Here is a 72,089-nt window from a genome sequence, read left to right as displayed (position 1 = left end):
GAATGCTTTCCAGGAGAACTTCTTATCTCCAGCAGTCAGGGAGAAGCTGCGAGACCAGTTTTGTCAGCTTAAGCAGGCGAGTTCTTCAGTGGCCGAATTTGAGGCTGCATTCACTAGTTTGTCCAGGTTTGCACCTGAGTTGGTGGCGTCTGAGGAACGCCGTTGTATTGAGTTTGAGAAGAAGTTGAGGCGTGGTCTCAAGCTGAGAGTTGGGGGAACTATGATTCGGGATTATGGGCGTATGGTTGATGCTGCAGCCCACATGGAAATCATGATGCAGGAGGAGGAGGAAGGGCAGAAGGGCTCCAAGAGGAGTCAGGATGGTCAGAATGATGGTAGGAGACAGAAGGGTTTTAATCCCCAGCAGTCTCAGGGTAGCTTTTCTAGATCGACTTTTCCTGTACCGAGTGCTAGTTCGGGGAAAGGCAGTCAGGGAGACATTACCTGTTTCAAGTGTGGCCAGCTGGGCCACAAGTCTCCAGTTTGTCCTCAGAGGGGAGGAGTTCAGAGAGCAGCATCTTCTTCGGCTCGATCTCAGAGCCAGAGTCAGGGTAGAGGTCAGCCACTCTCGTGTTATTAGTGTGGTCAGCCAGGGCATATGAAGAGGTATTGCCCGCAGTTAGGTGGCACATCTGGTGCATTTGGTTTGAGGCCGATTCAGGGTCAGCAGCCAGCTCAGTCGGGTCAGGCCTCGAGGGCCAATCAGGGGGGGGCTTCATCGTCTCAGTCGGTGCAGCAATCTTATGCTCCTAGGGTTGAGCAAGTTGATCAGAGGTCGTCTGGGCGCGTGTATGCTGTTACCACGCAGGATCTTGTGCCAGCACCATCAGTTGTGAGAGGTACCTTCTTGTTTTGCAACTCGGTTGCTAATGTTTTGATTGATACGGGTGCATCTCATTCCTTTGTGTCTGCTGCATTTGCATCTGTTTTGGAGTTGGAGTTAGCACAGCTAGCATCTCCTATTTGTGTAGTGTCACCTCTTGGGGGTGAATTGATTTTGAAACAAGGCGTTAGGGGTTGTGATATAGAGGTTGATTATCATAGAATCCCATTTTCCTTTGTAGTTATGCCTATGAGAGGTTTCGATGTTATTTTGGGTATGGACTGGTTATCGTCATACCGGGCAGTTATTGATTGCTACCGCCAGAGGGTCACTTGTTGTACCGTGAGCGGAGAGTTTTTTCATTTTCTGGGGGACCGGGTTGGTGATGTGTTGCCACCGGGGTATGTTCCGTGAGGACGGAGTGAGCTTAGTGGTCTACTTGCTAACCTTTCAATTAGTGAGGATGTTGAGACTCAGATTGAGTTGCCAAGGGTGGTTTGTGAGTACTCGGACGTCTTTCCCGAGGATCTTGTTGGTTTGCCACCGCATCGAGAGATTGAGTTCTCTATTGACCTGGTGCCCGGCACGGCGCCGATTTCTATGGCACCTTATCGTTTTGCCCCAGCCGAGTTAGTTGAGTTGAAGATTCAGCTCCAGGAGTTGCTAGACAAGGGTTTTATACGTCCTAGTGTTTCGCCGTGGGGAGCACCAGCCCTCTTTGTTAAAAAGAAAGGTGGTGCTTTGAGACTGTGTATAGATTACCGAAAATTGAATCGGGCTACGGTTAAGAATAAGTACCCTATGCCTCGTATAGATGATCTGTTTGACCAGTTGAAGGGTTCCCGTTGTTTCTCTAAGATAGACTTGAGATCAGGTTACCACCAGTTGAGGGTCAGAGAGGAGGATATTCCGAAGACGGCATTCCGTACGCGGTATGGCCATTATGAGTTTCTGGTGATGCCATTTGGACTCACCAATGCACCGGCAGTCTTTACGGACTTGATGAACTGGATCTTCCGGGAATTCTTGGATCGGTTTGTAGTCGTTTTTGTGGACGACATCCTTATCTATTCGCCTTCTGAGGAGGAGCATGAGTCACACTTGAGGGTGGTGCTTGAGTTACTTAGAGCCCATAGGCTGTATGCCAAGTTTGGAAAGTGTGAGTTCTGGCTGAGGGAAGTCAAATTCTTAGGCCACGTGGTATCCGGGGAAGGAGTGTCTGTTGATACATCTAAGGTGGAGGCAGTGCAGGATTGGGCACCGCCTAAGAGTGTATTTGAGATCTGCAGTTTTCTGGGATTAGCTGGGTATTACCATCGGTTTGTGAAAGATTTCTCCAGATTAGCTTCGCCTTTGACTAGATTGACTCGGAAGGGAGTCAAATTTGTATGGAGTGAGACTTGTGAAAAGTCGTTTCAGGAGTTGAAAGTTAGACTGACCACCGCTCCAGTATTGATTATTCCAGAGAGAGGGTTGGGTTATACAGTCTATTGTGACGCCTCACGAGAGGGTCTGGGTTGTGTGTTAATGCAAGAGGGGAAAGTAGTTGCCTATGGCTCACGTCAGTTGAAAATTCACGAGCAGAATTACCCTACGCATGATCTAGAGTTAGCAGCTGTGATATTTGCCTTGAAGATTTGGAGGCATTATCTTTATGGTGAGAAATTTGAGGTATTCTCGGATCATAAGAGTCTGAAATATTTGTTTACACAGAAAGACTTGAACTTGAGGCAGAGGAGGTGGATGGAGTTTATAGAGGATTATGACTTTGAATTGCATTATCATCTGGGAAAGGCCAATGTGGTGGCCGATGCCCTTAGCAGGAAACCTGTTGGTGACATAGCTAGTATAGCCATCCGAGAATGGGAGATGTTGGGTGCACTTGGGGAGTTCGATTTACTTCTGGGCGAATCCGTTGGGGCTGCGGCCTTGTTTTCTGTTGTTGTTCAGCCTACACTTGTGACTCGAGTGTTAGAGGCTCAGAGAGGTGACCTTGAGGTAGAATATCTCCGTGAGAAGATTTTCGGTGGAAAGGTTGAGAAAGGTTTGACGGTGTATCCCGACCTCAGTGTGAGATACCGAGACCGTCTGTTTGTGCCGGAGTCTTGCCGAGAGGAAGTACTCCGAGAGTTCCACCATTCACGCCTTGCGGTGCATCCGGGAGGCACTAAGATGTATCGGGATTTGGGTCGCCAGTTCTGGTGGCGGGGTATGAAGAGAGATGTGGCAGCTTTCGTATCTAAGTGCCTTACTTGTCAGCAAGTGAAGGCCGAACATCAGAGGCCAGCGGGTTTGTTGCAACCCTTGCCTATTGCCGAGTGGAAGTGGGAACATGTTACTATGGACTTCGTTGTGGGTCTTCCGAGGGCTCAGCGGGGTAGTGATGCTATTTGGGTAGTTGTGGACCGGTTGACTAAGTCGGCGCATTTTATTCCTATGCGTGTTAGAGATTCAGTCGATCATCTTGCCGATTTGTATATTCGGGACATAGTGAGGTTACACGGGGTTCCAGTGACGATCGTCTCAGATAGAGATCCTCGTTTTACTGCCAGGTTGTGGCAGAGTTTGCAGAGTGCCTTAGGCACTAAGTTGACCTTTAGCACGGCTTATCATCCTCAGACTGACGGACAGTCCGAGCGTACTATTCAGATACTTGAGGATATGCTTCGGGGTTGTGTTCTAGACTTTAGTGGATCGTGGGAGAGGCACTTGCCGTTGGTAGAGTTTGCCTACAACAACAGTTTCCAGTCTAGTATCGGTATGGCACCATTTGAGGCCTTGTATGGCCGACCGTGTAGATCTCCTGTTTGTTGGGCTGAGGTGGGTGATGCACCTCTGTTGGGTCCGGAGTTGGTGAGGGAAACGACGGAGAAAGTTGAGCTTATCCGTAAGAGGCTTATTACAGCACAGAGTCGTCAGAAATCTTATGCCGACCGTAGGAGGAGACCCTTGGTGTTTGCGGTGGGTGATCATGTCTTTCTGAAGATATCACCTAGACAGGGTTTGATGAGGTTTGGGAAGAGTGGGAAGTTGTCCCCTCGGTTCATTGGTCCGTTTGGGATCCTTGAGAGGATTGGCGAGGCTGCTTATCGTTTAGCTTTGCCGCCGCAGTTGTCCGGAGTACATGACGTGTTTCATGTGAGTATGCTTCGGAAGTATGAGCCGGATCCATCACATGTGTTGGATTGGACCGATTTAGTGGTTGATGAGGATGTTTCGTATGAGGAGAGACCGGTTCGGGTCTTGGATAGGCGGGATCAAGTTTTGCGAGGCAAAACCATCCCTTTAGTCAAAGTTTTGTGGAAACACCACGGAGTGGAAGAAGCCACTTGGGAACGTGAGTTAGAAGTCCGCGAGAAATATCCGGACATGTTTATTGATTTGTAATCTTATAATTAGATTCTGTTATATTGTTGAACTTAAGAGCTTTATATATGTCTTAAGTTGTAAAACATTGAGTTTGTTTTGGTAAAAGAGTGTATCTTGAAACTTGCTTCATTATAGAAGTTTAGTGTAACATTGCATTTGTTGAGTACATTGTGAATGGGTTGTATATATCATGCGATTGAATATGATATGAGAATTGTTAACATTGAAAGGAATAATGCATAATAGATGATACAGGTTGAAATATATGTTGTTTTATATGTATATTGTGAGATGCCTCTTGATAAAGAGATGAAATGACCAGTTTTGGGTCAAGATGTTTACTAATGAACTGTCTTATAAAAAAAAAAAACTGTTTTCAAAAATTTATGCTTAATTTCGGGGACGAAATTCTTTGAAGGGGGGGAGGTTATAGCGACCCCGGTCTTTTCCCATTTGACTATTGTGTCCGGACATAGGTTCCGTAGATTCTGTCATTGTATAATGGTTGTTGTTGTCCCTTATTTTCTCATTTGGAATTATAGGATGTGTTGGTCAGGTTTGTTTCAGGTTGGTTGGGTTTAGAAATCAAGTGTTGCTGTCCAGTATTTTAGATCTTCGCTCGAGCGAGGAGTTTGTCGCTCGAGCGAGCTGTTGTTTTGGTTCTTCGCTCGAGCCGGGGTTTGGTAGCTCGAGCGAGAGTTTGCGTCTGGTTTGGACCTGTAGCTTTGCATTCTTGGCTCGAGCGAGATTTTCTTCGCTCGAGCGAGTTAGTTCGTTCTTCGCTCGAGCAATAGTTCCTTCGCTCGAGCGTGTGTCTGGTTACAGACCTGAGGGTTTGAGTTCTTCGCTCGATCGAGCTTTCTTTCGCTCGAGCGAGCTTTTGGGTTGTTGGCTCGAGCAAGGCTTCCTTGGCTCGAGCGTAGTTTCTCTGTATCTGGTCGCTCGAGCGACCAAGTCTTCGCTCGAGCGAGCCTGTCCAGTTTATATACGCAACAACGGGTTTTGATCAGTCTTTTTCATATTCTTTTTGATTCCAAACCCTAGGTCCGACTTCTCTCTCTCCCTATTCACCTTCTCTCTTAGATTTGATCCACTTAGGGTGTGTTTCTACCCTAGATCCTTCATTAAAAAGATAGAGTGAGTCGAGGGCTTCCATTTAATCTGAACATTTGGCGATTTGGAGCACTTTGGTTTTTGGCACTCATCTCTGTCTTCACCATTTGGGTTGTTTTCTTTGAGGTAGGGATTTCCTACTCCACTTTATAAGTTTTGTTCTAAGTTTTGGTATTTTGATAAGTTGGGGTTAATTTGATAATTTTGGGAAAAACCCTAGTTGTGTTAATTAATTAATTTGTATAATTAATTTATGGTATTGGGGAATTTGGTTAAATTCATGAAATTGGGGAAATTATTGATTAAATGGCGTAGTTGGATAATTTAAACCACTCGCCTATTGAAATGTTGAAATATTTATTTCCACTCTAGAAATAACTGTTTTGGGCTATCGGTGGAGGATAGTCGTGATTGTTGTAGACATTGCATGTGGATTAGGAATAACTGAAACTAATCACATTGGTTAAGTCATTAAATTTGACTATTGCATTGATACAGAAAATACGTTTATTGATTGAGCATTGTATTTGCATATACATTGTTTTGTGTGTGGGAGGAGATAGGGGATGTACTCCACGGTTTAGGAGAAGATAGGGGATGGACCTCTAAACCGGATTTTGTTTGGGAGGAGATAGGGGATGGACTCCATTAGTATCACTTTTATGTGTGCTTATTTATATAGAAGTGTTTTATTGATACAGCACTAAAATGTGTATCAATCTGGAAGTATGAAGTGTTTGATTTGAGCTTGAGTCTCATTTGTTTGTTGATATTGGAAGGATGTGAATATGATATATGTGATTCACTGTTGTAAGTTTGGCCAGGTTCCGAGCCATGTTGATAAAATTGGAAAGTAAAACGTATCTTTGGCAATAGTGTCATGAGACAGTAAAATGAAGTAATTGATTATTTTGGTTGACCATCTGTTGAATGCTATTGCTTTATTCATTGCTTATATGTGGTTTAGTATATTTCTACTGGGCTGTGGCTCACCCTTTATGGGAACATCATTTTCAGGTTCAGGCGATAAACTACCTCCAAGGACTTAGCTTGGGAAGGTTTGGCTTCTGGATTGAAGAAGACTACCTTTAGTTAATAGTTGTTATTTATTAGTACATGTAAACATTCAAGCCTAGGGCTTTTCTTGTATTGAGATTAGAACTCATATTTTTGAATCCAAGTGTTGGCTTGGAAAGATGTAAGCCTGTAGGGCATTTTATTCAAAGTTACATGTAATGCTTTATTTAGTAATACTCTGATGAATGAATTAATAAATTGTCTTCTTTAAATAATGCATGTCAATGATATATAATGGGTTAATTTTGAGGGCGTTACAGCTTGCCTTGAAAGAGAGGTTCAATCACAACCCTCTTTCAAATTGATAAACTCACAAAACACAAGTTATGACTTTGAGTATGTCAACAATGCTCCACAACAAGACAGTGATTCGTAAGTTTCATACATCTATAAATAAGATAATCTGATTTGCATGTTTCTTAAAACTAACCATACCTATAATTTGTATGTAGTCTGGATTGTGGCATCTTTGTCTGCTATATAATGAAACAATATAGCAAGCATGAACCTATCAGCTCCAATTGTCTACACAAGATATAAGGTTGATGAGGGCGGAACTCATAGAGAGATTTGTGACTGAAGTTGGCCGGTCATGGACTGAACCAATTGAAATACCTCCAGAAGAAGAACCAAAAATGTAATAGTGAAACTAGTGAAAGGAAGACAATGTACATATCCACACAGAGAAAATTGTCTCACACATATGTATATATCCACACAGTATTGACCATTCAGTTTTTTGTTCATACATTGAAGGAATGATGATGCTTGACATATATGTATATATCCTTTTTTGACTAATATAAATTTTATTTTATTTTTTATTTTACCTAATGTAAATTTCATACCTATAAATGGTTAAATATATATATATATATATTTTATTGTGATTGTCAACACAATCCACACAGAGAAAATTGTGTGCAGAAATTTCTCTGGTATAATATTACTAGAAATTCACAGAGAAATTTAACTTGTATCATCCCAATGGGATGCCTATATGATCATGTAATCTGTAATACTTTGTGTTGGTACAAAACAATCATCAAACTCAACAAAACACAAAGCGCACAGTAATTTTGTCTGCTACTGGAAAATTTCACTGGATGCATTTGAAGTTTCAAAACACAATGCCCAGATAATTTTCTCTGATAGTGGAAAATTTCTCCGGATGAAATTGACGGATTCGAATGGTGACAGAAAATGGAATTTCTGAGTTATGAATTTCTCTGGGTTGAGTGATTTGGTGAGAGGGAATTTCTCTGGGTTGGTGAGGAAAATTTCTCTGGCTTTGACAAAAGTTTTTGAGTTGAAGTGATTCTAGATAAATTCTTCCCTGGTCCAGAGAAATTCTCAACTCAGAGAAATTTCAAAAGAGCTTAATTTTGTTTCTTGGTTGTACTCAGTGCAAAAATTTTGTGTATGCTCTGTCTGGTGTGCACATTTCTTGAAATGACTGATATGAAGTTACTAGAAATTCACAGAGAAATTTAACTCATATCATGCCAAAGAAGGTGCCTATATGATCATGCAATCTATAATGTATTGTGTTAGTACAAAACAATTATCAAATTCAAAAAACACAATCTACACAGTACTTTTTTCTGCCATTATCAAATTTATCTGGATGAATTTGAAGCTTCAAAACACAATACACAGAGAATTTTCTCTGCCATAGGAAAATTTCTCTGGATGAATTTGACAGGTATTACAAACCCACTGCCTATAGTATATATCAACAAACACAATTCACACTTTAACTGATATTGGAAAATTTCACTGGATGAATTTGATTGATATTATTATATACACTGTCTAAAAAATACATTTCACAAAACAAAATTCACAAAGTAATCATCAAATGTATTATTCAACCAATAAAATGTATTATCCTCAACTATTTAATAAAGATTCCTTGCATGTCCTCTTATTATGGTGACCAATACTCTCATAACGACTACACTTAATCACCCTTTTAAACTCTCCAGTAGAAGCAATTTTGTTCTTCTTCGGCCTCCCAACTGGTCTCTTGCTCAATGAAGGTAAAATCATAGCATCTTCAATGCTACACAGAGGTTTTTCAACAGTTGGAACTGGGCCAATCGAAAACGAGTATGCTTGACGATACATGTCAGCATGAAAAAATGGTTCAACAAATGAATTCAAATTCTTTCCACTCCTAAAAATTGCAGCAACAGCATGTTGACATGGATACCCATTTATTTTCCATTTTCGACATGAACAAGTTCTCAACCCAAGATCAACCATAACCGAAGGAAAACAATGCACTTCAAAGACATTATCAGATGATAAACTCACATTCCATGTCCTCCCATCCAAAAAGCACTTCTCCAATACACTATCCATACGAGAACACAGAACTTTATTCCATTTACTAGAGAGCAGCCTCCTATCAGACCTCATATTCATGATTTGCAACCGTATCATGTCCACCAAATTTGTTATTGGCAAGTGCCGAGTGTCTCGTATCCATGAATTGAATGACTCAGCAACATTTGAATACATCTCACCATAATGTTTCCCTGCAAAATATGCATCACTCCAATTTTCATATGGTAAACTTCTCAAGAAAACACTCACAATGTCTCCTCCCTCACTTTTTAATTCATTTAACTTGAAATGAAATGATGCCTTTGTTGGCGCATATGCACATTCTGAAAACTTGGATACAATCGTCTCCCTAACCAAATTTGTGTTTCCATATGACAACTTATCCCTCAAATTTCTCTTTAGATGTTCAAGACAAAATCCATGAAAGCAGTTAGGGAAAAACCTAGCAATTCTCTCAACAATACCACAATGTTGATCTGATATGAAACTTATCACCCGTTCTGATCCCAATACTCCACATAAATGTTCAAGAAACCAACACCAATTGTCTTTATTCTCAGCATCAACAACAACAAAAGCTATAGGAAAAAAACCTACAAAACAAATAAGAACAAGCATATTAGATATACACATGCAGAGAAAATTAGAACATAAACAACCAGAGAAATTTGACACTGCCAACATCCAGAGAAAATTCACTTAGTGCCCAACTCCAGGGAAAATTCACACATTGGCAACATCCAGAGAAAATTGACTCAGTGACCAACTACAGAGAAAATTCACACAATCAGAATATCCAGAGAAAATTCGCTTAGTGAACAACTACAGATACAATTCATACAATGACAACATCCAGAGAAAATTCACACACTGACCAAAATTCAGTGAAAATTCTCACAGTGGCCACAACCATAGAAAATCCACACAGTGGCCAAAACCAGAGAAAATTCAAAGTGTCAGAGAAAAATCACATTCACTCAATTCTTACATGTATAGAAAATTTACATACTTAGATAAAATTAGATATATTTACAATTACCTTCATTCCCATCTTTCCCCGTTGCAGCGAGCATAACTCCTTTGTATCGTCCTTTAAAAAATGTTCCATCAAGAAAAACAATGACCGACAATATTTGAAACCAACAATGCATGCATGAAAAGCCACAAACACTCTTTTGAAACGCTTGTTAACTTCAAAATCTAACTCAAAATGATTACCTGGATTGTTCTTCAATGCCTCATCAAAATACCACCATAATTGATCAAATGACAAACAAGAATCCCCATATGTACTACATTTTGCTTTTTCAACACCCAACCAACCACAGTTATAACTGATTGAGACCCCATACTTGTCTTTCATTTCTTTGACAACATCCACTGGACGAGTTAAACGTTTTGCACTTACCTCTTCAAGTATCAGCCCTGAAACTATGCTGGAAGTCATCCTAGCATGTTTACTCGTACGAACCGCCATGCCACACGTATGTTCGTTGTTCAAAGTCCTTATGTAGAAGAACCCATTTGTTTTTTCAACTGAATACATCCCCTTGATTCCTTATATGCACACTCTGCCGTAACCCTCAGCTTGTCATTTTTAACATACGTAAACTGAAAACCAACCTCAATAGCATACTTGCAGAAAAAAGTACGAAACTCAACCACACCACCCTCAAACTTTTGTCCAACACTCGTAATATTATTTCGCCAACCAGCTGACAATAACACCTTTTTTGGTGAGAACAAAACTTAGAGAGTGAATTCCTTTCAATATCCACCAGCCTATCACACTCACCATCCACAACATCTATCCAATTAGACCCCATTTCATCCTTTTCATCAGAAGTACTACATCTAGTAACTGAAACATCAACTATATCAACACCGTGTGCACAAACAACGCTCAACATATTCAGAAAATCAATATTATTTCGAACCATACAATTTCGATGGCCCACAATAGAATATGAAATACACAGTCTCAGGTTTCAAATTCTCCCATGTTTTACACAAAATGCCAACCAATTCCTCAAAATTCAATTCGCATGAAACATTAATGACAATAGTATCATTCTCATATTTGCACAGCAACAACACTGCACTATCCATTGAAACTGAAAGAAAAAATAAGAAAAATAATTTGTTTAACATACAAACACTTCACAAGAACAATATAAAAGTCCAGAGAAATTTCTAAAAATTATAATTTTCTCTGGACTCAAATAAAAGTCCAAAGACATCTACAAACTTATATTCACCTTCAAGATAACAAAAAACAAAATCACGTAAACTTAATGAATCCAAAGAGAATCACAGAGAAATTTACTGCTAACTATTAAACACAATCATAGAAAAAAATATACAAAATATTTGTTATGAAATTATAGGCTTCTCTGTGATTTTCACCTCACTACAAGCTAACAATTTTCTATGCGTCATTCTGCAATATTGCACTTATAGAAAAATCCAGAGAAATTTACAAACTTATATATACCTTCAAGATAACAAAAAACACTGCATTGTCTATCTAAACTGAAAGAAAAACACAAAAAATAACTTTTGCTTAGAGAAACAAAAACTTATTTTCATCTTCTACAAACATATAATTTTCTCTAAACTACAAATTGAAAATGAGTAACAAACTTATAATTTTCTCTGAACTACAAACTGAAAGTGAGTAACAAACTTATAATTTTCTCTGAACCACAAATAAAAGTCTAGAGAAATTTATGAACTTATATTCACTTTCTCAGATTCTATCTGCATTAGAAACTTCTAATAATATGTCCATATGCACTTATAATTTTCTCTGTGATTTTCGTTGCATTATAATAACAAACTTACAATTTTCTCTGGACTATACCAACAAAAGTGCAGAAAATGAAATTTCTCTGGTTTAAAAAAATTTCTCTGGTTTGAAAAAACATAGAACAAAACTTATCATTAATCAGCATGTTGATGAAAAACAGAGCACAAAAAATGAACTCTAAACATCAAAATCAACTACACTGTCAACACTCTTTGAAATTGATCAAAAAAGAGAGAAAGAAAAATTAATTCCAAAAATAAAAATCAATTCTATCAAGCTGGCCTCTCTCTAAACAAAAATTCAAAACAAAAATCAAAATCCATGTGGAATCTAAATCGAAAACAAACCTGATTCAACTCCACTGAAAAACTTACGCGTTCAACCCACTGTCAACACTCTTTGAAATTGATTAAAAAACAGAGAATCAAAAATGAATTCTAAAAATAAAAATCAACTCTATCAAGCTGGCCTCTCTCTAAACAAAAATTCAAAACAAAAATCAAAATGCATGTGGAATCTCCATCGAAAACAAACCTAATTCAACTCCACTGAAAATCTACGCGATCAACACACTGTAACACCTACACGATCGTAGCAAACTTTCTCATCAACTCCACTGAAATCTTTGACAAAATCTCCACCGCGAAGTCAGTTTCCAAAATCTCCACCATGAAGTCAACAATATAATATTCAAAAAAATTTCTCGTTAACTCCACTGCAATCTCCGACAAAATCTCCACTGCGAATTCGGTTTCCAAAATCTCACTGTGAAGTCAACAATATAATATTCAAACAAATTTATGTTATAAAAGAAGGGTAATTTAGATACTTTATAACCTAAAATAAACTTGAGGGACCTTAGCCATCAAAGCATATTATTTTGAACCTTTCCTCCTATCAAAAGTAGAGGAGGGACCTTAGGCTAATTTTCCCTTAAATTTTTTGTTAAGTTATTTTAATGTGTTATTTTATTCCATTACTATTTGTAGTGAAGTGTTATTATTAAATTATTTGATTCTACTTCTTTATCTAATACTCATATAATTTTATTGACAATACTAAAAAATTAGGCTATAATACCAATTTAAATACACAACGAACCAGAATACATTTTTAAAGAGAAAATATAAATTTAAGATTTTTCTGAAATAAAATCTTAACTAATTAGGGGTTTTTTTTTCTTTCTAATTTATAATACTTTTGAGCTTATATATATATATATATATATTTTGTAACATTTCAAAGACTACATAGGTTTGATTTAAATATTTTAGAAACTTAATAGATTCAATCGATAATTCAGAGATTAAATAAATTAATTTATATGCTTTAGAGACTTAGTAGGTTCAATAAATAGTTTATGAACTATGTAGACAATTTGACAACAGTTCAAAGATAAAAAGTGAAATTATCCCAATTAAAAATAACATACTTGTTTATAGTTTTTTTGATCGGAAGAAGAATCCATTAAGGAAGGCTGAACGACACTTATAAGAGTCCATCCAATCTAAAATTTACACCAAACAAAGGAAAGATATAGCAAGAAATACAAAGAAAAGAACCTATAAAAATATTCAAACTCATGTGCTCGTGCTCATACTACGAAGCAGAATCGATCATAAAAGTCGACAATAAAGCATATTTGGGATAAATTATAGACACCAACCACAGAGAGGGTAAGTTAAACATCACCACCAATGGACTCACACACACACACAAAACAGGAAGAACAAACCCACAAAACCATAGAAAACCAGAAGAATAAAACGAACCCACAAAACAAACCATAAAATAGCTATCACTAGTAAGGCAAACCCAAATAAAACCCAGAAAAAAAAAAAACAAAAGGCAGAACAACCCACAAACCAAAGCATCAGCAACAACGACAGCGAATCTGATGGGGAAGGAGGTGGCAGAACAGGGGAAGGGAGGTGGCGTCCAGCAGGCCTGGAGAAGGCAGCAGAGATGACGATAAAGAGCGGCAAAACTGGCAATGATAGACAATGCTAGAAGGAGGCAGGACAAAGGAGAGAGAGCAGATTCGACGAAAGCCACGGCCGAAGTTGAGGTGAAGGGAAACAAACACCTCACAAAGAAGGGAGAGGATGGAAAGCCAAAGCTTCCAAATTATAGGACAAAACCAAGGAAAGTGAGCAAAAAAGAGGGGTAAGAGGAGGAGAGAGAGGCCAGAGGCCACCGGAAGCCCCTTCCCCACCCCAACAGCAGTTGCACGCTTGAACCCTAAGAGTAAAAAAAGTTTAAAGAGAGAAGCTCTCAACTAGAGAGAAGAATACTAGTTTATAGTTAGTACCGTAAATTATGTTATGTGAAAGTGAACTATATACATATCAAGATTAGTGGGTTTAGAAAAAAACAATCTAAAATTTCTTAGCAAAGGCCAAGATTTATTCATACCATGGGCTTACAATAACTTCTTTAAATGTACACTATTGATTTGATATTGTAGACATTTACTTCTTTTTTTTTTCTTTCTTCTTCTTCTTCTTCTTCTTCTTCTTTTTTTTTTTTTTTTTTTTTTTTTTTTTTTTTTTTTTTTTCGCGCACGCGCGCGCTGGTTTGGAGACAAAAGACTTTCTATATAAAGATAAGGTTCAAAGTTGAGCATAATGGTATATCAGACCTCCATTCTTTATTCTCACTTTTCGATTTGTGTTTTTCTCTATATTTTTTAATTTTCATTTTCATTTGCCCTCTTAGTATTGTTATGTTTGTTTTATTTAGACTAGATTACATGAGAATATTAGTTCTATTCTATGACTTATAATGACATAAGGCTACTTACGCTGTATTTGGTTGGGAGATTTAGGAAGAGATTTGAAAAAGAAATGAAAAAATATATGTCAAATTATGTGAAATGTATATATATTTAATTCATATTTCACCTAATTTTTTTATTTTTCTAATCCTCCAACCAAACATAGTATCAAGGTAATAACAATAATTTGAAGATATTTTAGTTATACAAGATAATGTATTAGAATTAGAAACATGTATATAAGCTTTGGGCTGGTTCAGGAAAAAACTAGGGGGCCTGTTTGGTTTAATTTTATAATTATGATTTGAGTGTGGAGTTGTATTTTAAGTTTTGAGTTTTGAGTTTTGAAAATAGTTTTGGGATGATTTGTAATTTTTTTTTTGGATTGATTGATTGATGTATAGAATGTGAGAGGAGTGCGGAGAGATGAGAGAGAAAAGTGATTGATTGATTGATTAATAATAATAAAAAGAAAGAGAAAAGATGAACTTTGAAATCAATTTTGAGTTGTATTTTAAAAATTTATTTAGTTATGAGTTTTGATTTAAATCATGATTTAAAAACAGAATTGAGTTTTGAAAAGTAAACCAAACGCTACTTAGTACCCTTTGAAAAAGCTTATCAATGTTTAAGTAGAGATTTAGTAGAAAAAATGTATGTGAAATATGGTTATATTTTTTGACATTTTACTTTCATTTTTTTCCTTTCTCTTTCCATTTTCAAATTCCTATCTAAATCTATAAACCAAACACAACTAAAAAAAGATTTTTTCATCAATAAAATTTTGTTTTTGTCAATAAAAAGAAAAAGAAAAAAATGGTTCTCTTTTATCTCCTCACTATCTAACTAATGTGAGTTAGCATATCCTATAAAATTTCACTACATGATTGGTTTGAAACATGCCTACCCTTGAGTAGAGGCCACAAAGGCTCTACCTCGGGCCCTACATTTTGGACAAAAAATAGGCCCCCAAATTAGATTTGGGGTCAACAATGACTGTTATGTACCATGTGAGTCTCACTTTGGGTTTTATTTTAATAATTTGAATTATATAATTTTTAAAGAATATTGAGTAAAGCATATCTGTAAAAATTTAAGTTAATCAGATATCGATAAATCTTTTATCTGATTACATTTGTATTCAATTTTATATTTAAAATCACTCTCTCTATTTAATTTTTTTTATATACAAATGTGATCAACTTAATTTTGTATAAATATATTCTACTCCTAAAAAATAAATAATTTAAATTATCAATATATAACCCTAAGTGGGCCCCCAAAAATATACAACAGTCATTACCGTGCACATATCACAACAGTGACCCAAATACCACCAAATAAGATCTATTATAGTATTGGAAAGTTCAAATAGGTCCAATCTAACATGACATTTAGGCCCAATTGAAAAGTAAACAAGTTTAAAGGCCAAAGAAAGTTGGGTCCATTTACATATTGGAAAAAAGTTGGATCCAAATTGACTTCAAACCCACAGGGCAATGAGCTAGTGTTGTAACGCTTTGAAATAATAACAATAGTGCATCTCATAATATCCATTACAATTGATTAATAACATCGTATCTTATGTTCAATTTATAAACTTGATCATACAAAAGATGACATATGCGTGTATACATTTATAAATCCTAAATCCTGAATCTATAGCATATGATATGGATACATGAATTAAAAATAAAAGTAAAATTAAGTAATTAGATACCCTAATGGCTATATCTTTCCAAGTCAATACTTAGATCTATCAAAATAAGTTCAACTCAATACAATTAAAGCCCAGGGCGTATAAAATAATTACATCAAATAAACAAAAAAAGCTCTTGGCTCCAAATCCTCTCAAGCTGTGTCATTGGTGGAGTCATATTATCAACACCTAAAAGTTGTTTTCCACATAGAGTGAGCCAAAACTCAGTAAAGATACTTTCACACAATATATGAATCCTAACAAAGTCATAAGGTGAATGCACACACATGCACGCCATTTTTCAAAAATTTTGCATTTTCTATCTCTAAACTATGCAATGCCAGATTATATATCACTTCATGAAAATGATCCTTTTATAACAAAAAATAGGGCAGTGGATACAAAACACTAGGAATATCTAGGTACATGTCTACCAATAGCTATACAAGCACTACCAAAGCCATTTTACCGATACTAGCTGGAATGATCAGCACTTAATCGTGCAAGTTTTTGGACTTTCACCAAGGACACACAGGCTAACATAATAACCACAATCACACCCCTTAACCAGATTCACTAAGGTATTCACCACTTTTTCTCAAAACAATACATTTTTAGTGTTCCATATTTAATGTTCCATATTTAATGTGACCTCGTGGGTCTAACATCAGAGATCTCTGTGCATCAGTTAATCCAATGGGCCACGATATTGTTTCCCCCGAGTGATGGCCAATGGGCCATAGTATTGTTTATCCCAGGCAAGGACCAATGGGCCATAGTATTGTTTTCCCCAAGTAAGGGCCAATAGGCCATGGTGTTGTTTCCCCCAAGTAAGGGCCAATGGGCCATGGTATTGTTTCCCCCAAGCAATGGCCTCGCTAAAGGATGCCACAAATACATTTTCAAAAAAGGAACTTCATTCATTCATTCATAAGAAAATAACATTTCAATAAACCATTCTATCATTCATCATAACGTTTCAATAAACCATACAATTAATCATATATCAATTTCGAGAGCAATAACAGTTTCGAAAATAAATATAACTTGAATATATCTTAATAAAGTTACTACTCACAATGGGTTCTATCGACGCTAGGCCTCGGACGTCCACCTAAGCAAAGCACGTAACAAATACACAATTGAAGCACCAATCAATATCCATTTTACTTTAATTTAATTCTTCTTATGCGTTTCTAATTCATTCCATGGTTATATGAGTTCAATTGGTGCCTAAGAGTACTTAAAATGATATGAGGATGCAAATACGCACTTAAAAGAGTTAGTAAAAATTTGCTAAAAACAGGGTCTTCGCTTGAGCATAACTTTGGTCGCTCGAGCGGTTTGTAAAACTCTGCAAAAGTACTAGTTGCTTGATTTTTACACTCGACGATCACTCGACAGTCGGTCGAGCCAAGGACTGAGTAAAACTGGGTTCGCTCGAGTGCACACTTTGTCACTCGAGCCACCGTGCAATTGTCTACAAAACTACTGGGAGCTTGAATTTTACGCTCAAGCAACACTTTCTTCACTCAAGTGATTTGCTCGAATTCTGGAACTTTGAGAATTGTGTTTGAAGCTCAAACTAGCAATTCAAAGGTTCAAAGCTTACAAGCTTGGTACCAAAACATGGAAAAACATTTTGTACACCAATTACTCAAAATCCTGAGGCAAATTCTCAAAATCAACCTTAAATCATGAGGTTGAAACAATGCATAACATGAATTGCACTCTTTTCTTTTCAAAACTACCATGCATGAGATAAGAAGTGTTAGAACTGTGGAATACCTTCAAAGATGTCAAGTATAGCTTCAAGCATGTGAAAAATTTCATGAAATTCAAACTCAAAATAATGATTCATGCATGCATGTCTCAATTATGCTAAAATTTGACAAATCTGCAGAAATTCTTGCATTCATTACTCAGTTACATGTAATTAACTCTATGAATTCCATGAACCCAGCTCCTACTTAAATTATTTGCAAAGATTATGGTTGAAGATCATACATAAGGCTTGAATTCAAGCGTACTCTAGTTCAATTCTTCAAATCTCCTTCAATTCCTTTACAATTCTCTTCTCTCTAGAGTTGATTCTCCCTCTCATTTCTCTAAAATCTCAGCTAGGTATACATTTTTGGGCTCAATTAAGCTTATTTAAATACTTTAATATAATACTACTGAGGTCGGGGTTGTCACAGTCTCTCCCCCTTAGAAAGTTTGGTCCTCCAAACTTAAGTTACCTTCATACAGAAACACATACAGGTATCGTTGTCGCATCTCATCATCTTTTTCCCAAGTGGCTTCTTTCCCATAATGTTTTTTCCACTCTATTTTCACCACAGGAATAGTTTTGTTCCTCGATTGCTTCACTTGCCGGTCAATGATTTGTATGGGCCGCTCTTCATAAATCATATTCTTATCTAAAGCAATCTGATGGTGATCAATCACATGAAATAGGTCTCTAAGGTACCCACGAAGCATGGATACGTGAATTACATTGTGCATTTGTTCCATTCTTGGTGGTGAAGCAATACAGTAGGCAACAGGACCTAATTTCTCTAGAATTTGAAACAACTCGATGTTGCGAGGAGTTAATTTTCGCTTTCTGCCAAACCTTGTCTGCCCTTTCATTGGTGTTACTTTGATAGATACGTGATCCTCTGCTTCATATTCTAAGTCTCTTCTATGTTGATCCACATAGCTTTTATGCCGGCTCTGTGCAGTTTTGAGCTTTTGCTGAATATTTTTATCTTCTCGATTTTTTCTTGCACAACTTCTATTCCATAGATAGCCCTATCACCGACCTTTGTCTAACATATTGGCGATCTACACTTTTTGCCATACAATGCTTCATATGGTGCGATACCAATACTAGCGTGGAAACTATTGTTATAAGCAAACTCAGCTAATGGCAATATGTTTCCTAGCTGCCCTGAAAATCCAAAATACACATACGAAGCATGTCTTCTAAGGTCTGAACAGTCCTCTCGATTTGCCTGTCAGTTTGTGAATTGAATGTTGTGCTAAATCTCAACTATATTCCCATTGCACTCTGTAGACTATGCCAAAATGTGGAAACAAATTTAGGATCTCTATCTAATGCAATGGACACTAGAACCCCATCAATGTAGATAGTAGCAAGTCTATATGCACTAAAGAAAGTTTTTCACAGTAAGAAAATGAGCAGACTTTGTCAATCTATCAACTATAACCCATATAGCATTCATACCTCTAGATGATCAAGGTAGATTGACGATGAAGTCCATGGTTATGTGCTCTCACTTCCATTCTAGAATAGGGAGGGACTAAAACAAACTTGCCAGTTTCTGATGATCCGTTTTCACTTGTTGATTCTGTAAGCATTTGGAGTTGAATTCGGCAATCTCTCTTTTCATATGAGGCCACCAATACACTATCTTCAGATCTTGATACATCTTGGTATTTCCCGAGTGCATAGCAAACATCAACTTATGAGCTTCTTCTAGAATTCTTCTTTTTAATTGTGTATCACTGTGAAAACAAAGTCTCCCTTGAAATTTCAATACTGAGTCTTCAATTGTGAATCCAAGTTTTGGTTTAGCTTCAAACTCATCACAAATCTTCTTTAGAAACTCATCATTCATTTGCTTTTGTTTGATTTCTTTAATAATTGCCAATTGTGCTAGCATTACAGCTATCAAGCTATTTTGTTCGAAAGGCACTACTTCTATTTCAAGCTTTTCAAATTCTTGCAGAAGTACTTTCTGATCTGTAAACATACAAGTTAAACCTTCGAAGTTCTTTCTGCTAAGTGCATCTACCACAGTGTTGGCCTTGCTCAGATAATAATGGATTTGTAAATCATAGTCCTTGATCAGTTCAAGCCACTGACTCTATCACATATTCAATTCCTTCTATGTGAAAAAGTACTCCAGGCTTTTATAATCGGTGTATGCTTCACATTTAGCTTCATACAGGTAGTTACACCATATCTTCAATGCAAACACAACTGCAGCAAGTTCCAGTTGTGTGTTGGATAGTTTTTCTCATGTGGTCTTAGCTGTGGCGAGGCATATGCAATCACCTTGCCATTCTGTATTAAAACACAACCAAAATCCTTATAAGATGCATCACTATAAATTACAAATCCTTCCGTACCTGAGAGTATAGTAAGGATTGAAGTGGTGGTCAATCTTGTCTTTAAGTCTTGAAATGCAGATTCTCTTTGGTCTATCCACTCAAGTAGTTCCCCCTTTCGAGTCAATTGGGTCAATGGTACTGCAATTTTTTAGAAGTCTTTAACAAATCTCTAATAATAGCCCGCCAGTCCCATAAAACTATGAACTTTTGTTATGTTAGTCGGAGTAGGCCAATCAATAATTGTTTTGATTTTCTGGGGATCAATTGAAATTCCATCTCTGTTAATAACATGCCCCAAAAATGTAATTTCATCAAGCCAAAACTCACACTTCTTAAATTTCCCATACAATTGTTTTTCTCTAAGTATCTGAAGAGTCATTCTCAAATGTCATTCATGTTCATCTTTACCTTTCAAATAAATCAAAATGTCATCAATAAATATAACAACAAAATAATCTAAGAAAGGTTTGAAAACTCTATTCATCGAATCCATAAATGTTGCGGGTGCAATAGTGACTCTGAAGGCATAACCAGAAACTTATAATGTCCAAACCTAGTTCAGAAGCAATCTTTTTAATATCTTCAGCCCTTACTTTCAACTGATGATATCCCGATCTCAAATCAATTTTGGAGAATACTTGAGCCCCTTGCAACTGATCAAACAAATCATCAATAAGTGGCAATGGATATTTATTTTTCACTGTTACCTTGTTGAGTTCTCGGTTATCAATACACAATCTGAGGGTCCCATCTTTCTTTTTCACAAAAAGTACTGATGTACCCCATGGCGAGGTACTTGAGCGAATAAACCCTTTGTCAAGCAATTCCTGTAATTGAATTTTCAATTCTTTCATTTCACTAGTAGACATGCAATAAGGAGTTTTAGAGATTCGTTGTGTACCGGGTATTACATCAATTATAAACTAAATTTCTCTATCTACCAGTTGTCTAGGTAACTCAGCAAGAAACACATCAGAAAATTTCCTCACTACTGGTATACTATCTAGAGTGACATCCATGGTTTGTTCAGTCGTTACATAGCACAAATACCCTTGACACCCTTCTTAAGTAATTTACAAGCTTTCAATGCAGAAATCAAGGTAGAAGCACTACACCATTACCCACAAACACTATTTCATCATGTCTTGAAGGTCTAAACGAAACCCGTTTTGTTACACAATCAATGATCGCATAATATTTAGACAACCAGTCCATTCCCAAAATTACATCAAAGTGTCTAATATCAAGGGGCAATAGATCCACAAACAATGTCACATCTTCAACACGCATTTCACAAGCATGATATATAGATGAACATAAAGCAAGTTTCCCAAATAGAGCAGATACACACAATATATAAGGCAATGATTCCATGGGTCTATTTAATCTATGTTCAAATACAGAAGATACAAAAGAATGTGTTAAGTCCGAATCAATTAACACATATGCATTTTGATTGCAAATAGGGAGAGTACCTGAAACTACAGCCTCTGTATTTAATGCAAAGACCCTTCCTTGCCTTTGTTCATTTCTTGTGGTAATAGGTGTTGCAGCTAATTTTGCAGTGGGAACTAATCCAGTTGAGCTTGTAGCACCTCGGTTACCACCTTGACGTGGCTTGAACAATTTTTTTCCCATATGCCCGTCCTTTCCACACTGGTAACAGGCCCTCGTGGCGTGACAGCAAACACCCTGGTGCTTCTTTCCACAAACAGTGCAAGTAGGTATTGAGTTGCTACTTTGGGTCGACCCAGAATTACTGGAAGCCCCAGACTTTGACTTCTTGTTTGTAGTCAATGATGCTCCCTTGTTGAAATTTTGTCTTTTACCTTTCCATTTAAATTTTTGGCTACGGTTGGCCATGTTCACTTCTAATGTCAATGCTTTGTCCAATACATCTATATATTTCGGTAGTTTCAACACGTTGATCCTTTCCAAGATTGAGTCACGTAATCCCCCTTCAAAATTTCTAGATTTTTTGTAGTTAGTATCAACCATATGTGTGCAAAATGAGCCAAATCTGTAAATTAGGCCTCATACTCAGCAGCTGACTTGTTTCCCTGTTTGAGTTGTTCAAATTTAGACACTTTTCGATCTCTAACACACTATGGGAAATATTTCTCGCAGAAGATCTTTAGGAAACGAGTCCAAGTGATGTCTCTATGTTCGTCTCGAACTGGCATCCACCAACGTCTTGCTTCATCTTCTAATGTGAATGGTGTAATTGTACCTTGTGAGCCTCGGTACATGAAAATACTTCAAATAATTTCTCCATGCCCAAAACCCACGCTTCTGCCTTTAACGAATCAACCCTACCATGAAATAATGGTGGTTTCATTTTCTTAAACTCTTTAGTCAAAGCAATAGTACAATCACTTGTCTGACACCCTGGTACTGAAGGTGGCACAGGCATTGGAGAAGGGGGTGGTGGTTGTTGCTATTGTTGTTATTGCCACTGTTGTTGTTTTATCGCTTCGGTCATGTCTTGCATCATTGTTCCATTCTATCCAATCTTGAAGAGGTTGCCTCCTCTAGCTCATTATCTCTTGTTCTCACCATTTTCTATATGAAACTTTGTATTATGATAAACACAATATATTTAAGAACACAAATTCATATATAATCATGAAATTATCTCACTCTAATGTTCAAATGCACATGAATGCAATCCTGAAGTCTTGAACTCTCTATAGCTCAATGGACAAGTGAGTGAGATATAACTCGTGTTCTGATTCCACTCTGTCACGACCCAAACTCGCCCCAATAGGTTTAGCATGATGATCGGCCAGTAATCTTAGATTATCTACGACCTTTATTAACAAAAATCAATTTGAGTATAAATTACGGGGCTTAGCAGAAGCAATATAAGACTTGAAAATAATCCATTGAGTTGTGCTTATATGAAAAGACCTCATATAATAGCTATGTACATACATCACAAAGGTTTTAAACATCTGATTCATACATTGAAACTCCACAGCTCATACTTAAACAAAAACCCCATATATAAATACCAAAACGAGATTACAAAACAAAAAGGGGTTAGACCTTTCTTGGCCCACTCAAGCGCACGTTTGCTCCTCCTCGAGAGCTCGTCAAAGAGGCTGACATGGGGTTGACTCCAAGGTTTTCTCTAACCTTGATGCTCAGCTTGCTCGCCTACATATACATATAAATAGCAAGATACAGCCCAGTGAGTAATAATAGAATAAAGAAGCTATATGAATGAAGTTCAATAACATTTCAAATATCAATTTCCAATTCTATTCAAATCTCGATATCAATAGCCATTTCAATCCACTTATGTATAGCTGGTTTTTCGTGCTCCTCAGAGGGGTTTAGTCTCCTCAGATACGATAGCCCTACAGTTCGGACTCCCATGGTTCTGAATCTGATTTTACAAGTACAATGTGAAACAGAAAAACACAAATGAGAGTCCAAATTCAGCACATCTTAGAAAATCCATTTATCATCAGAGATGCCAAAAATGGACTGCATTGCCAAATTTCAGAGTCGCCAACTAAATATTTTTGAAAAATTTAGGAAACCCGTGACTCGTTCCAAAAGCCACTTGTCCATTATAACCAAAATGTCTTGGCTCAGAAACTTAGGTATGAGAGGGGAATGTCATGAATTGAGCACCCTCCTCACTAGATCAAAAATCGGTCTCTACTAATCATGATGTGATTCTTATCAACACTATATGCTCATGTTTTGATTGTTAATGCTAACTTTACTATGTGAGGCACACAATTATAGACTACGTCACCCATTTTGGAATGTTTTGATTCTATGTTTGTTTGAAAAGAGTTTTGAATACGTGCTACTTAAAAAGGAAGCTCGCATGTCCATTTATCAAAGTCATCCCAACTTAAGCGAGATAGCCTTCATTTACAGGCATTCAAACAATTATTTCAAATAAGAACATAGCGTCATGGTAGTATGCTAAGTGTGGCAACACAAACACACTTGCAATATGCTAAAGCAAAAAATGTTCACCTAGTACTCAACCGAGGCAAGCTAAAAAAAAGAAGATAGTTAGAAAAATGCATGACCCTAACAATGTACATGACTAATGCAACACATACAAAATGCAACTAATAAATTCAACTTCTACCATGACATGTGAAGCAACTCAAAGCATGAGGTAGTGCACATAATCATTTAGGAACTAGTAAAACACTATATATGATGACCCAAATTTTATGCGTGCTAAAATGGATTCAAGGCATGGTAATGATATGAAATGAAAAATATGATACTATATGCAACCATGGTAAGCATGTAAATAAAAGAGAGAAAGAAATGGAGATTGGAAGACATACAACTATTACAAGTTTGCCCTCGCACAGGAGGGTCTAAATAAATGTCCTAATTAAACTAATTATTACAACACAATTGAATGAATTAACTAGATATTCAAATTCAAATGAAACCAAAGCAATTAATTAGTTATAACATATGAATATGAATATTAAAGCAACTAATCTAATGGATTTGAACGAGAGGCGAGGAACTGCATGCGCACAACCGAAAACATCCTTCGGAAACCTCTCTGTTTGATGCCAGAATTTGCTCTACTTGTAGTTAGAAAATTATTCTGTTTGGGCCTTAGATTTTGCTCTATTCTTCTGTAAAAATTTCACTACTTGCATAAAATAGGTGGTCGACTGGCCTTGAGAAGTGGTCGGCTGTACAAAATGGTGGTCGGCTGGCCACTGCTTCAAGAAAATACCCTACTGCAACAGAGCTGAAATAGAGCAAAAATAGAGTGTTTCCAAGAGATGTTTATGCTCTATGCCCCTCCCTATCATAAAGATGATCAAGTGAGGAGTAGATTCGATCCTTAAATCATCAATGACTGCAAATTTGTTGTATGATGATCTTAGAAGTGATAGGACAAAAGCTCAATAAAATGAAACAAAAAGACGAATAACACCTCCTTCCTATCATGGAGTTACCTCAAGGGAAAGGGTAGACTTGCCTCATGAATCACCAAACATCACTAAAATAGTATGCGATGATTCAAGACGCAATAGGCTTGGTATAACGTCCGGCCGAATTTAACCAAATTTTATTATCTTTTTATCTCTTTTACTTCAATTTTATTAGCCTTTCTTACTTTTATATTTTCTTCCTTTTTGTTCAAAAGTGATTATTACGTCTACTAAAAGTCCAAAAGCAATAAAGAATAGCAAGCATGACTTAACCCTAGAAATGAGCTCTTCAAGCCCTTTTCTACAGGGGAAAATTACAAAGGAAGAATCAAACTCATTTACAAATGATAATGAATTAGAAGTCAAACCCAAAATGAGCGATAATGACTCTAAATCCAAACTCGATAATAAGCTATAATGAATATTTCCTTTGTGATTCCAAGGGTCTAATTTAGAAGTAAATGCACCGGCGATAAAAAGAGGTATCAAACAAGAGATTGTGCTTAGCATAAGAAAGATGTAATGCCCTGGTAATGAACCTCCGAAGAGATTAAACTATTTAGCATGAGGGGTCTCTTTCTTATACCTTAAGCAACAATCTTTTGTTGGATACAACTCTTAATCAAAAGAAACAAAGAAATGAGGGAGATTGTAGAGTGGAAATGCAAAGGTGGTTATTACAAAATTGTGAGTATTTATATGAAAACTATGGAAAGAAAGTTATCAACTCAAATGGATTGGTGGTTAGGGCCTATACACCCAAATCCATGAGGACTTACAACAAGATAAGCATGATATTCAAAGCATAAATTAAATAAACACTCTAAACAGCCCCTAAATAGCACAAAACAGTGTTGAAAATTAGTTTGAAAAGCTAGACAATGTGATCAAAATGGAAGTGAACAAGCCTAGCAAGCAAGCCTAAGGAAGGGTGACTAACCCCTCCACTTTTTGTAACTTTAAATTGCATATTTCAGCCTTTGAAAACAACTCAAAACAGTGTATAAACACAAGAAAAAGAATGGAAAAGAGTAGTATAAACAATGAAGAAGATGGCCAAAGCATATACCTCTTGGAAGAGAGGATGTTCTTAGTTAAGCAAACTTGATTTAAAGCACTGTCAAGCCTCTAAAATTGTGTTTAAAATCTCAGGAAGAAGCTTCAAGTTTCAGCTGCAATGGTGTATCTATCTTGTATCTATAATTAGGAGGGTAGAGAAGATGCTTGGGTTCTCACTAAGCTCTTGGAATGAATTTTTTAAACCCCAAAACCTGAGAATGAGGGTTGTATTTATAGATTTTCAAGCATTTTGGACGTAACTATCTTCAAATAGGACAGGTGGCCACCAACTCGTGCATAGGAGCAGCCCATGCAACATAAATATCTGTTTCGGGATATATGGCCGGCCGACCAATTGCTTGTACGGCCTACTCATTAATTGGCAAGCCAACCATTTATTTTGGCCTCACTGCTCACTGAGTGGCAAGCTAAAAAAAAAAGAGTTTTGGTCCAAATGCGGTAAAAGGCTTGGGTTTGAAGCTCGAAGTTGAATTCTTTTGCTAAAGATTCGAACAATTTGCACAATGTAACTTTCATCATCGAGTGCTCGGAATGAAGCGCCCAAGTCTTAAGGGCGGTCAAAAATGGGGTGTCTACATTACGTGGCACATCCAATAGAGCAACAATGCATCAATGACAATGGGACCACGATGGGTCATTTAATGTTCCATATTCAATGTGACCCAGTGGGTCTAACATCTGAGATCGATGTGTTTTAGTTAATCCAATGGGCCACGGTATTGTTTTCCTTAGGCAAGGGCTAATGGGCCTTGGTATTGTTTCCCCTAGGTAAGGGCCAATGGGGCATGGTATTGATTCCTCCAAGCAAGGGCTAATGGGTCATGGTATTGTTTCCCCCAAGCAAGGGCCAATGGGCCATGGTATTGTTTTCCCCAAGTAAGGGCCTCACTAAAAGATGTCACGAATACATTTTCAAAAGAGAACTTCATTCATTCATAAGAAAATAACTTTTCAAGAAACCATTCCATCATTCATCATAACGTTTCAATAAACCATTCAATTAATCATATATCAATTTCGAGAGCAATAACAGTTTCGAAAATAAATATAACATGAACATATCTTTGTAAAGTTACTGCTCACAATGAGTTCTATCGATGCTAGGCCTCAGACGTCCACCTAAACAAAACATGTAACAAATACACAATTGAAACACCAATTAATATCCATTTTACTTTAATTTAACTCTTCTTGTGTGTTTCTAACTCATTCCATGGTTATATGAGTCCAACTAGTGCCTAAGAGTACTTGAAATGATACGAAGATCCAAGCATGCGCTTAAAAGAGTTAGTCAAAATTTGCTGAAAACAGGGTCTTCGCTCGAGAGCAACTTTGGTCGCTAGAGCGGCTCGTAAAACTTTGCAAAAGTATTGGTTGCTTGATTTTTAAGCTTGATGGTCGCTCGATAGTCGCTCGAGCCAAGGACTGAGTAAAAGTGGGTTCGCTCGAGCGCACACTTTGTCGCTCGAGCCATCGTGCAATTGTCTACAAAACTACTAGGAGCTTGAATTTTACGCACGGGCGACACTTTCTTCACTCGAGCGATCTACTCGAATTCTGGAATCTCCAAAATTGTGTTTGAAGTTCAAACTAGCAATTCAAAGGTTCAAAGCTTGCAAGCTTGGTACAAAAATATGGAAAAACATTGTGTAACATGAAAACACTCTCAATTTGACACCAATTACTCAAATCCTTAACCAAATTCCCAAAATCAAGCTTAAATCATGAGGTTGAAACCATGCATAACATGAATTTCACTCTTTTTTTTCAAAACTCCCATGCATGAGATGAGAAGTGTTAGAACCACTACAAGAAAAAAAGGGTTTTATGGGGCCAAATGCACGCCATGGATACGATTCTACGACGCGCAAGGTAACGTCATATTATGACCAGTCATGGAAAGTCATTCACTTTCAACGGCATGCCATAGCACATCATAAAAAGCCCTTTAACAGTGGATCTTATGAGTCGTGTTTGATTTTTCTACAATTATTTTTTGCACGTTGTTAAAAACCATTTAATAGCGGATCTTGTGTATTGTGTTTGGTTTTTCTACAACTACTTTTGCACGTCGTTAATTCTTGGAACAAATCACAACTCTCCTTGCACATTGTAAATTATGTAATATGACAACTTATTATGTCTGCCGTAGAATATGCAATTTTTTTTTAATTCAACTAGTTTTATTTGACCAATTTTGCACAATCTAACAAACATTACAAACAAGACTCACAAAACATCAATCAATCACCAAAATATTGTTTAAAGCATCAAAAAGGAACTATATCCATAAATTATAAACATTCAACAATTGTCTATACATTCCAAATGTTCGAAAACTATATCCTTAAGTTCTAAACTGTCCAAAAAGTTTAAACCATCCAAAACTATGCATATAAACATATACAAAACTATTCAGAGTTTATCTAAAACTACCAGCAACAGTTTCTATAGCACTTGCAGCTGCATCAAACCCACTTGCTCCTATCACAAGGATGAGGGTGCCCAATGTAGCTAAGGCACCTAATGTCGCAATAATAGCTAGAGCAACCCTATTGCCAATAAAATATGAATTCATTGGAAAAAAACACTCATGTCATTTGATGTTAAATGCATTATATTTGATAACATTTTAAGAAGAATGCTATTAAAAAAATGTTATTAATTAATTAATTAATTAATTTTGTTGTTGTTGTTGTTGTTGTAGCAGTGGGGATATGTTACCTCTTTTGATGTCTAGTCTAAGATAATTTAACCATCTAAGCTTGCAACTCTTACCACATTGCTTCAAACATGCATTTATCAAAACAAAAAAAATAAAATAAATAAATAAATAAAGAGCAAAAGCAAAGATCTAAGTGAAACAATAATTGAATAATAAGTATTCTATCTTTGGGAGGTTCCTCCATTTGGGAGGTTTCTCCATTTACCTTATCCATGAACTTTAATATAAGCTGCAAGTATTCTATCTTTTAATTAATTTTTTTAAAAACTTTGTGAAATGTTTTTCTATCTAAAAGTTAGTTATATATCAAGACAAAGCAATATATTATAAAAGCTTGAAAGAAGCAAGTATTCCCATGTGCACTCATCAATACTGTAGCAACGGTTACATCAACCTTCCATTATGTCATAATCTACTCATTATGATATTCGACAAGGAAACTCTAAATTTATTAAATAATCATTTTCTTGACCTCAAGAGAACATAACAACATCACACTTAAAATCATGACATCATGCAAGAATAACATTACTCGAGATTTAAGCAAGTTCCAATTTATTCAATAATGTTTCATAGGATTAATTAAAATGTGGCAACCATATACCCCAAAGTCTTGAAATCCATCAAGTCTAGAATATGCAAATACAACTTTAACACAAAAAATTAGCTTCAAGTGTCGTAAACTAGTATGTATCTCATAGATTTAAATAAAATAATTTAAATCCTGCTTTTCATACAAATTCACTTAATCATGCCTTTGAACACTTAAGAACAAATAACACAAAGGTAATAATTTTTAGCGTTTTTCTTTTAGAAAAACAAGCCAAAAGAATAGATTTCTAAACCAATTAGGATCTCTTTAGGTTCTGAAATTTGAACACAACATAGAACAAGTCCACTTTCATTTCAAATTTTCTTTTATAAGTTGCATAATATAACCAGAGATTTATCTATAGGCCATTTACTATGTTCTATCCATATTCTCAACAGTGAACGGTTCTAAAGAAAAATACGAGCTCATACCAAATGAAGTCAAATGATCACGATATTTGTACTGGAGATAGTTCAATAAGTTAGGAAGATATTTCAAGAGAACTCTAGAGCTAAAAATCACTTTATGATAGAGAACTCATTTTTGGAAGAAAACTGGTATATTCAAATAGTGAGTTTAGCAGACTCCAACACAGGTAGGCTGAGTTAGAAAAAATGAACAAAGGCATCAAACGATGTCCAAACTAAGTGAAACCAGAACCATTGGAAAGGTACTTGAGTTAGGGATATTTTATCAGAATGAAGAGTCTAACAATCACATCAAGGGGGTGAAAATACAGGTTCAAGAAGTATTGGTTTGTTCTTGTCGCGTTTTAGAAAAATGATCATAACTCTCTCAATAATTAATTTTTTCAGTGATTCTTGTGTACATAGAAAGATATCTCATATATCTAACATTTGGCACTGGTTAACTCCATAAGGATTTTTTTAGAGAAAATGGCATAGAAACAAAGTAAGGGTTAATTGCTACTCTTAGAAGTCTGTAGGATCCAACTGTAAAGACAAGTGGCTTTCAGTGCAAAATTATTATTTTTTTTGGGGTGAATTTTAGAAAATCAGCAAAGTTAATACATATGAACAAAATCAGAGCAAGCAAAGGCTAAAATCATACCAAGTGTTAAGCTCTACTCCTATTCAATCAATTTTCACCATATACATACATGATACAAAAATACACAATCAAAACAACCAAATATCAGATATAGGAGAAGACAAGGCAAGGGTGTCACAAAACATAAAATGAATTCCTGAGCTAACCCATTAAGTTGAAACCAAAAAGGGGAATATACCTCAACTCCTTTATAGTTGAATTCTCACTAAGTTTCAGTGTATCAGCGAAACTTTAGGAGGTGGAGGTAGCCAATCATCCTCTTCCTTATCTTCACAATCAATCAAATTAATACCAATACTCAAATCAATTTCAAACAAAGACTCACATTCTAAGTTGCTAAATCATTCAAATTCAATAAAATCTACAAAAAGTAGAGAGCTTTACAACGGTATACGAAAGCTTCCTTCATTTGGGAGAGAAAGCTGGGGATAAATCTAAGCCATCATCTACAACAGTGGCAACTGTGGAAAGCTGTGGGGGTGGAGAAGAAAAACAGAGTATTAGAGTATAAAGTGATGAAGAAAGAGGCACTATAGAGATACTAGTATTTGGAACAAAAGTTGGAGGGTTTTTTGATATAAATATTCCTTTAGAATCCAAGAAAAGGGAAGAGTTTTTTTTTTTTTTTTTGAATTTCTACTTATTTTACCAGACAATTGACAATTCCAGCAAATTCATCAACTAACCCCTACAATTTTAACATAATTTTTCACTCAATTTTGCCTAATTACCTAGCAATTTTTGCTTAATTCCATATAAAAAAAATTACACATTCATATTCACCAGACAATCCAACAATTTCACTCAATTACCAAAAAATTCCAATTCAAGTTTATCATATAACAAACAAAAGCAGCTGCCTACTTCCCTCTGATGCAGCAAGAACTTGCTGCTTTAAAAAAAGCATCGCAGTCGCATACATCAGCCAGCAAATAGACATAAATGACAGGCTCTGAGGTTCAAAATGGGACACTTTAAACTCATAACAGCCAGATTCAACTCCCTCGCATCTCTGTTCAATACTAAATCTACCGAACCAGTAACTTCCTTCACAATTGCTTTCAAACAAAGCTAAAAAAGCAAAACTATATGGTCCTTCATAGGCACATCAATCACAACATCATAACGAGGCGAATTCACAATTATCCATTTAAGGAAATCACAATCTTCAGCCATAACAAAACACAAAATGATCCGAAGAACTCTATACAAATAGGCAATAGGATTGTTAATGTAAATTATAAATTGTGTAAATTACCCCACCACCAACTCCACCTACCATCTCCACTACCACCCACCACCTCCACTACCATCCACTACCACCACTCACCTACCTCACCTACTCCCAAATCCTCTCCTATATAATAGCTTGTAATATACAAAATATATACAACAATCTTGTAATATATACATCAATCAATCAATAATACATCATTTTTTAACATGGTATCAGAGCAGGTCTAGAACCTAATATTTTCGCTTCTCCGGCGGGCGGCAACCTCACCTTAGCTGCCCGCCGGACCTCAACCTAATCCGCTATAATTTTTTACACATACCTTGAAATTCTTCTTCACCACTTTGCCGGAACAAACCCAAAATCCTTCTGGGACATTTCGTCGAACACCAGTGTCTGCTACAGTCACTTCAAGCCTTAGCCAAACAACAGGAGGAGAGAGAGGAGGAGGAGCGCTGTAGCCGCCAACATTCATCATCTCCTCTTGCGAATACCCACGTCCCACCGCTGCAACTCCACCATCAAGCCACCATTACAGCTTCCAGCCGTGACTGAGTCATGTCCAGCACCACCAACACCACCTTGGCTGCTTCATGTTCTTCTCAGGCCGACCACTCCCACACCCCCCACCGTGGTCTGATACATCTCTTCTATTTGATACATATATTCCATTTCTCAAACCTGTGGAGAGTGGAACACCCTGTCACAGCTTCTCCATCTACCTCTCTCTCTGGTTTTGGAGCCCTGTTGATCATCATCATCCTCATGTCCCCCACTCTCTCTCTCTCTCTCTCTCTCTCTCTCTCTCTCTCTCACTTTCCCACCCAGGGCACATGCTTTTGTCATTAATATATTATTATTCTTATTATTTTTATTCTTACACCGACAACACAAACATGACCCTTTTCTCTGCAAGCTTCACTTCCCCGTAATGCTTTACAGTGCAGCTGTTGATACATAGCAGCACTTTGTATGCACACCAAACCAAAACACAAAACAAAAAAAAAAAAAAACAAACAAACAAACAAAACACAAAAAAAAAAAAAAAACACACAAAAAAACACACCACAACCCCACACCAAGAAACCCACGTGACCCATTCTTTTTATTCTTATCATTATTATTATATATATATATATATCTTTTCTTTTTTTTTTTTTTTCTTTTTCATCCCACTGTTTCAGAACCCATTAACAGTCTGTTCCCCACTCCCACCTTTATTATTTTTATTCATCCTTATATATTCATCATCCCCATGCTCATCATTTCATCCCCATCCCCTTATTTATTTCTTTATTTATTTATTATTTTTTTTTCTCGATTCCCTTCTTTTCAAAAAAAAAAAAAAAAACAACACAAAAAAAAAAAAAACAAAAAACTTTACAACTTTGCACAACAACCCATTTTTCTTCATCTCAGGGATCCACCCCGATCACCATTTTACACCAAAAAAAAAAAAAAGGACCATAACAACCGAAGAAGAAAAACTGCACACCAAACTCATTTTATTCATGTCGGGACTCACCCCGCTCACCATTTTACACCAAAAAAAAAAAAAAAAAAAAAAAAAAAAAAAAAAAACAACACAAACAAAACAACCACACCCATAGCAGGATTTTTTTTTTTTTTCTCTACTCTACTGCAGGTCTCTTCTTCTTGCTTTTCTCTTGGGTATCCCTTACCGGCGCTGCCTCCATACTTCCCATGCCGCCGAGCACGTTCACTCCCCCATCCTCCTCCACTGCAGCATATGGCGGACCTCCAAATCGGAACATCACGGTGGCCTTCCGCTTCAGCTCCTTGTTTTCCGCCTTTAGCACACTTATCTCTGCTCGCGCATCCTTATACATGCGTTGGAGCAGAGCCAATTGGGCGTTTAACTGCTGCACCTCATTTGTCCTACTCTGTAGCCGGTTCGACAAGTTTGTGACTGCCGTCATGGTTTCCACACATGACTTCAACGTATATTGATTGGCCTCCACATCCGACTGCACCGCCATTTTTTGCTCCACAGACCGCATCGAAAAGTTCAACGGAGCAAACTCCGAGGCGCTTGGTTGAGGTTCCAGTGCCACCGCACCAGTTTTCTCTCTTGTTGACTCGTTGAGGTCTGGAAAGAGAGTGAGCAGACTCCGGGAAGACGAGGCCATTTTCTGGGCAACAGAGTGTTACAGAATATCTCTCGCAACAGAGTGTTACAGAATATCTCTCGCAACACAACGAAGCGTTTTTCAGAAGTTTTTCTTCGCAAGTTGTTTGTCTTCTGCCTCGGCCTCAGGCTCCGTCTTGGTTAAATAGCCGAGGTAGCCACGCGCATCACGCGCCTCTTGACGCCAGACAAACGGGCACGCCAGCCAAGGCACTCACGTGCCTCGCCATCATATCTGGCACGCCTTTTGATGCATCGGGCACGCCTTTTGATGGCACGCCTTTTGACAGATTGGGCACACCTTTTAAGGGCACGACTTTTGAGGGCTCGACATCTACATCCATGTATCTTTTTTGGGCAGCCTATATACACACTCATACAGTGTCTTCTACACCGGTCAGCTTTATCAATCCCTTTGTTTCAACCTCAAATAGGTTTCTATCTTCACACCTATTTGAGTTTGAGGGGGGGTTATACACAGTATCATGTATAAGTCGCTCATGGTGCACTCCCTAAGTCGCCCCCTTGGTGCACCACCACAACCTCTGCTACAACGGTCCGACATGACCCCGTAAACTGTCCTGCTACATCGGTCCGATATGACCCCGTAAACTGTTCTTCTACAACGGTCCGACATGACCCCGTAAACTGTCCTGCTACAACGGTCCAACATGACCCCATAAACTGTCTTCTACAACGGTCTGACACGACCACACAGTGTCTGCTACATCGGTCCGACATGACCCCGTAAATTGTCTGCTACAACGGTCCGACACGACCATACCGTGTCTTCTACAACGGTCTGACACGACCATACCGTGTCTCCTATCCTGTTTTATTTTATTTATCAGTTTATTTTTCTGTTTTGTTACTCTCTTCAAACTCAAGTTGGTTAGTTCCTATCCTCCTTGAGTTTGAGGGGGGCTGTTAATGTAAATTATAAATTGTGTAAATTACCCCACCACCAACTCCACCTACCATCTCCACTACCACCCACCACCTCCACTACCATCCACTACCACCACTCACCTACCTCACCTACTCCCAAATCCTCTCCTATATAATAGCTTGTAATATACAAAATATATACAACAATCTTGTAATATATACATCAATCAATCAATAATACATCATTTTTTAACAAGGATAATCCCTCCATGACACGATTTCATTTCTAACAAGCCACAACTCCGAAGGAAGAAGCCTAACACAATCCCTAGAAAAACCCTTAATTTCACCATTATCACTGCCTACAAAATTTGTGCACTAAATCGATAGAATACCTGGGAGAGTGAAGGTTCGGTTCAAACTATCTCTATAAGCAGAGCTAACTACGCTGGGGCAATTACTGTAGAAGAAATTGGGGCCGAAGCCTCAGTAATTGTCGAGGAAGAAGCAGAGGTCGGAGTTGGGATCGTGTAGGGTTCGAAGGAAGCGGTTCTGATTGAAGAGTTGGTCGAAGTTGGGATCGTGTAGGGTTTGAAGGAAGCGATTCTGATTGAAGAGTTGGTCGGAGTTGGGATCGTGTAGGGTTTGAAGGAAGTGGTTCTGATTGAAGAGTTGTTGGGAGGGTTTGAGAGTGTTAGGGTAGTGCAATGATTAGAGTATGAGGGGGCCTAGGTTGAGAAGGGGGGAAGAGGAAGAAGGGCATTGGAGGGAGTGGCGAAAGAGGGATTCCGGTAGAAGGAGGTGGTGGAAATTGAAAGGGTAGAGGGTAGAGGGTAGAGGGCAGTGGTGGTGGTGGCGGCGAGGAGACTGGAGATGGAGTGGAGGGTGGTTTCGGAGAGGTGGATGAGGTGTTTGAGTGTTGAGAGAGCGGTTGAGAGATTAGGAGGCTGCGGCAGAGGCAGAGGTGGCGGTGGTGAAGTGATTTGAGTTGGTAGTGGTGGAGATGAGAATAGAAGAAGTTACGGTTAGGGTTAGGGGGTGAAGGAAGAAAGGTGAGTTATGGTTATGGAGATGGAGGATTCATCAGTGTCTCTTCTTCTTCTTCATCACCCTCCTCACTGCACAAAAAATGCTTTGAGTTTTTTTTTTTTTTTTGAGATTGATGTTGGGGCTGAAAGTTGGGACTTTTGATTGTTTGTCTCTTTTCTTCTTCTTCTTTTTTTTTTCTTTTTTAATTTTTATTTTTTTGGTGTTTGGCGCTCAAAATTTTTATTTTGGCGCTACCTTTTTTTTCGGTCGTCCCTTTCACGATAGCAATTGCACGTCGTGAAAAGTATAATTTTTTAAACGACTAGCTTTTTGTTCGTCGTAGAAAGTGCAATGTTTAACGATTGATTTTTTGTACATCGTGGAATGTTCAATATTTTTAACCGCTGATATACGCGTATCATGTATAATTGATGTATTTACGACATGCCATATGTACGTCATAGAAAGTTTTATTATTTTATGGCTAACATTGCAAGCCTTAAAAAAATCATTATTATTAGCATTCACGACCTACGCAATAAACACGTCATGATTGGGAAATTATTTACGACATGCAAAAAAAAACAAGTTGTAAAAATGAGAAAGTACGGCTTGTATTTACTATATGTCCTTAATATGAAACCGTAAAAACTTAGTTTTGTAGTAGTGAACTATGGAATACCTTCAAAGATGTCAAGTATAACTTCATGCATGTGAAAAATTTCATGAAATTCAAACTCAAAATGGTGATTCATGCATGCATATCTCAATTATGCTTTTATTTGACAAATCCATAGAAATTCTTGCATTCACGACTCAATTACGTGTAATTAACTCTATGGATTCCATGAACCCGACTCCTACTTAAATTATTTGCAAAGATTATGATTGAAAATCATATCTAAAGTTGAATTCAAGTGTACTCTAGTTCAATTCTTCAAATCTCCTTCAATTCCTTTACAATTGTCTTCTCTCTAGAGTTGATTCTCCCTCTCATTTCTCTAAAATCTCAGCTAAGTATACATTTTTGAGCTCAATTAAACTTATTTAAATACTGTAATATAATACCACGGAAGTTGGAGTTCTTACAAATCCGGTCGCACATGTAGGTGACGGAGAGATACAGAGATGAGAGAACAAATTCAAGATGAAGGCTTGAGCTACGAGGCCACTAAAGACCTAGCTACGAGGCCAGACCTAACTTTGAGACTCTGTTTTTGTCACCCTTTTGAGGTCTTTGGTTTGATTTATTATTATTTTTATTGAAGTAAATATTTTAAGACAGGATCAGTTTACACCCACTCCTACAAAGTAAATTTTGAACAAACGCAATTACCTATCAAATATGTCTTGTGAGTTCGGAGATATCACCAAGAAAAATAAATTAATAAATAAATTACAATTATAGTCTCTAAAGTTTAATATTTTTTCGTTTAAGTCTTTTAAAGTTTTAATTTTATTAATTAAGTCTTTAAAGTATTAAATTCGAAACAATTTAATACTGAAGACAATATAAAAACAAAATATAAGCCCAAAGGTTATATAAAATTGTTATATAAGGTCTGAATTTTAATTTATTGTTAACTTAGTTGTCCTCTACGCGTGTGTTTTAGAATTGATATTAGAGTTTGGTTTATCGGTTTTTCCAATATTAATGTATCGGAATCAAATACACTGAAGAAGTCGAATAAGATAATTTAAATAATAGTACTGCACTACAAATAATTATCGAACAAACTAATACTATAGTCAAGTTATTAAAAGAACTCAACAAAAATCTTAAAGAAAATCAATTAGAAATTATACATGAAGTTCAACATCTATTATTAAATATAGGTAAGTAGTTAATTTTTGAAGAAAATAATACATATATTATCTTTATCCTTACGGGGGAACTCTCCAAGAGAATATGTTGAATTAATACCACCAGAAAAATTTAAAAAAAATGGATCGAAGTAATTATAGTGTAGACAAATAATAAATAATGACAAAACAAGAAAAAGATAATGACATGAAATATAAAATAATATTAGAAATAACCAAAAAATCAGATAAAATTGCATATTAGAAAAAATAAAATGGATAAGTGCATATTAGAAAAAAATAAGTAACAGTAGAATAGAAATAGAAGAAGATATATATAAGCAATTAGAATTAATCAATCTAAAAGAAATATACCAATTATAAAAATATACGTACAGAGAATAATTAAGTGAATAATAAATTAAAATCTAGATCTGATCACAATTTTATATAATATTTAGGCTTATGTTCTGTTTTTATATTATCTTCAGGACTAAATTAATTTGAATTTAATACTTTAGGGGACTTAAATGAAAAAATATGTTAAACTTTAAGAACTATTATTGTAATTTATCAATAAATAAATAAAATAAATCACAAAAACTTACCTGAAGTGCCCGAATTTACGGTTCAAAGAATCCTTAACACGTGAGCTATTCATGCAAGTTAAAGACACACGGGACACATTTCATTTGTAAGAGTAAAGCCATAACTAGGTAATCCGAATCCGATCCGAATCTAATTCGAAAATCGGAATCTATTTACAAAAAATTCGATCTAGTAATCTGATAATTCAAATCCGTTTAATCAGTTTATTAAATAGATTGAATATGTAAAAATTCGATTCAATCCAATAATCCAATAATGTAATCCGATTGTTCTCAATTTAAATAAAGAAAACACAAAATAAAAAAAAATAAAAAAAAAATCAAATAATATAAAATTGTAGCTCAATAAATAAATAAATAAATAGATCGGATTATCAGATCGGATATCTAAAATTATCGGATTCGGATTTGGATCCGGATGATCTATAATTGGATATGGGCTAAACGGATTCTGATGGATCCGATCCATTTACAAGCCTAGTCATAACCCTTCCTGATGAAGAGTCACAATGACCAATCAATTAGCTCAATTTTGATATTCTTCAGTTGCTCTGTTACTCTAATCTGTCCTTTCTTTATTGACATGCCATGCTGATGTACCATACCATCTTAATATGTTGAAGTAGATAGACAATTGGATAACAAAATTAACTATGTTGCTTATATGACTTAACACAGAGTGTAAGATACAATTTTATTTTTCGAGGCACTCAATTTCAACTTTGTGACATTGTGCTAACTAAGCAAGAACTTAAAGTGACTAAGCAACAGAAATCAAAATTTTGTGCAACTTCCTTCCTTTGCTATAATGATGTGCTTCAAGCAACACATTCTGGAGGGAGGCCTTGTGGGAAACGCTTTGAGTCCGTGCAGTAATTGTATATCATGTAATTGTTTCGCACCCATTTAAGCTTTTGTTGGCTTGTTGAATCCAACTCTTCTGCTAGCCATGCATTGCTATTGTTAGAGCTTGAACTACAAGAAGATGCTCCGGACGACCATATGCAAGCGTTGGCGTTGAAGTTTCTGTAGGAGGCAGTGAAGGGAGCTTGTGTCCAGTCAGTCTTGACAAGTCCACCTCTTGTTGCCCAATCATCAGCATTCCACAGACTAGAGTATATCCTCATTGGTTGGTCCTTCGGGTATCGAACACCGATTGATTCTAAGTTCTTGAACTCCCTAATTGGGGTGCCATCGACAGAAAAGCTGGATTGGAGAGGGTAAAAAGATTGATCAATTCCAAGTTCAAAAATGTTTTTCTTTAAATTTAGTTTTTGGGTATTTTTAGCTCTACTTACATGATGTGTTTGGGGTTCCAGAGGACGGAGTAGGTGTGGAAATTGGCAGTGGGGTCGAACCAGAGGTAGAATTGTTGCTCTCTGTTACCTTTGCCTTGGCCGAAGACATTGGTGTGAAGAATATAAGGATCACCACTTAGGTTCCCCAAGAACTCAAAGTCTATCTCATCATGTGTTGGCCCTTGTGAGGACAACTGCAACATACAAACAAGTAAATAAAACTCAATCATTAGGTTAGGGGACTTCATGGCTCACAAATTGACTTATTTTTGCCTTAGTCAACTTTCTTCAACTGTGGGTCAATGTTTTTAATATTTTATTTTAAAGGTTTGTCTACACTACAACGTTACTAAAAACAAAGGAATAAATTCCTTTTTTATATTTGGTCTTTTTTTTCACTTCGATTTTTAATTTTTTTAATTTTTTTTTCACTTTAACCTTCATTTTTCAATTTTTTTTAATTTACTCATAAAACTAACTTCTGTTAAAAATTAGACAGAAAATGACATATTAATAGTCACATGTTATAAGAATATTTTGTTATACATACACATCTGATACATACTCAAATCCTAATATAATAATTTTTTTTCTTAATTTTTTTTTTATGTTATGTGACAATTATCGTGGTATTTTCTATTTAATTTTGAAAAGAAATTTAACTTTAAGAGTAAACTGAGAAAAATTTAAAATATAAAGGATTAAAGTGGAAAAAATAAATTTTAAAGGTCAAGTGAGAAAATGACCAAATTTAAAAGGATTAAAGTCTAGTTTACCCAAAACAAAAACAAGTCTGTGTTTGGTAAGTGGGTTTGCAGGTTTTTTTGGTTATTTTAGCCACAAAAAATAAAATAGGCTATTTTAGTCATAACAAACAAAACATCACATCCAACCCATAATCATTATATTCTTCTCTCACAAAAAAACTCAAAAAAGTCAAAAAGCCAAAAAGTCCTTCCCAAACTAAGCTTTTAAGCCCAGGCTAAAATAGCCAAAAAAGTCAAAAAGCCAAAAAGCCAACCCACTTCCCAAACGGAATGTGTTTTAGGCTTTTTTGAACAAAATTTGCCTTATTTTCATTTTTAATGGATTTATTTAGAAGTTTTTCATTTTAAAATTATTTTTTATTGGATTGTCTTGCCTTGACAGATACTACCGCATATAACGATAATAGGGACTAAAATTTTTGTTCCCAAAAATAAAAATTTTATTACAAAAAAATATTTCAGAATAAATTCTTATCATTGCGAGGATTATTACTAAAAGATCATCTGATAGTATATACAAAAAAAGATTTTAACAATAAAATTTAAGTGTGCTTTTAGAAACAAAAAATTTGGTACAAAAAAAAGTTGATTTTTTGAGACAAATTTTTATTAAAAAAGAAAATAATTTACTCTTAAATATTTAATTTCATCGCTAAAAATACGATACTTTTGACCATTAAAATATTTTATTTTTAAGAAGTGATTTTGTTCTTAAATTGTTATATTTGAAATCTTAAGCTATGTTTGGTTTTGGCTTTGTGGTTGAAAAAGCACAAAAGACAAAATTAGTTACTTGAGTCAATAAGACAAAATATCACATTTAAACTATAATCATTACACTTTTTCTCTTACAAAAGTCAAAAAATTCAAAAATAAAAAACAAGCAAGACTAAAAAAATCAGGCTAAAATAGCAAATAAATAAAAAAACTAAAGTTATTTTAACTCTTTCCAAGCGAAGACTTAGGGTTGGTTTGAGATGTCCTAAAAAAGTGCACTTTTTCTTTTTTTATGAAAAGATGTGCAGAAAAGTAGAGAGGTGGTGTGATGGAAAAAAGATAAAAAGATGGATTATATAGGTTATGCCAAACCTAGCCTTAATTTGTTAGAGTAAGATTTAAAAAGTAAAATCATTTAATTCAAAATTAAATATAATTCACTAAAGATAAATAAATAAATACATTAAAAAATAAACCAACTTATAAACTCTTTAATATATACACCAAGGGAACTCACATAGTAGGCAGTGACAGTGCCAGCTGAATTTCCAGGCACAAGCTTGAGTTGCACATCAATCTTGCCAAAGAGATACTCATTCTTCGACTGAAAACCAGAGCCGGAGGGCTTGTCAAGTGACAGAGTAAGAAGATCTCCATTGTTGAGTATCTTAGCACGCCCGTCGCCCCAAGAAATATCGAAATCTTGGTAGAAGTTAGAAGCAGAAGTAGCTAGTACCCAACAACTTATAATCAGCAGGGACATCATAATCAGAAGAAATGGTAATGGAGATGAAGAAGTTGCCATTGGGATTAAGAAGATTGCTGTGATGGGAAGAGTTGGGATGGATGGTTTGAGAGCTTTGAAAGTTTGGACAATTTGATAGCTATTTATAGGGGTGATTATTCATTATTTTCGGAGAGACGTCCGTGTTTTATAAAATTTTAATTAATAGAGAAGTATAGTGACTCACGATTTATATTGAAGATGAAAGAATAATGTAGAATTAAGTAGTTAATGATTGGTTTAGAATATAACACGTGTTATAAGAATGATGAGAGAGCGGAAGGTTCTTTTTGGGATCAAGTAAACTTTTAGCTGGACACAGATGAGATGGCCATGCAATTGGTTGGTAAATTCTAGAAAAGTGCATGCCATACATATGACAGCCCAACACGCATTAGTTTTTTATTTTTTAATAATAATAATAAGGATAAAATATAAATACAAATTGTTTTTTATAGTTTTGGAATTACATTTCGTTTCTTTTAGATTTCTGATTACATAATAAATAAGTTATTTTATTAATAAATTATTTAGTCAATTAATAATTTTTAATGGTATTAGAAATATATTTTAATTAACAATTCAAATAATTTTATTATTGTCTAATAGAACAATTAGACATTTCTTTCTTTTTTTTGTTAATTTTGTTAAATAAAAAATTTAGACAAGGGGATATTTGTAATTTTTAAAATCACAAAAACAATCTATATTTTAAATAAATCTTAAAAAAATATATTTATAATCTTCTCAAAAAAAAAAAAAAAAATAAGAACCTCTATTTGGACCAAGTACAAAATAGACTCAAACCTAAATTGAATAAAGGACCTCATACAAAAGGTTCATTTTTGAAATTATTAAGATAATAGACTCAAACTTAAATTACTTTTGAGTCAAAATGATAATATTTATTTAAAATGATAACTATCTATTCAAAGTTTATCTATCTATTTATATGTTCAAATGTCATATATATATCTATTTAAATATTTAACTATCCATTCAAATATACATGTATCATATATCTGTTCAAATAATAAGAAAAGAAAAGCTATTGCGTAAACTTTTAAAATGGTCTATATGATGTATTATTTTAGGAAAATTATAATATGCACCCTTTTAAAAATGGTGTATCATATGCATCATAGTTATATTATTTTCTTCTTTAATTATGATTAATTTTTTTTAATAATTTATGACATTATTTTAGTTATAACTCTTAATTTCTTTAGTTATATCTCATATTATATAATTATGATATTTTTTTTAGTTATGACTCACAAATTAAAAATTATATCATTTTTCTTACACACATTTTGAAGGTGTGCAGTTCCCATTCTTTTTTAACTGCATTATAAGAATTTATAATCAATAATTTTTTTAAGATGGGTTCTTCATAACTACTACCGACATCATAACAATAATTCAAAATGGTCTATATGATGTATTAATTCTTTCATAACTACATTATAAGAATTTATAATCAAGAATTTTTTTTTAAGATGGGTTCTTAATAACTACTACCGAGGGTTGTATCTCCCAATTTTTTTTTTAACTCTATATGTTGGTAGTAGTTTTTTTTAATAAAATGCGTTCTTATTTAAGATGGAATTTTCAAGAATTTTAATCTTTTCCATTTTATTTTAATAATATATATAATTTTTAATATAAAATTTTAATTTTTATAAAGTTAACATCATTGAAAACATGCTTTAAAATGAGATTAATAGTAAATATATTTAATAAAAATTTAAAATAAATAAAACGTAATTATTATGTTTAGTTATGTTTTTAAATTATTTTTTTAAATATAAAAATTATTTTGATGAAAATAAACACACAAAAATTATATATTTTTGAAATTCTCAAAAAAAAATTTCATTACAAAAAAAAAATCATATAAAAATAATGAATTTTAATTTAGTTTTATTAACCAAATGAATTTATATTTTTTTTAAAAGAAATAAAAAAAAAAACACACAAATTCAATCCATGCATAGATGCAAATCAAATATGTTTTTATTTTCTTTAAAAAAATTATAAATTTGTTTGGTTAATAAAATTAAATTAAAAGTCATTATTTTTATACGATTTCTTTTATAATGAAGATTGTGTTTGAGAATTAAAAAATATATATGATTTTTTTGTACTTATTTTCATCAAATTAATTTTTATATTTAAAAAATAATAATTTGAAAACATTATCAATCGTAGTAATTACTTTTTATTTATTTAAATTTGTATTAAATATATTTAATATTATTCTTATTTTAAAGGTATATTTTCAGTGATACTAATTTTATAAAAAATTAAAATTTTATGTTAAAAATTATATATATATATATATATTATTAAAATAAAATGAAAAAGATTAAAACAATTTTTTAATTTTCTATTAAAAATGACACAGAGAGAGAGAGAGAGAGAGAGAGAGTTAGTTGTGAGTATGCGCGAGAGATGGACGAAGAGAGAGAGTGAGTGTGTTGGAGAAAGAGGAGTGGAATTCAGTGTTTGTGTGAGGGTGTTTTGAATTTTTTTTTTTTGTTTAAAGAAACAAATCTGAGCCACTCATCTTCTTGCAGGTAACGTGGCCCCATTTAGGCCGTCGTCCGCAAAGGCCACTGGAGAGAATCCGGACTCTGTCAGTATATATGGTTTCAACGATGAGAAGTAATGGAGTAGCTCCGACTTATTTTTTTAAGAGCAATGGTAGAGGGCCCAAATTCTGTGGCTCAAATGTGGCTCAAATAGTCAAAACGACGTCGTTTTGTGTACAAAACAACATCAAAATGGCCAAAACGACGTCGTTTTGGCTATTTGAGCCACATTTGAGCCACAGAATTAGGGCCCCCAAACATTTTTCTTTTTTTAAAGATAAATTATAAATAAAATTTTGAGATTTGTTTAAGATACGATTCGTCTTTTATAATTTTGAAAATTATATCAATTTTTTAAAAATTTTTAATTTTATAATAAATGATTATTTTTGTTAATAAATTATTAAGTTAATTAATAGTTTTTAATGATATCAGAAATTTACTTCAATTAATAATTTAAGTAATTTTATCATTATATAGGAGAACAATCAGAAATTTTATTTTTTTAGTTAATTTTGTTAAATAAGAAATTCTAACAAGAGGTGTTTATAATTTTCAAATCACATGATGTAGTCCGTATTTTAAATAAATCTCAAATGATATATTTATAATTTGTGTGGTTTTGGTTCACTCTTTACAATCTATCGATTAAATTATTTAGGTAATAAATCAAGTTTATTGTTTATTAAAAATTATTTGATAGTATCACATTTATAAACGAGGAAATACTATTTTGCTCCAAAACTAAGCGAAATTTTTTTTTTTTTTTAAAGTTCTTGTTATTAAAATTTTTTAAGATAAGTGAAATAAATATTTTCATAGTAGTTGGGGTTCTTTAACATTTTTACAAAGAAAATTCGACACGATAAATTTTGCCCCGACACAGATAAATTTCAACCCAACATTAAGAAATTTCAATTTTTACAGAGAAATTTCGAAATTTCTTTCGTATGATCATAGAAAAATTTCATCAAGGAACCTTAGCTAATAAAAAAAACCATATTGGATCTCTCATACTATCCAAAGTTAGAGAGGGTTGTTTCACTAATTTTCCTCCCAAACTATTATGCAATTTTCAATTTGCTACCCAGACTTCATATTATTTTAATTTACCCCCAAACTTTTAAAAATTTGATTAATTTACCTCTATCGTCTGTTTCCGTCCACAATCAAATAGAATTTGTTGACTTAGAACCAAACTTAATTCAGAATTTCATTTTACCATCCAAACTATATCTTAAGAATCAATTAGTCCCCCAAATATATAAAAAAAAATTAAATTTAAATGTTTAATAAATTATCTCAATAATGAAAAAAATTAAATTTTAAATAATATACCTTGTAAAAAAATAATAAAAAAATATAAAAACTCTCATTTAGAATTTGTCTCTCAAAGTCTCAAACTATAAAACATGGGTACTTCGACAAACATACCGTACCTATACCGGGTACTTATTAGTGTATGGTATTTCGTATGGTATTTATACATACATATCGGATACACAAAACACGTACTTAAATTTTTTTTTTCTTAATTTTTGGCGTACGGAGACGTACTTAGTATATACTCGAGTTGTATCGTACTTAAGTCGAAACAATATTTTCTTCTACTATAGAGATAAAATTTCTTTTAAAAGATTTTTTTTTTTCATTTTTAGTTTTATCCTTAGCATGATTTTAAAATTAAGCAATAGTTTGTAAGTTATTTAATATAATGATATTTAATTTTGTTTTATCTTATACATGTACTTTTGGTATTAAATATTAATTGTATGTTGGATCTTAACAAATTAAACTATTTAATCAATTTTTACATTACTCCAAATTAAAAATATATATTATTTTACAAACATAATAAGCCATACTTGTATCTCACTTTTTTTTTTTTTTTTTTGGATTTTACTGTACCGACACACTTGTATTGTACTATTACCATTATTCATAGTCGTGCCTGTGTTTCATAGGTCTCATATTATTTCGAGTCGATCCTAGAGAAAGTAATTGAGTAGAAAATTTCTTGACTATTCTCCAAATTAATTTTAATACAATTGATCAGCTAATAGTAATTTCAAAATTGAGTGGGAAAAGAAAATTAAAATTCAATTACTGTCTAAAGAATACTCAATAGAATTAATACTCAATTTTTATATTTAAAATTTAATTTTTTTTTCATTTTTGAGATAAAAAATTATAATTAAATATTTAAATTAAATTAAATTAAATTTTTTTTATTTGGGGGGTAATTGATTTTTAAGGTATAGTTTGGGAGGCAAAATGAAGTTCCAAAGGATGTTTGGTATCATGTCAGCAAGTTTCGTTTGATTGTAGACGGAAACTAACGGCGGAGGGTGAATTGATCAAATTTTAAAAAGCTTGGGGGACAAATTAAAATAATACGAAGTTTGGGTGCTAAATTGAAAATTGAATAATAATTTAGGAGACAAATGACATTTCCTCTTTATAAACTAATCATAAGACCATGGTTTTAAAAACTGGACCGGACCGGCTGGTTCAACCGGTTGAACTGCCGACCGGTCGAGGTTCCGGTCCGGGTACACCCATAGAACCGGTCACAGTGAAAAACCGGCCTATTTTGGGAGAACCGGGAAAATCGGCGGTCGGACCAGCGAACCGGTCGACCCGGTTCCGGTTCACCGGGTTGATAAAAACGAATTTTTTTATTTATTTTTATTTTTTTTATTCTTTCTTTTCTTTCTTTCTTTCTTATATTATATATATATATATAATAAAAATTTAATTGGAAACTCTCTTTTAAGGGTCTCCTCTTGTGAGGAATCCCATTGAGAGCTTGAAATTATTGTGAAAGCCTCTATCTATTTATAAGAAAAAAATTCTTCCAAAAAAACTCAAGAAATATATGTGGGATTCAATCAAATCTATTGGAGGGAAACTTAAAGTTTTGATATCCCTCCAAAATTTTTGTTCTTCTTTCAATCAAATTATTTGAATTAAAATCATATGGAGGGAATATTGAATATTGAATATTTGATTTCTTCTTCCAAAATTAAAATTAATAATATTTTTAAATATATTTTTATATTTTTTTAATAAAAAAAATATTAAGAGAAATATTTAAGATTATTAAAATTTTTAATTTATAATTTTATTACTTATATTTTTATTTAAATATAATTTTAATATATTTATGACGTCACGGTTCGATTCCGGTTCAACCCGACGGTTGAACCGGTGACCCGTTCACCCGATCATTTTTCCGGTTCACTCACCGGTCCGGTTTTTAAAACATTGCATAAGACTACCAAAATCTAACTAATTTAATTTTTTTAAAAAAAATGATTTACTAATAAGATCTTACAAATTATACATCCTAAAAAAATAAATTCAGAATAAGCACACACCGACCCATATTAAAAATCCTAAGGATGCAACTTGGACTAGTTCAGTTAGGCTGGGAGGTTGTTTAAACCCAGCTTAAGTTGTGCTAAGACCTGCCCAGGCCCGTGCCAAGCCCAAATTGTAACCCGATATTGCATGCCGAAGCCCGACCCGAATTAAACCCGAGTTGCCCGAGTTACTCGAATTGTAAATTTAATATATATGTATATTTATATGTATATTTAATATTTTTATATATCTATATATATGTATAATTCGAGTTTCAGGTTGCTCGAGTTGTTTGACATCTTTGTCTAAACCCGTCCAAATTTAATTCAAATTTCTAAATTTTTATCAAATTCTATACCAAATTTAAAAATATATTATCAAAACCCTAAAAAATTCAAATTAAATTCAGATTGCTCGAATTAAATCCATCCAAATTACACCCCTATTAAATCCTGTAGTCTGATTTGTTTGATTGAAGGTAGCTTGGTCCGTTGTAATAAAACAATCAAAAGGTTTTGTTGCCTTACAGCTGGAAATGGTTAGGTGTGTTTTATTTGTATCTCACCAACTTTGGGACCCTTGAGGTCGGTCATTTTAATATTGGAGTGAATGAAAGAAATTGAGGTTGTCATATGGAATAAGCTCTCCTCTATATCTCATCTTTTTATATTTTTTAAGGATATTATATATAAATTTTAATTTATAAATTTATATTTTATTATGTCTTAATTAAATTTTTTTGTATTTTCAAGTTACATTAAAATTTTAATAGTGAAAATTATCTTTTAAATACTGATTGTTCAATTATATATAAATGAACATGATAATTTGATATTTATTTTGATTTTTAAAACTTTAAAATATCAACTTTCAAATTAAAAAAAATTTAAAAAGAATAATTATGTGCAATTTTTTAAAAAAAAAAAAATAAAAAAAAATTGAATTATTTTTTTTTTTTGCGTGTAAAGCTGAAGATTTTGTGCCTATAAGGGAGTATGGTGATGGAACATTGATGTGCAAAATTGGAAAAAAAAAAAAAAAAAAAAAAACTTAAAAAATGAAAAAACTGATAATGTTCTCAGTTTTAAAACTGAAAAAATGATAAGATTCTCGGTTTTATTGAATAGTTGAATCAAACCAATAAGTAGAAGGGCAAAAACGTTTAATCTTATGACTTGTTTTTTTTTTTCGTCAGTTAGTAAAACATTTATCTGGAACATTACTATACAAAATAGCTAATATTCTTAGTTTTAATTTTTTTTTTAAAAAATGATAATATTCGCAGTTTTACTAGGTAGGACTTATTGGTTAAAAAATCTTAGATAGGACCTGAACTACCGTAATATTTGTAAATAGCACTTTTAGATAATTAACTCTTTTTTTTGTAGGTTTTAATTTGAACTCGAACTGATAATTCAAACCATCTATCTCGTAGGCCTTACAATAAATGTCATCTATGAAAAAAATTAGCTTCATAGAAAAATTGTAAATACAAAAATAAATCGCATTTTATTTTATAAAATAAATAGTGATTATAATTAAATTTAAACCATCCATTTTATAAAACAAAATACAATTTGTTTCCATGTTTATAATTGTTTGATGAAGCTAATTTTTTATATGAATGACCTTCATTTTTAAGCCTACGAGATAGACGATTCGGATTATCAATGGGGGTTCAAATTAAAACCCATCAAAGAAATATGAAAAAGTATAAAAAGACAAGATATGAAAGAGAGTTTATTCCTTCAAATGCCTGGTTCCATTCCGTAGGTTCATAGTTGGCTCCTAAAATTATCTATTTACTAATGCTTTTTTTGGTACAGTGGTGGGGATAAGGGAATGGAATCCTATTGATCACAAAGTTGGTAGGGATGGCAATTTAAAACCGGCCCGACGGGGATCTCCGACCCCGACCCCGATTTGAGCGGTTTTTCCCCGAAAAATACCCCCGACGGGCCGGGGATGGTATTTAAAAATGAATTCCCGATGACTTTCGGGCCGGGGACGGGGATACGTTTCCCAGGCCCGTCCCCGGCCCGTCCCCGGCCCCGATCCCCGCCCCGACCCCCCGCCCCGATTCTCCCCGAAATAAAATTACAATTTAGCCCCTGTATATATATATATAATATATGCGTGTCTCACACAGTCACTTTGCTCCTGTTGTGTTGGCAGAAAAATTGAGAGAGAGGGAGGGAGGCTGTTGGGCCAACGTGTAAGAACGTGGTGAGGAAAATGGAGAGAGGGAGGGAGGGTCCTCCGCCGCCCGAGGGAGGGAGAGAAAGCCGATCCTCCGCCGTCGCCTCCTCCTCGTTCTCCTCTTTTGATCGTCTTCCTCCGTCGTCGCACTCACAGCCACCCATCGCCTGCGGATCTCCGATCTCCTCCGTCGTCCATCGCCACTGTCGGCGACGCCGACCGTCCTCCTTCGTCCACCATCGCCTCCTCCGCTGTCCATTTCCGTCGATAGTCCACTCTCTCTCTCTCTCTCTCTCTCTCTCTCTCTCTCTCTGTGACAGATCTCAGATCTGTTTGTATTTTTTTTTTTATTTTTTATGATATGTTGATGAATCTGGGATGTTGTTGATAGGGGATGATGATGAATGATGTTATTGTTGATTGTGTTGCTGTTGAAACAGATGGAGGGCGGGGAATCTTCGGGGTCGGGGAAACCCGATCCCCGTTGGGGCCGGGGATGGGGATGGTGGTAGATTCCCCGTCGGGGATCGGGGCCGGGGCCGGGGAGATTTTCCAAATCGGGGATCGGGGACGGGGAGTGCGATCCCCGGCCCCGCCCCGCCCCGTTGCCATTCCTAAAAGTTGGTAGTGTTGTAAACTATTCGAATTGAGCTAAGTTTTACAAAGTTGGAGCTTGACTCATTTATTTATTGAGCTCAGAAATTCAACTCAAGTTCAACTGAATAATACTTCTTTTTTTTGCCCTGTGTTTGATTTTTGTTGGGTTAATGTGTCAAAAAGTTTTATCTTTAGTTTAAAATACCTAGTGTATAAAAAAGTTCTCCATAAAACGAACTTATACCAAATAAAATTATTCATAAAATTATTTGATTTTTGAGTAAATTTAATTTCTCGAATTTACATAAATTATATGGCATTATTGTAATTTTTCACTAGATTAACTCCAAATAGTAGAAAACAATTCATTATCTCCAATTAAAAAAATTATATTAGCCTTAAATTCTTGTTTTACATACTTCTTAATCAGGTGGATGTGACTACATAAAAAATTAAGTATAATTATTTAGTAATTTCGAAATATAGACATGTAGTATTCTATACGAGAGGGTAATTTTTGGTAAAAATTGGGCCGAGCTATGAGATGGACTTTTATGGCCCAAAGTATGAAGGACTGGGTAAAAAGGCCCAAGAGAGACAAAGTTACTCCGGCCCAAGAGAGATAAAGTTACTCCGGCCCGAGAGAGATATAAGTTACTCCAGCCCAGAAAAGATGTTAAGTTACTTCGGTCTGAACAACTTGGAGTTAGTCTGATCTCATAATTAGTCCGGTCATTACGTATTCTGGATAGATCGGTCAGGACCTTACTACTCGGTAGCTCGGTTTAAACACACCATGGGTTGAACAGGAGAGAACCGAGATAAGGAGGAGTAAAATGAAGAACTGAACTAAGGATAGTTCAGCCTACTCTGTGGCTCAGCAAAGCCATTATTATTTCGGTCATGTGATAGTTCGGCCATGGTAAAAACCATTTCACTTGGTTTAAGCAGTGAGGGGGGTGTAAAAGGATAAGCATTATCCTTTGGGAGTATGAATCCTAGGAGGACTCTGCATGGAGTAATAAAAGTCCTACTAGGATTGTGCCACTCGAAACCTATAAGAAGCTCACAAACATCACCTTGGAGGAGGTAACACAACATACAATCTTGCTTCCTGAATACATTGAGCTTTGTCTATTTGTCAAGTTTGCTGACTTAGGCATCGGAGAGGTTTCTGGCACACACCCGCCGGCTAGCTCACGTTTGTGTTTTTCAGGTGACAAAGCGACGTCGTACGGAGGAGCGTGGACTTAGTCAACAGGATTATACGAGGAGAATTATTTCTTAACCATACAATTGGCGCCGTCTGTGGGAAAAACAGACAGAACAAAACCTCTTGATTAAGCTCCTCCTCTTCAGAGACAATGGCGCACATTGAGGAACTGCCGCAGTCCGCCGTCGACGGACTAACTCCGGATGGGGGCGCAAGGCGTGAAGGATTACCCTCTGTCCCTCCCATGGCGGACTTGGAACCCCAACGACATAACACCAGGAGGGATACTAGGGGGAGGCGGAATAACAGCCCCCATCACTCTCGTTCGCAAAGTCCTGACAGACAAAGACGGAGGATTGATCCTCAAGCTTTGGAAGATCGCGTGAAAGAACAAGATGAATTAATAAAAAAGATGGCAGCGGACATGGAAGCTTTGAAGCGCCAGATGAAGGGAAAAAAAGTGGCGACAGGAGAGGGGCGCAAAAACAAGACGCCCCCTCGCCACTCAGAAAATCGTGGTAGGAATACCACACCCTCGCAAGGAGAGAGCAGAAGCCTCAGGACAGGCAACACTCAATCCTGGTCTTCCAAAACTCGTCACTCCAGGTCTGAGAGGACGAGATCTGAAAGGTCATACACTGAAGGAAGCACATATTGGCCCTCACATTCGCACCAAACCAGATCTAGACAGACGGAACTACCCAAATCATCCGACTTACGAACCGTGCTCGAAGAAAAAGCACGATGCAAAGAGGATGCCAGGGCGCGGGATCCGCACAAAGTTTCTGCCTTACAGCGGTTGGCTCCTCGGACGCATGGAAGCGTCGAGGTCGGAATGCCAATACCGCGCCCTGCCTATGAACCAACGGACAAAGCATTGGCAAGGCTGTAGACTTCGCCATTTGTTCCCGCGATTGAAAACACGCCCCTACCATCAGGCTTCGTTCAGCCGAAATTCACTACATATGAAGGGAAGACGGATCCCTACTCACACTTGAGCCACTTTCGCCAGGTCATGGCTGTGTACAGGCGAAACGAGGCCTTAATGTGTATACTCTTCCCATCAAGCCTTGGCGACCTCGGCTTGACTTGGTTCGAGAAACTTCCAGAAGGCAGCATAGCCTCCTGGGCACAATTGGCAGAAGCGTTCGTAACAAGGTTCCGAACAAACACTAAAACACCGGTGGAGATTGACCAGCTACTCTCCATCGACATGGGGGATAAAGAGACCGTTAGATCCTATAATAGTCGCTACTGGGAGACATTCAATCAGATTGGGGACTGCCCCACCAATCTCGCCATTGCACAGTATAAAAGAGGCCTTCCAGTCAGAAACAGACTAAGGGACTCGATCACCATGACACCGCCCCTCACCATGGAAGCCTTGATGGAAAGAGTGCATCAGCACATCAGGGTAGAAGAGGATGGCGCACGTGCCAAAGCAAAATCAAGTGCGACCACGGTACCAGAAAAGAAAACCTCAGCAAAGGTCAATACAGTAGATCGTCAGAATAGAAACGGACGAGGTAGACGAGATAACGGAGAAGACCCAGACAAAAGATGGTTGAGAATCCGCACTGCCATAACAACGGTGTTCAAAAAACCGATATATCAGATTCTGAGCGAAATAAGAGACGAGCCTTTCGTCAAGTGGCCAGCTAAGCTTGGAGAAGCTCAGAAGGACTATGACGAAAGATCGCGGTGTACCTTCCACAAAGAAAAGGGGCACCGAACTGAGAATTGCACACCATTGAGACAGCACCTGGAGGAGTTGGTGGCAGCAGGACACCTAGATAAGTACATTGAAGGAGGGACGCAGCCAGCCCCCCAAGACTATAATAACCCCAATGGAATGCCAATCGACGCCGCACCTCAAGGCATTATTAATGTGATACATGGAGTTTTTGAACCTGAGCGTGTATGTGAACTCAGGGGATCAATCAAAAAGGCTGAGCACTTTAGAGAGGTGCTAAGTGCCCAACCTGCCACCAAAAAAGGGAAGACAGAGGCAACAAACGTCATGTCTTTTTCGGATAAAGACCTGGATCAAATATACTGTCCTCACAATGATGCCCTAGTCGTCACTCTCCGAGTCAAGGATTTTGACGTCAAGTAGATTCTGATTGACCAGGGTAGTTCATGTGAAATCATGTACTACGAGACATTTAAACAATTAAAGCTGCAAGACAAAGACTTGGCGCCCGCCGTATCTCCCCTAATTGGATTTAACTCCATGCCAGAATGGCCCGTTGGTAAGATAATTCTTCCCGTCAGAGCAGGAAGCGTAACAAAACAAGTGGAGTTCTGGGTATTGAAGGTCCCCTCCACTTACAACATCATCTTGGACAGAACATGGCTGCATGCCATGCGATCAGTGGCGTCATCCTACCACCAAGTAATGCGGTTCCCCAACGACACCGGTATAATCGAAGAAGTCTATGGAGATCAGATCATGTCAAAGCAATGCTTTGCCACGGTGAACGGCAGCCACGCTGCCAAAGGATACGTTCATTCGGTGAAAGAACCTGAGAGCAATAAGCTATTCACAGATGTCGGCAAAGTGGCGGATCAGAAAGCAGTGGAGGACTTGGTAGAGGTAAAAATAGATGAAAAGAACCCGGATAAGTTCTTTTTGCTCGGTTCGTCGTTGTCCAACACTGAGAGATTAGAGGTCTTGGAATTCTTGACCTCTAACATCGAAGTGTTCGCCTGGACACCCTACGACATGCCAGGCATTGATCCAAACTTCATCTATCACCAACTCAATGTCCACCCATCCGCCAGACCAGTCATTCAATGCACTCACAGATCGACGCTTCACCATGCCGAAATAGTGGCAGAAGAAGTAAGTAACCTGCTAGAGGCAGGAGCAATTAAAGAGGTGCACTACCCAAAATGGATCTCCAACACAGTCGTAGTGCCAAAGAAGAATGGCAAATGGCATGTCTGCGTCGACTACAAAACAGTCAACAAGGCGTGCCCAAAAGATAGCTTTCCTCTACCAAGGATAGACCAACTGGTGGACCTAACGGCGGGGCACAACCGACTTAGCTTTCTGGATGCATACAGAGGCTACCACCAAATCGCCATGCATGAACCAGACCAGGAGGTCACATCCTTTACAACTCCAAGAGGACTATACTGTTACAAGGTCATACCCTTTGACCTGAAAAACGCAGGGGCGACATTCCAACGGATGGTCACCAAGATGTTTGAGCCATTGTTAGGCAGAACAATGGAGGCTTACATCGACGACATGGTGGTCAAAAGCAAGGATGAGAATGACCATCTCTAGGACTTAGGAGAGATGCTTGAAATCTTGAAGAAGCACAAGTTGCGCCTCAATGCGTCCAAGTGTGCATTCGGAGTAGGATCTGGCAAATTCTTGGGTTTCCTTGTGACCAACCGGGGTATAGAAGCAGACCCCTCTCAAATCAAGGCAATCCAAGATTTGGAGAGACCAAACTCAGTGAAAGAAGTACAGCATCTCACCGGCATGGCAGCTGCGCTCAACCGGTTCATAAGCAGGTCGTCAGACAGACTACGACCATTCTTTCAAGCTTTAAAGGCTAAGTTTGAGTGGGATGAAGAATGCGACCAAGCTCTGGAAAGCTTGAAGGAATATATGTCTTCCCCACCACTGCTTGTTACCCCAGTACCTGGTGAAGAACTCTTCCTGTACCTAGCAGTCTCTCAGCATGCAGTTAGCGCAGTGTTGGTTCGTGCAGAAGGAATCCAACACCTGCCCATCTTTTATGTCAGCAAGACATTGTTGGGAGTCGAAACAAGGTACTTGCCCTTGGAAAAATTAGCATTGGCCTTAATGATGGCCTCCAGAAAAATTGGCACACTACTTTCATGCCCACACTATAGTCGTCCTCACAGCTTTTCCACTAAAAGCTTTGTTTGAGAGGGTGAACTTTTCTGGGCGTATCTTGAAGTGGGCAGTAGAGTTGGGACAATTTGACATCAAGTTCCAACCCAGAACCGCTGTAAAAGCCCAATCTTTGGCAGACTTCGTCGTAGAGTTTACTCCTGGTAGTCATCATATCTGCCCAGTCGACCTAACTGACACAACCGAACTAGGGATGGAAGTTGACGCTGGAATAACGTAACCCCTAGCAGAAAGCACTCAGTCAGAATCCAAGGCAGACCAGACTAAAGACAGCAAGGAAGAAACAGACCAAGACTCACCAACAGTCCAATTAGATGGCGAGGGGCAGACAGCAAGCATGGACCTTGAAGAAAACACCATTCTTAACCCCACGACATCATCTGACCCATCCACTTGCTGGAAGTTGTTCGTTGGAGAGATGTGGAAGCTATTTGTGGATGGAGCATCCAACCGGCACGACGCAAGACTTGGCATAGTCCTCATCTCTCCAGACGGACTGGTAGTAGAGCAAGCAATCAACCTTGGCTTCCCAGCATCAAACAATGAAGCGGAGTATGAAGTGCTTCTCTCAGGACTAAAATCAACATACTATATGAAGGCCACCGAACTAATGGTCTACAGCGACTCACAGTTGGTGATAAACCAAATTTCTGGAGACTATGAAGCAAAAGATGACAGAATGGTCAAGTACCAAGAATTGGTCAGAACAGAGATCAAGAAGTTTGATGTAGTGAGGATAGAACAAATTGGCAGGGAGGAAAACAACAGAGCAGACGAACTAGCAGGCTTCGCCTCAATGGCAGATGCATCCATCCCTCATCCATTGCTCATCGACTACTTACCAAGACCAAGCATAGAAGACCCCGAAGCAGAAGAGGTATATTGCGCAGAATTAGGCCCCTCTTGGATGGATCCCATCATCCCGTTCCTAAAAGACAGCATCCTACCAGAAGAAAAAAAAAAAGCCAACAGAATAAGAGCGAAGTCGCGGCGATTTTGGCTATCCCCATCCTTGGCATTATACAAGAAGTCATTCTCAGGACCTTACCTAAAGTGTGTCCATCCCAGCAAAGTGGAAGCATTCTTGTTCGAAATACACGAAGGGGTATGCGGAAGCCATCAAGGTGGAAGATCGCTAGCTTACAGAGCCATTTCACAAGGATATTTGTGGCCATACATGCAGGCAGACTCAGAAAAATATGTGAAGAAGTGTGAGAAATGCCAAAAATTTGCGCACCAAATACATCAACCAACAAGAGAACTCCTACCATTAACTAGCCCATGGCCTTTCGCAATGTGGGGCTTGGACATAGTAGGACCACTTCCAACAGCACCCGATAACAGGAAGTTCTTTCTCGCAGCAACAGACTACTTCACAAAGTGGGTGGAAGCAGAAGCATTGGCATCAATCAAAGAAAAAGATGTGAAGAAGTTCGTTTGGCAGAATATCATCATCCGGTTTGGCATACCAAAAGCCCTAATCTCAGACAATGGTACTCAGTTCGACGGTAGAATCTTCAGAGGATTTTGTGAAGAATACAAGATAGAGTTCTACAATTCTACACCGGCATATCCTCAAGCAAATGGCCAAGCAGAAGCATCAAACAAAGTTGTCTTGGATGGACTGAAGAAAAGGCTAGAAAAGGCAAAAGGCAAGTGGGCAGATGAACTTCCTCATGTTTTATGGGCTTACCGCACCACACCTCGGCGATCAACAGGAGAGACATCATTCTCCTTAGCCTACGGAATGGAAGCAGTAATTCCACTGGAAGTTGGCCTCCCCACAATTCGAAGTGAAAATTTTGATCTAGACTTGAATGGAGAAGCCATAGCATTGGAACTCGACCTTGCGGAAGAAAAAAGAGAAAGAGCACTGGTTCACATCGCCTCATACCAACAAGAGTTAATCAGAAAATATAACAAGATAGTGCATCCCAGACAATTCAAGATCGGCGATTGGGTACTGCGCAAAGTAATGGGGAACACCTTGGTACCAGGAGATGGAAAGTTAGGGCCAAACTGGGAAGGTCCTTACAAAGTGGTTGGGTTAGCAGGCAAAGGGGCATACCACCTAGAAGACAAGGATGGCGAAGTAATCCCTAGGCCATGGAACACGGCCAATCTCAAGTTATTTTATTTTTAGCTTTTTTCCTTTCAAACATATGTAATTTTTTCTCAATAAAACAAGCAATTCTTTTCAGCATAAGTTGTTCTCTGTAAAAGTTAGCTTTAGTAAAAGTTAGGAATATTGCAAGCATTTTTGTTCTAAGTTGGCTAGAAAAACTAACTTAGAGGTTGGCTGGATTAAACCAACACCCCTCCTAAGCCCAAGATAAGGATCCAGGCTGCAGGACGTTTGGTCGGAATAACTAAACATTTTATTCTAAGTTAGCTGGAAAAAACTAACTTAGAGGTTGGCTGGAATAAACCAACACCCCTCCTAAGCCTAGGATAAGGATCCAGGCTGCAGGACGTTTGGTCGGAATAACCAAACATTTTATTCTAAGTTAGCTGGAAAAAACTAACTTAGAGGTTGGCTGGAATAAACCAACACCCCTCCTAAGCCTAGGATAAGGATCCAGGCTGCAGGACGTTTGGTCGGAATAACCAAACATTTTATTCTAAGTTAGCTGGAAAAAACTAACTTAGAGGTTGGCTGGAATAAACCAACACCCCTCCTAAGCCTAGGATAAGGATCCAGGCTGCAGGACGTTTGGTCGGAATAACCAAACATTTTATTCTAAGTTAGCTGGAAAAACTAAACTTAGAGGTTGGCTGGAATAAACCAACTCTTTGTACTCTTCAGCCAAAGTAAGTGTTAAGGCTGAAGAGTGGTTGGCTGGAATAAACCAACTCTTTGTACTCTTCAGCCAAAGTAAGTGTAAGACTGAAGAGTGGTTGGCTGGAATAAACCAACTCCTGTTACTTTTCAACCGAAGTAAGTGCAAGGCTGAAAAGTGGTTGGCTGGAATAAACCAACTCCTATTACTTTTCAGCCGAAATAAGTGCAAGGCTGAAGAGTGGTTGGCTGGAATAAACCAACTCCTGTTACTTTTCAGCCGAGGTAAGTACAAGGCTGAAGTGTGGTTGGCTGGTATAAACCAATTCTTGGCAATATTCAACCGAAGTAAGTGCAAGGCTGAAGAGTGGTTGGCTAGAATAAACCAACTCTTGTTTCTCTTCAGCTGAAGTAAGTGCAAGGCAGAAGAGTGGTTGGCTGGATTAAACCAACCCTTTATACTCTTCGGCCGAAGTAAGGGTATGGCCGAAGAGTGGTTGGCTGGATTAAACCAACTCTGAGTACTCCTCAGCCGAAGTAATCATGTCGGCTAAGGAGTGGTTGGCTGGTAAGTATAGTTTAACTAGCTAAAACCGAAATAACAGTTGCAATGAAAAGATTATGGAAAAATCATTACAAGTACAAACATACAAATCAACCGTAGTAAGAGTTAAAGCAGATTTTCATTCATTGAAAGGCAATTACAAATGAGGGGCATAGCCCGGTTACAAAAGCAAAAAGTAACAAAAAAGAAAAGCAAAAACGAATCAGTTGAAAAGATCATCAATTTCAGCATCAAACACAGCATCAGCATCTACACGAAGTCCGGTTTCAGGTGGGAGTTCGCTCTCAAGGGCAGTTTCGGTCGGAACCACGGTTTCACTTGGTTGTTCAATAGTCAGGTTTGCCACCGTGGGTTCCAACCGAACTGACTGATCCGCACTGACAGCCGGAGTATCCTCAGAAGCGGAATCTTCGTCAGAATCAGAGCCTTCAAGAAATTGCCGTTGCATGGCGTTAGCATACTCCACAAGGGAGTTCGGTATGAAGTAGGCTTGAGGGTTGAAAACCTCGGTCTGTGGATCGTGACCGAGCTTCTCAACAGCTGCCCTCCAGCCGCACTTAAAGAATAGCTCTTTGGCGGCTTCGCACTGCTTGATATAAACATCCTCTGCCTTCTTGAAGCCTTGCTTTTCGGCTCCCTTTGCGCTCTCCTTCAGTTGGGTTATTTCGGCATCTTTCTTCTTCTCAAGCTTCACCAACTCGCGCAGATACTTATCTTTTAGAGCGATGGCGGCCTTCTGCTTTTCTGCTTCGGCCGAACTAACCAGTTCGGCTAGTCGGCCGTTCTCAACTTGTAGCTCGGCCATTTGCTTTCTGACCTCTTCTAGCTCGGCCACCTTCACTTCGGCTTCTGCCACGGCTTGCCTTGTTGTCTTTCTGAGCTCTAACACTTTCTTGTAAGTGATGTTGTTTTTCTGAATGGCCTAGCAAAACAGAGACTCCCCTTGAGCCGAAATGAAAGTTGGAAAAATTAGACAGAAGAATGGACAGAGCTACTTACCAGGATCATGGACTTTGTTGAAGACCGGATGGCCTTCAGTTCGGTGTTTAGTTGCTTTTGGTGATGCTCCATATCTTTGTGGAGGCACACACTCTTGCCCAGGTTGAAGGCCAACTGATGATCTTTGTCAGCAACAACCGAATCAGAATCTTGGATATCTCGGTCGTTAAAGGTTAGCTTTGGTGCCCAGCTGGTGGTAGTTCGGTTGGTAGGCTCTGGTTGGGGGCTCGGTGGCAGGCTTGGTGGAAGAGCAGTTTCGTCTTCATCAATCAAGCCTTGTTCAGCTTCGGTAGTCTGGGCGCGCTTGGTTCGACGGGATGAGGACGGTTGTTGAGTAGGAAGGGCCACCACCGCTTCTTGGGTTTGACTTGGTGGTGGTACTTCGGGCCTGGTTGTCTCGGTTAAAAGCGCCCTGACTCTGTTCTTTTTTGCCATCTCCTCTTCAGCTGTTAGTGGGATCAGTCTTATCTCGGGCAAGGATGGGTCCGGTTCTGGGGCCTCTTCAAGAAGAAAGTCAGTTACTCTGGCTTTCCGGCGACCACTGTATCGGTAGGTCGGCTCGAATTTCAACAATTTGGCCCAACTACGTTCAGGATACCGTAGTGCGGCGCGCAGAGTGGCTAGGTTTGGATAGCTGTATAAAGAGTGAAGGTGGGCAGAATCTGCGAAAAAAAGACAACTGTTAGTCCGGCTAAAAAATTAAAAAGCCGAAGTATAAAAAAAATGCAAGGAAGAAGACCAAAGTTAAATTACTGGGCTCTCATTTTTTCTAATTTATAGGTCGGCCAGGAATCTGGGCTTGAAAATCCTCAAAGTTCCCCGAGACCCAGAAAAAATCGTCGTCGTTTAAGTCTTTGTCCGGTGTATATTTTATTATCTTCTCTCGGCGGTGACGCATTCTAAGATAATAAACCCACCCATCTTCTTTTGAGCCAATAGAATATTGGTGGAAGATTTCGGCCAGGCCAAGGTTTAGTCCGGCTTGACGATTCAGTTCGGCTATTCCCATAATGATGCGGTATGAATTGGTGGATAGTTGGGTAGGGCATAATCTAGTCTGCCTAAGAAACTCACAGATTAAAGGTTGGACTGGAAATCGCAGTCCGGTCTCTATAATTGACAGCAGGGTAAAGGGGACAAAGCCTTCATTATCCCAGGGAATGACGTCTTTTTCGGCTAAGATCAAATGGACATCATCGGGTATATTGTAGTCCTTCCTGAATTCGGCTAAGCCGCCTGGAGTATTTACTAGATACCTATACTTACCCATTTGTTGTATAATTTACGAATAAGTTATATCGGTGCAATAATTGTGCTCAGTAGCTCGGTTGAGCACACGCAGGAGTGCCTGGGCAACCTAAGTCTGCAAAGTAGAAAACAGAGGGGTTAAGCACAGATCATTGGACCATGCTACAAATTAAAAGCAAGGTAAAAGAGCCCTACTTCGGCTTTATGGATAGGTTCTATCTCGGTTCAGTAAAATGCTTCATAGCTCGGTTTGAGCAGAGTTCTTATTAGCCAGATCTTGGCAAGCATCTCGGCATACTGGCTTTGGAAACAATTTTGCTAGACTGGTTCATCGTCTAGGGGCAGCTTTCTGAGTTCGGTCTAAGAAACTAAGAAAGCTGGTTTATCCCCAAAGGCCTAAAGCGGTTGTACTATGATTTTTGTTACTTCGGTTGAGCCTCTAAGGGTAGCTTTCTGAGTTGGGTTTAGAAACTAGGAAGGCTGGCTTAGCCCCAAAGGCTTAGCTCGGTTGAAGACCGAGGTTCCTAGTTTAATGAGTTCAAACGTCGTTCGATGAACTTATCTCGGCCAGAGTGATTCGGGAGTTGGTAACCTACTGAAACTGCTGTTATTTCTACGAATTCTAGTTCGGTTATTGTCTAAAGTGAACTACCTATATAGGACAAACAGTTTCCTAGTTCGGTTGGGACATGATTCTGGATCAAAATCGAGTTTTCTATGGAATATATAGCATATACTCATAGGTTCTACTGATTTTCTCATGAAAGTTCAGAAGCAAGAAGCAAAAATGAACAAGCATGTTTTGCAAAAACATGGAAAGCAGCAAGAAGAAAAACAAAACAGGTTTTTTGAAGTTTACCAGAAGAAAATGAAGCTGAAGAGGGGAGCAACAGCACCAGCGTAGAATACGAGCTCTGGGAACTCAGAGGTTGGAGAAGCAGAGGCACGAAGAGAGAAGAAGATGAATAGAGAAGGTGAATGATTCAAAGATGAAAGGGTTGTTTTGTGAAAAAGACGAAAGGCAAAAAGGGCGGGACTGTCCAAATTTCATGAAGTACGAAGACAGCGTGACAGCCGTCCTCAGCCAATCAGAGCGTGCCATGTGTCATAAGAATGGGAAGCGTTACAGTCACCGTGATTGAAGAGACGTTTTGACCGAACGAGTAGAGCTCGGAGTGAAATAAGCTTGGCTGGAGGGCTAAAGAGTTTATTTTAGCTCGGCTGGAGAGGCTAAACGGTTTTTTAGCTCGGCTGGAAAGGCTTAAAAACTTCAGCTCGGCTGGTAGACAGGTAATCCCAATCATGCTGTGCAGATGGAATTAAGGGGCAATTGAGAGGGTAATTTTTGGTAAAAATTGGGCCGAGCTATGAGATGGACTTTTATGGCCCAAAGTATGAAGGACTGGGTAAAAAGGCCCAAGAGAGACAAAGTTACTCCGGCCCAAGAGAGATAAAGTTACTCCGGCCCAAGAGAGATAAAGTTACTCCGGCCCAGAAAAGATGTTAAGTTACTTCGGTCTGGACAACTTGGAGTTAGTCCGGTCTCATAATTAGTCCGGTCATTACGTATTCTGGATAGATCGGTCAGGACCTTACTACTCGGTAGCTTGGTCTAAACACACCATGGGTTGAATAGGAGAGAACCGAGATAAGGAGGAGTAAAATGAAGAACCGAACTAAGGATAGTTCAGCCTACTCTGTGGCTCAGCAAAGCCATTATTATTTCGGTCATGTGATAGTTCGGCCATGGTAAAAATCATCTCACTTGGTTTAAGCAGTGAGGGGGGTGTAAAAGGATAAGCATTATCCTTTGGGAGTATGAATCCTAGGAGGACTCTGCATGGAGTAATAAAAGTCCTACTAGGATTGTGCCACTCGAAACCTATAAGAATCTCACAAACATCACCTTGGAGGAGGTAACACAACATACAATCTTGCTTCCTGAATACATTGAGCTTTATCTATTTGTCAAGTTTGCTGACTTAGGCATCGGAGAGGTTTCCGGCACACACCCGCCGGCTAGCTCACGTTTGTGTTTTTCAGGTGACAAAGCGACGTCGTACGGAGGAGCGTGGACTTAGTCAACAGCATTATACGAGGAGAATTATTTCTTTCCCGTACACTATAATATTATGATTATAGTAAAGAATGTGAGTAGATTAGGTATTATATTGGGTGATTGGGGAACATGATGAGCATATTGAATGATGAGTAATTAAGGAGTACAGACACGTGATAATCCAAGAATATTTTATAATTTCCCAAAAAGTAAAAAATGTCATGACACACTTTAATGAAAATAACATAAATATTTAAAAATATCATGAAACACCTTAATAGAAATAACATAAAAATGTATAAAGTATTCTGTTAGTGCCAACTATGGCGTTATACGGGTTCGATACAAGCCTGATCTATTTATTGTTCTTATTACCTAACTCGTGTCTTATTTAAATTTGTGTCAAAAAATAATTAATCCTAACTTGCAAACTTCATATACTATTTTGTAAAAAAATTTCACCTTTAATTCACATAATAAATCCCATATATACATCTAAGATCCACCAAATATAGAAAGGGGGACAATTTCAATTGATTTTTTTTGTTCTTACCTATGAAGATACACAAAACAAATCACTTTGTTTGGTTTTCATTTTCAGAATTTTCTTTTTAAAATTTTTGTCATTTTTGTTTTTCATATTTTTTTTATTGAATTTTTAAAATATTTAAAGCATTTTTTTAAAGAAACTTTTAGACATATCTAAAATAAATACACTTAAAAAGTATAATAATTGTGAAAAAATCTTTAAAATATTCATTAAATACTAAAAATACAAAAAAAAAATTAAAAATTCAGTACAATTTTCGTATTTTTGTGAATTTATTAAGTTTTTAAAAATATTTTTTCACAAATATTTTACTATTTAGATACATTTAAGTAAGGTTCATATAAAAATGTAAAAAAATTGCTTCAAATTTTAAAAATATTCACTAAAAACAAAAAACACGAAAAACAAAAAATAAAAAATTCAATTTTTCAGAAAATTAAAACCAAACACACTGAATGGTTTTTAAAATTAAAGTGATATTTTACTTTTTTATTTATTTGGCCTCGTTTGGGAACAGGCTAATTTAGTAACTTTTTGGCTATTTGGCTAAAAAGGTAGGTAAAAAAAACTTGTATGTTTGGGATGACTTTTTGGCTAATTACGAAAAGATGTGCAAAAAGTAGAGAGAAAAGAGAATCTTTGACTTTTTGGTATGAGTTATTGGCTTTTTGGCTAATTTAGTAACTTTTTGGCTAATTGGCTAAAAAAGTAAGTCCCCAAACGAGGCCTAATGATAAATGATTTGATGACATTTTAATTTTTCGACTTCTATTTTATTACGTTGCCAAATGCCCATTTTATTAGACAAATTCATCTATATAGCGATCTTGGTTTTCCCTTATTTGTTTAAACCGTATTCCGGGTTCGGGTCCGTGAGTGTTGGTTGTTGTCTTATTCTCATTCTCATCCTTTACTCTTGTATTTGAGTCTTGGGTTGTGTTGGGCAGCAGGTTTGAAACAGGTTGGTTGTGTTTGGAAACCAAGAGTTGATGCCCAGATTTTGGCCTTCACGCTCAAGCGAGGCTTTTGACGCTCGAGCAAGCGGGCCCTTTGCTTTTGTTCCTCCGCTCGAGCGGGCATTTTGACGCTTGAGCGTGATTATTCAACCCTCAGTACTTTTCGCTGCAGGTCATCGGACGCTCGAGCGTCCACTTTCACGTTCGAGTGGGGCCTTCGTCTGCAGAACTTCTGGAAGTATGCATTCAACGCTCGAGTGGCGCTTTTCACGCTCGAGCGTGGGTCTGTGTCTGACGCTCGAGCGGGGCGTTCCACGCTCGAGCGGATTGTGTATTATATCAGTCCGAATTTTAGCTTTTTGGATCACTTTTTCGGGCCACTCTCTCTCTCTCTAGCTTTTCAAAACCCAAACTTGAGAGCTTCTTAGTCTAGACTTCATCTTCTCTCTATGAAATCATCTAGTGTTAGTGATCTTCTACCCTAGTCCCTTTGTAAAAAGTGTGGAGCTTGGTGTGGGCTACATTTTGATTCGAAAATCTTTGAGTTTGGAGCACCTTCAAAATTCTTCATCTCCTGCATTGAGCTTTGAAATTTGAGGTAGGGATAACCTACTCTATTCTATGAGTTTTGACATAAATTTTAGTCATTTTGATTAGATGCTGTTGTTGGGTAATTTTAGGAAAAGTTAGGGTTTGATGTGTAATTTATAAAAAGGGGTTTTCAAATGTTAAACTCCATGTGTATGTGAGACCTTCGAAACTGGGATTATTGTTGTTAAATTGATGAAATTGAACCTTAGGGTTGATAATGGAAAAAGGAAAAAATGCCCTAATTATGTTGAATAATTAATTTGAATAATTAATTTGGGGAAATGTGAAGTTGGGTTGGAAATCATGAAATTGGATGGAAGTGTAATTCAATGGTGTGGTTGGATTAATTTATCACCTACTTATGAAATTGTTGATTATTTATCCGTTAGATAAATTTATTATTTATTTAGAGATAACTGCTTTGGGCTATCGGTGGATGATTGTCTTGATTATTGTAGACATTATATGATGATTAGAGAAAACTGAAACTAATCACATTGAATATGTCATTGAATATGACGATTGGAATAATACAGCAAATGTGTGTATTGATTGATCATTGTATTGGATAAGTGTTTAAATACATTGTATATGTATGTTGTTTGGGAGGAGATAGGGGATGTACTCCATGGTTTGAGAGGAGATAGGTGATGGACTCTCAAACCTGTTTGGAAGGAGATAGGGGATGAACTCCACTGATATAGCAAATCTGTGTATCATTTGAAATATGGAAGTGCTGAAGTATGGAAGTGTTTTAATATGAGTTATATTCTCATGTGAATTATGAAGTATGTGTTATAGTCTCATTGCATTGTTTGGCCAGGTTCTGAGTCATAATTATGAATCGAAATGGTATAAGTGAAGGAAACTTAAATGAAAAATGGATGTACTTGATGTTGAATTGAAACGTGTTGTAAGTTGGTTTATAAGTGTCAACCATATATCAAATGCTATTGTTTTAGTTATTTCTCATACTTGGTTTAGTATATCTCTACTGGGCATTGGCTCACCCTATACGGGACATTATTTTTAGGTTCAAGTGATATGCTACCTCCAAGGATGTAGCTAGGGAGGTTGTAGAAGCTGAAGGCTTACTTTTGTGACTATTTTGTGTGTTGTATATATATCAAGCCAAGGGCTTATTTTGTATAAAGAGTTAGAACTCCATTTTTGTTGAGCCCAAGTGTTGACTTGGAAAGTTGTAAGCCTATAGGGCATTTACTTTTGTTGTCAACATGTAATATCTCTTGTGAGAATACTCTGATGCTGGGAATATGATATCTCTTTCTTGTATCATGAATGTATAATTATGGGTTTATTTTCGAGGGCGTTACAATCTATAGGTTCCATTATCTCAGAAATTCATCCATTTTGTTACAATATCTAATAGAGAGAAAGAGAATATTATATTATGTAAATATTCAATATTGTGTTGAATAATTATGTAATAATATATACAAGATTCCTTTATATAGGAGATGAGAAACCTAAGTATGGTAATCCTAAGTATGGTAATGAATATAATATGGTGGTATATATGATAGATAGAATATATAGCTACTATATTTAACACCTTATCTCAAACTCAAGTAGGGATACCAACTTAAGTTTGGAGAGAGAAACTAAAATATGAAATAAAACTAAAAATAAAATAAAACATTGATAGATCTGAGGCAAATAGATTGCAAAGTTCGAATAGAAGCACATGGGCACGTGAGATAGATTAGAGGTAGGAGCTGATGCTGGAAGACAGTTTATGGTTATGTTAGACTGTTATAGGAAAAGGGCCAGAGCTAATAGAGTTAATGCCGGGAGATAGTTTATGGTTATGTCGGACCGTTGTTATAACAACCCTCATTTTGCCTTAGTCATAGTCATGAGAATTTACATGATTTTGCTTTGTTAAGCTTGCATCTTGTGAAATTTAATATTTTGTCTAAGTATGGGAGCATGTCTTGTTTTGTGTTATTGTGTTTTGTCTAAGTATAAGATCCATGCTTTGTTCTTAACTTTGTGTATTGAACCTAGACCATCTATCTTTGCTACCTCATGCCTAGGCCACACCTTTGAACCTCTTACGCCTAGGTCATTGAGTGTCATCACCTAGGATCATCTTGGAACCATCTTAGTTGACCTATACCTTCACCCTTGCACCTTGGTCGAGATGTGCATTATCTAGAGCGAGATATGTATCACCTGGGCCGAGATGTGCATCACCTAGGCATCTGAGATCTTTGATCCTTGAACCTTGCAACCTTGTTGTGCACCTTAGCCAACACCTAGCAATCTTGTTCCTTAACTTGTGCAACCTAGGCCGAGATGTGTCATCCCTAGGCCAAGTGTTACCCTTCTTAGCCGAAATTAGGAAGACCTCAAGTCATGACCCGAACCCGCCTCTATGGGTTAAGGACATAACCGGCCAGTAATCCTGAGATTACCTACGGCCTCAAACCTTAACAGACATAACTTATCAGAGTAAAGAGGCCAAACGGAAGCAAAAATTTAAAACTTTATCCATAGAGCCGTGCTTCTATGCACTCAAAACAAACCATGCACATATACGTTAATAACCCACAACAAGTACAATATCACAAAATCCTTTACAGACAGGATCATCCAAACTAAGTCAACCCATATCAAAACTATATACAGATGTACACAAAGTCCTTGCCAATAACACAAAATATAATTACATAACAAAATGGCAAGGATGGGTCTCGTACGTGAGACACAAGGCTGACTCTCCAAAAACTCATGTTGTTCCCAGCAGGCTTCATTGGGGCTGGATTTGGACTTCCCTCGGCTCACCTACAAACACATAAATGAGCGTGAGCGATAGCCCAGTGAATAATATCGAATACATAAGTTACATAAGCAATATAAAGAACAATATGCTCCGAACGGTCTTGGGCCCAATGCATATTTTTGCTTAACATATATACATACTTATACAAAATTCAGATCAAATGACTGTAGTTCCAAACATACTGGCCTTTGGCCCAATCAGATTCCCATTCATTTATGTCAGAACGGCCGTCGGCCCATTCATTTTTGTCAAAACGGCCTTCGGCCCACTCATTCATGTCAAAACGACCTTCGGTCCATTCATTTCTATCAAAATGACCTTCGGTCCATTCATTTCTATCAAAACGACATTCGGTCCATTCATTTCTATCAAAACGACCTTCGGTCCATTCATTTCTATCATATCAAACTTTTGTCCACAATCCCAATTAGCAACTCATAAAGTTTATAAGGGAAATAAACAATTGGAGATTGACAAGCTTTCAAATATTGATATTACTCACAGTGATCGGCTTGTGGATTTCCCCTGGAGCTTGACCCTACACATTTCATGAACACAAAGGGGGTCACTAACAGTTCAATCCGTTCTTTGATTCGCATATTCCTCTTTAGGCTTTATTCTTATCTCATTAACTCATTTACAATGCTTAACATATGCCTAAGAGTGCTTACAAGTGAAAGAGAACGGAAAACGAAACACAGAACGAGCATACAAATTTCAGGGAACAGGGTCCCCGCTCGAGCGTCAACTTCCCCGCTCGAGCGGACCCTTAGGGCCTGCAAAAGTACTGGTTGTATGAAAAATATGCTCGAGCGTGGGATAGAGCGCTCGAGCGGAAGGCCTGTCTACAAAAAGTCCCCGCTCGAACGTGATATATACCGCTCGAGTGGACATCCAACTCTGCAAAAAGTGCTGGGAGCACGATTTTCCCGCTCGAGCGGACATCAAAAATCTGGGTTTTCCAAATTGAGTTCTTGAGCTCCAATTCGAATTTCAACCAACAAAACATGCATGTTATGGCTCAAATCTCAAATATAGTTATGCTAACATGCCATAAACACCGAAACACATTACAATGGAGCCCAATTCACAATTAATTCACATGTATGCCCCAATCCCCCATCAACTCATTCTAATACAAACGAAATCATACTTTCAAAGCTCATATCTTAATTATTCAAACATGCATGCTAATCTTGATTTCATTTCCATCCCAAACAATGCAAATGGTGTTCATTCTCATGGAATACAACAAAACCATACTTGCATGTAAGATTTAACACCTTTATTCCCATGTTCAACTCAATACATGCTAGATTATGCATTTCCACAACAATTATATACATGCATGCCTTCATTGACCTTCAATTGAACACAAGCAACTCAATTCCTTTACATTCAAACTAATTCATGCTCTTGACCATCTATTAAACTTGAATTCACAAGGTGATGACTATAAATGCATGAATCACTCACCAAAGAGCTTTAATCTCCCCAATTTAGCAATACTTGAGCTTAATCTCCAAAAGGTCCAAGTCTTGAACCACAAATGCATAATTCTCTCCCCTCTCTCTCTAACAGCCGTCTCTCTCTCAATCTCAATTGTATAACTCAGATTTTGAGTTCAATAGAGTTAAAGGAGAGTGTAGTGCTGACATACAACAAGCCCCATTAACATATTATTTTAATATAAAATAATTGGGCACTCAATTCATCAATTTAATGAATTTAATCTGATTAGAATAAATTTTTAATTAAATTTCACCGTAGGCTCTAAAAATTACGCTAATCACAATGGCGTAATCAATTTCGGGTTCTGTGGCCGATAAAGCCTTCAATTTAATTTCCAAAGCAGATTATTCAAACAGATATTCCTATGGTGAACAGATAAAACTTTAAAATCACATATATTCATATAATGGCACATAAAATCATGCTAAACACATAAGCATACTCAAATTAAGGACCAATTAACATACTACGGAACAGGGGTATCACAGTCTTCCCCCCTTTAGGAAGTTTGGTCCTCCAAACTTAATTTACCTTCGTCGGGAAACAAATGTGGATAGCGTATACGTATTTCCTCCTCTTTTTCCCATGTAGCATCTGTCCCATAGTGTTCCTTTCATTCCACTTTCACCATTGGGATGGATTTGTTTCTCAATTCTTTCACTTGTCGGTCAACAATTATTTCCGGCCATTCAGCATATTCTATATTTTCATCAATAGCAACCCGGTGATAATCAATCACATGTAACAGGTCTCGGAGGTAACCCCTCAACATTGACACATGAAACACATTATGGATTTGCTTGAATCCCAGTGGCAAAGCAACTCTATAAGCAATTGGACCGAGTCTCTTCAAAATCTGGAACGACCTAATGTAACGGGGCGACAACTTGCCATTTTTCCCAAATCTGACTTGGCCTTTCATCGGAGAAACACGGATGAACACATGGTCACCAACCTCATACTCAAGAGGTCTTCTCCGAACGTCTGCATAATTATTTTGTCGGTCCTGAGCTGTTTTAAGCCTTTGACGAATAGTCTTGATTTTCTCAGAAGTGTCTTGTACAATTTCTAGCCCAAGCAAAGCTGTGTCCCCGACTTTGTCCAACAGATAGGTGATCTACACCTCCTACCATACAAAGCCTCGTATGGTGCCATACCGATGCTGGAGTGGAAGCTGTTATTATAAGCAAATTCTGCAAGTGGCAAATAATCTTCCCAACTCCCCTGAAAATCCAAAGCACACATGCGAAACATATCTTCCAATGTCTGTATCGTTCGTTCTGACTGCCCATCTGTCTGTGGGTGGAATGCAGTACTGAACCTTAGTTCTGTTCCCATAGCTTCCTACAAACTCTTCCACAATCTAGATACAAATTTCGGATCTCTATCCGACACAATAGATACCAGAACTCCGTGTAAACGGACAATTTCATCAACATAAATAGTAGCCAATTTATAAGCAGTAAATGTAGTTTTGACAGGCAAAAAATGAACTCCGTGTAAACGGACAATTTCATCAACATAAATAGTATCCAATTTATAAGCAGTAAATGTAGTTTTGACAGGCAAAAAATGTGTAGATTTAGTCAGTCTATCAACTATAACCCAAACAGAATCCATACCTTGAGGAGTCCGAGGTAGGCCAACAACGAAATCCATAATCACATGTTCCCACTTCCATTCAGGAATATGGAAAGGTTGAAGTAGACCACCTGGTTTCTGATGTTCAGCCTTAACTTGCTGACACTGAAGGCACTTGGACACATATTCTGCAATCTCTTTCTTCATTTTAGGCCACCAATAGGTTTGTTTCAAATCCTGATACATTTTATTGTTATCCGGATGCATAGCAAATACGGACCTGTGGGCTTCATCTAAAACCCTCTTCTTTAGTTCAGGGATATCTAGGACACATATTCGGTTCTAGAATTTCAACACTTCATTCTCAATGCTAAATTCTACTTTTGGACTTGTCTCAAATTCATCAATTATCTTTCTGAGGAACTCATCCTCTTTCTGTTTCTGCTTGATTTCATCAACAATTGCCGACTCGGCTGTAATAGCGGCTATCAATCCGCCCTGTTCACATACTACCACTTCAATTTCAGACTTTTCAAAGTCTTGCAAAATCTCCATTTGTTCAGTAAGCAAACAAGCCATACTCCCTGTTGATTTTCTGCTCAAGGCATCAACCACTGTATTAGCTTTCCTGGGATAATACTGAATCTCTAGATTGTAGTCTTTTATTAGTTCTAGCCATCTTCTCTGACGCATATTCAACTCTTTCTGCGTGAAGAAGTATTTCAGGCTTTTATGATCCGTGTAGACTTCACATTTTTCC

General features: G+C 36.9%; 1 protein-coding gene and 2 long non-coding RNA genes across 3 annotated transcripts; all 3 read right to left on the bottom strand.

Annotated features, from left to right (window-relative positions):
- Positions 1-23,002: 23,002 nt before the first annotated feature.
- LOC145824514 (uncharacterized) lies at positions 23,003-28,950 on the bottom strand. Its single transcript, XR_014366096.1, has 2 exons — positions 28,879-28,950; positions 23,003-24,887 (listed from the first exon to the last, which is right to left on the bottom strand). It is a non-coding gene; the product is annotated as an uncharacterized LOC145824514 (long non-coding RNA).
- Positions 28,951-30,696: 1,746 nt separating this feature from the next.
- On the bottom strand, positions 30,697-36,005 carry LOC145824513 (uncharacterized). The gene is made up of 3 exons (XR_014366095.1): positions 35,209-36,005; positions 30,927-31,013; positions 30,697-30,810 (listed from the first exon to the last, which is right to left on the bottom strand). It is a non-coding gene; the product is annotated as an uncharacterized LOC145824513 (long non-coding RNA).
- Positions 36,006-38,887: 2,882 nt separating this feature from the next.
- On the bottom strand, positions 38,888-42,164 carry LOC114267754 (putative xyloglucan endotransglucosylase/hydrolase protein 23). The gene is made up of 3 exons (XM_028208804.2): positions 41,553-42,164; positions 39,552-39,745; positions 38,888-39,459 (listed from the first exon to the last, which is right to left on the bottom strand). The coding sequence occupies exons 1-3, from the start codon at positions 41,838-41,840 to the stop codon at positions 39,072-39,074; spliced, it is 870 nt and encodes a 289-aa protein (XP_028064605.1). The 5' UTR covers positions 41,841-42,164; the 3' UTR covers positions 38,888-39,071.
- Positions 42,165-72,089: the final 29,925 nt, after the last annotated feature.

Source organism: Camellia sinensis, chromosome 4, assembly GCF_055761805.1.
Source record: "Camellia sinensis isolate YWXY chromosome 4, ASM5576180v1, whole genome shotgun sequence".
Classification (NCBI taxonomy): Eukaryota; Viridiplantae; Streptophyta; class Magnoliopsida; order Ericales; family Theaceae; genus Camellia; species Camellia sinensis.
Note: the sequence above shows the minus strand (reverse complement) of the source record. Positions and strands in the feature narration are given on the sequence as shown.

What these genes read in the sequence shown, in the direction of transcription:
- LOC114267754 (XM_028208804.2), bottom strand. Translation starts at nt 41,840, where the DNA reads ATGGCAACTTCTTCATCTCCATTACCATTTCTTCTGATTATGATGTCC. An exon ending in GCACTGTCACTGCCTACTAT is followed by an intron (nt 39,746 to 41,552) that starts GTGAGTTCCCTT and finishes TGTATGTTGCAG; the next exon opens with TTGTCCTCACAAGGGCCAAC. An exon ending in TGGAACCCCAAACACATCAT is followed by an intron (nt 39,460 to 39,551) that starts GTAAGTAGAGCT and finishes TCTCCAATCCAG; the next exon opens with CTTTTCTGTCGATGGCACCC.